We start from the raw sequence: 71,223 nt of genomic DNA, 5'->3' as shown, positions 1-71,223 counted from the left end.
TTGGAACTAATACAACATGTGATTCATATATGGCACACAGAATTTATGGTATAGCACAGAGTGCAATTATAGCACATGGTATATCATGAGATAACAACTAAATACTCCAACATTTCCCTCCTGTTTATTGAATGAGATACAAAAACAACATATGCAAACATTACAGAATTTCTTTTGGTTAACTGTGGTAGGCAGAAACAGTACATCATTCTACATCACTTGTTTTGGACAACTTAGTTTCTTTATGCTTTACACAGGTGAAGAACAGTCATCATAGTCTTCAGGTCCGTCATCCCTGGTTTGGTGGAGCAGTTGTAGGCTTACCATGGTGGAAGTGACAGTTTTAGTTATCTTAGATTTGAGACTGTTGGCTTCTTCACTGACATTGAGACACCTCACTCTAAACAATGAGGCCCCTTTGTAGTCAGGCTTCCCCACCACTCTGGAATTAGGGGTCCAGCACTCTCTGCAATTTACAGTGGCTGAGGTGGATCCAGCTGGGCCTTTCAGTGCAGTAGGTGTGGTCAGGAGCACTTGGTATGGTCCTTCTCACCGTGGGCTGGCCCAGTTCTTTCTTTTGATGACCTTGATGTACACCCAATCTCCTGGTTTGATGGGGCTGTCAACCTGTAGAAGAGAAGAATCAGAAGGCAGTAAATTTGCATTGGACATGTCTTTCTGTTTTAGTGTCCTGATCGGTTTATTTTCTTCGTCTTCAATAGTCAAAGCTTTAGAGAAATATTCTTTGTGTTTTTCCGTCTGCTGACTTTACCCAAATGCTATTTTGAGATTGTTTCAAACCTGGTATGTGTGTTTTAAGAACTGTTTTGCATGCACCGCTGTCACATAAGAACTCTTTGGGTTTACCATTTATATTTAACATTACATATGGTTTTTTTCTAAGTGCATTTAAAAAGGTTGTGTGGACATCAACAACCACCTAATCTGTAGGTTTAGAGGGACCAGAGCTCTTTCCAAATCTAGTCAGAAGTTAGGCCTTCCTCTTCCTCCTCTTCCTCCTCTATAATTATCTTGTTTTTTCTTTGGACAATCTCTGGACCAATGTCCATTGTGTTCTCCACAATTCCAACATTCTTCCGATTTTCTATCATGTCCAGACTGGAAGGGCCTTTGGCCTCTTCCTCTCCCTCTGCCTCTACCTCTGCCCCTGATTATATAGAGAAAACTTAGTGATTTGGAAAGAGCAAACAAATGGAGAAATGTACCGCCAACTTCATGGCTGTACGCACTTTTCTACCGCTGTTGATTCTTTGGTGACACTTAGAGGTGATGTTGGGAAACTGTTATAATAAATAAATGTGAAAACAATTAGTCCTCAGACTGTGATGTGCACATTTGAGACACATGAACAATTATTACTGATAAACAATTAACACACCCATGTGTCTGCAATTACACAAGTGGATATAAAAGCATGTGCAAAGTGTGCAATGCATACCGTTAAAAACAATGGCTGCTTTAGTGGTATTGGAAGACTTTGCAAATGGTGCAATTCAAAGAGAGCGTGTGTTCAGAGACAGAGAGGATTTGCTGGTACATGATGACAACTGGCTCATCAGTCACTTTTTGCAAGGAAGTCAATCTTCCTTGAACTGTGCGCAGAGCTGCGGGCGGCGTTGGAGCGCAACACAGAGGCCAACCAATTGGGAATGTGCCAGTCGATCCTGAGCCGAGCTATGCCAGTCGAATGGGACACAATTATCCACATCTCAGCAGGTATATCAAATTACCATACAATGCAGTTGAACAGGCCAACATTAAAGCGCAATTTGCAGCGAGAGCCGGTCTTCCTAATGTAATTGGCGCTATCAACTGGGCACACATTGCTATAAAAGCGCCATCACATGATGGATTTGTATATGTCAACAGGAAACATTTTCTTTCGATCAATGTACAGATCATGCCAACATTGTGGCGAGGTGGCCTGGTTCAATGCACAATTCATACATTCTGAGTAACAGCATTGTTGGGAACAGACTACAAGCTGGCACTGTACGCGATGGGTGGCTTCTTGGTGAACTTTATTCGTGTAATTGTCCTAATATTATTACCCGTGACATGCAATGAGCACGTGCGCCCCCAATTTACATCCCGTCTTCACAGCATCTTACGAGTCGGTGGTTAAAGTTAGTTGCTGTTTTTTGATGGTTAACTACAGCTTAAGATCTTTCTAACAAGCATCTGATCATCTCTTTGTGCAAATGTTGATAACCCAGTGCGTAAAGTGTGAAATGTCTTAATCAGCCTCACCTTTTCTTCGGTGCACTTCTGCACTAGGTTACTGTATGAACACGTTTGTTGTGAGCTACACAAATACATAGGTATTTACCTTGGGGGTAATCAGAGTCACTCACATGTGCTCCCACCACCCCTGAGAGAGCAGTGTCAGCCATAGCTGCGCTGACTATCTGTTCAAACATGGCGGGCCTCCCTTCTCCTGTCCCCCAGCCTGTTTAGGCCACACTTCGGTGGTGGCAGCCAGTCTCCGTTTCACATCCACCTTAATATCGGACCACTTCTTCTTCACCTCTGCTTGTGTGCGGTCGGACCCCATGGCATTGACAGCCTCGCACACGCTCTCCCACCCACTTCTCTTACGTTTGTTGCTTATGCCAGAGGGCAGCGCACTTTTGTCTTCACTTCAGAAAGTAGCACCTCCATCTTGCTTTCTGTGAAGTTCTTATTTTTTCCCGTCTTACTCTTTTTTCTTTATTTTCCGATCGTGCAGAGAGGGGAATCGCAGGTGCAGGGCTAATTTAAATATGATTTGCATATTTAAGTAGGGACGTGGACAGGGAGGAGTTGGGTACAATTTTCAGATTCACAGGGTAATTATGAAATCATCTCCATCAAGAACTGGAGCATCCAGATCTGCATTATGTGTGTGTTTGTGTGGATTTACTGTCAGTATTCCACCACAAGGTGGCCACACCAGACCATGCTTGGGACACACAAAATGTTTCTAAATTTAAAAAGCTACTCAAAGAGGCCACCCTATGGCTATGGTCACACTGCACAATGCACAATTCCGATTTACTGCTTAATTCCGATTTTTCTTTGGCTGTTCACATTACCTCTTTAAATGTGGCCTGTCTACGGATTGCTGTGTGAACAGCTCACGCTCCTGAACTGATTCGCATGCGCAGTTGATCATTGATGACATCACGCCCATAGACCACGCCACGATGGTGTTTATTGAGGCGACTATGGCAACGGCAACCGGTACTGCAGAACTGTATGGCTTAATGCGAAAAACAGTGTGTGGCGGTAGCCGGCAAATCTGTGAGCGGGTGAAATCACGAAGGTGGAAGAGGAGGAAGAAAATTCAGATGTTAATGATGGCCTAGTTCTCTCAAGTCTCACACAATGAGCATGAGACACACGCATTTCAACAAGTTCTCATGCTCACATGCCACACATGGTATTTCTCACGCTTAAAAAAAGTTTAAAAAATTTCTCTGGCGCGCCACTATTGCTATATAGCTGTACTCTTGCTTCTGTGATTAAAAATACCTTCACCAGTTCCAGACAGAAAAACAAGATACCACCAAGCCTACAAGTTGTCTTTCCATAGAAATGATGAAGTTGTGTTTCCCTGAAATTGGTTGCGCCACATATATGTTATATGTTGTGTTCAGGATTTCTGTGAGAATAATACAGCATCACATTTAAGCTGTGAAGTTTATTTAGAAATAACTCTAAAGCACACATTTCCCTAATGATGTTCAAGTATTAAACAGGAAACATTTCTCTCATTGTTAATTGTTTTTGCTAAAATTCTTCTTAAATAATGAAATCATAGCCTATGACATACAAAGGATGACACAGGCACACACATCAAATCCTCAGTGGGTTAGATGATTGTTTAACCATGGTCAACATAAATTCAGAACAAAAAGCATCAAGATCGATAGATAGTTGAGCTGATAGATGTCAGTTGTACATGGGTCATGTGACATCGTTTGGTACAGTGGAGCAGAAAAAAAGAAAGATATCTGAATGAATTATTTCCATGAAAACTGTGTCTACTGTGAAACTTGAAAAATTAGGTTGAGCGTTTCTGAAAAAGCTGGAAAAGGCTCAGAGTAAAAAACAAAATGAATACACATTCTGTAGCTTTGAAATTAATCACTAAATAAACTATATGTTTCAAACAAATACATTCCAGACTAAAACTACTTTTTACTAACACATGATAGCATATGAATGTTTTGGTCTCCCGCGAATGTCTGGTCCGCCACAACCTCTTCAAGCAGGAGTCAGCGAATGGCTTCTCTTTTCAACACCCTGTGTTAGAAACAAACAGCTGATCCATTAATCAGTCATTTTCAGATTGACAGAAACAAACATAGAGAAACTGGTCCCATTGTTGAAGAATGACAGGGTTCTTTTACAGTAAAACAAAAGTGATTCAGGCGTTACCAGCTGGAGCTGCTTTACTGCATCAGTTCACATGATTTGAACTTACTCACCTGTTTCTTTGCTTCCATCTTCCTTGTCTTTTTGGCACTGGAAAACTGGTTCATTTTTGTCAGCTCGCCAGCTGACTTTGACACCAGTCACACCCTGCTTCTCCAGCTGGGACTGAAACTGTAAGCAGATGTGTAAAGACTCATTTGGGTTTTTGTCATGTCAGTGTGTTTGTCTTTGTACTTTTCTCTCACCTGCTGCAGGAGCGAGTCTCTCTCTGCAGGAAGATGATTCAGATTCACGTCAGAGCTGATTTTCACTTTCACCACAAACCTCTTTTTTGGTTTCGGTTTCAGATCTAAAGTTTAAAAGACGAGTGGTCAATTGAAGGGTTATTTCTACGACAGTAGATGAAAAGGTTGACATGTTTTAGGTTCAGCCAGTATGTTAGCTTAGCAGAAAGTGCAGCATTTTTCATTTTTACTATTTGGTTTCATATGAATCTAAAGCAGAAACTCAGAACATGTTTATATATGTTATTGGTAGATGTTGGTACTGCTGGTCAGAGCCAAACCAGTTGTTTCCTACTATTTTTACGCTAAATCAGAGAACTGCCAGTTTACTCAAACTACCTGTTTACTGCTGTACAGGTTTCTCTGCTGTTGATTTTCTCATGTAAGTCTTCTAAAGGAAGCTCAATATTTACATCAAAATATGTCCAACAGTTTCTATAAGAATGTTTAAATCATTAGAGGTCAATGTGCATGAGAGCAACCAGCATAGCAGCTATAAAATCCTTTTAGTTCTACATCTTCCTCGCTGCTACCTGCTGTCTGTGTTTGGTTCTAACTTTCATTAATCATCAACACAAAAGGAGGAAACATACATTTGGGAGTGCTATCATACCTGCTCCAAAACAATGGCAACACATGGCTGCATCTCAGCTGTGCAATAGTTAGGCTGCTTTTATTTTTTATTTTTGCGAGTACATTAGGTTATGTCTAACTTGTCCGGCATGCCTTTAAGGATGGGGATATGGCTGCCATGTGACAGTGCAATTTAGCTTATGTGACCCTGGATTGATCAGATGAGATCATGAGCAGTTTCTAATGTGAGGCTTACTGAACAGATGATAAAAAATTATGAGAATTCTAAGTACCGAAGATTAATAAAAATGTATCACTCAGCTAAAATTGAGTTGTCTACTTATCAATACAATGAACTGAATTTACATCTTGGTATATAAGCCTGTATTTTTGATAAACTTCTCCTTCTTCTTTTTGGTTTCTAATAGATTTCTATTTACTTGACTATTTAATTTATTTTCAGTTAATTGTTTTACTGTCTGGTTCATCTTATCTGCAATGTAGCCCATAAATGAGATATTCTGATAGAAATAGTAACCTTTTTAAACTTCAGAACTGAACAATTCTGCTACTCTTTCATCTGAATCTTGTGTTTCCTCAAAGCAAATCTAGGAGATTCATGGGACCTAACTATATTTACATATTTAAGAATAATATATGTATATAAATTCAGAACATGCTTTTTTGTGCCTTGGACTTAGATATGAGTTGGAGCTGATTTACGGTAGGTTGGAAGGTTTGGAGGTATTGTTTTTGATCATTATTTGCATTGTTTTTACTTATTTTACACTGTAAAGCACTTTTTGTTGCATCCAGTAGGAAAAGTTTGATACAACTATATAATATTGATTGATTGATTGATAAAACAGGAGTTTCTTGATGTAGCCTTATTTTAATACTTATTTAGTACCCTGAATTACTTCAATATTTGTTGTGGTCATGGTCACTACCTATATAAGCCTGGCTACCCCTGGGCCCCCATTGGCTCCACTGCTGCACAGAAATGCAACATACATTCATATCACAGCGATCAAACAACCAAAATGCAACCCCAAAAAGATTTTAACAAAGAAACACAACAAACCCAAAGACATGTAAGACAAAAGCATCAAAAAGAGAAGCAACACATTCAGAACGTGACAGAATTCTGGCACAGAATATCTACAAAGTAGGTGCAAAACCACCAGAATTAGACATCTAGTGATCTTGAGGAGATCAGTGTGAGCGGCTGTAACAATGAGTTAGAAAACGAATGAATCATTTGGATCTAATTATCAGCAAAGAGAAATCAAAGGGCTACAAATGGAGGCAAAGTTTTCAAAAAAATTCCTGCAATTTCCTGAATGACCGGTGACAATTAAAAAATCACACATTGTGGCACATTATTGTACTTACTGCAGACAAAAGGAAATCTCCAACCACAATGATCATCATCCCACTGGTGCTGAAATTCCTTCCTGAGTGAAACACAATTCTGGTAACCATTGTAATTATCAGGCTCACTGATATACCAGTTTCGGAAAGAGCCAGTGCTTCCATCAGACCACTTCCAGGTGTCTCTGAACAGTCCGATCCAGAATTCATCCTGATGCTGGTCTTGTCCAAGCTTATAAATGTGTGACTGCTCTGCCCCAGTGGTCACAGTCACCAGGTCACTGTGATTCAACCTGCAGAAGCTCTGAGCACCTCGCCATGTTTCAGGGTTGGTAAACAGGATGTGGCGTTTTTCCCCGTGGTCGTTATCTGAAGGAAAAGATTAAACAGAGTTCCTTAAGGTTGCTGTTAAGAATATGCCTTTTTCAATCTATTCTCTCATGTGTAATGATGCGAAAAATTACAAACGGTTACACAAATGGTCAAATTTCCTTGAGATTGGGGGCCATGGAGTTAAAACACTGTAAAAGCTTAAAATATGTTTAAATCACAAGTGAAATGCATTTAAAGGGGTTTGCAATGGGCCAAAATTGGTCTTTATTGAATTAAAATTAAATTAAAATTAAATTAAATAAACATAAACAACATCTAGAAAGGCTTAAAAATGAAAAAAGAGAAGGAATTTAAAAACAAACTTTATAATTAAAAAGAAACATGGCATTGTTAATGCTCCCCCTGTTTCATATTAAAGTATTCTATTTTTCCTGTGTCTTTGAGAGGACCTGAATGAATTCAAATTTCACTAAAAAGGATATGGGTCAGGGGCAACAGATTTTGTTGACAGTGGCTGCCTGCCTGCCCCCAGCTTCCAGTCAGCATGATTACATACAGAGTTGAGGAGCAGTGTGACGTGTGTCTGATGGCACAATGCTGTGGACTGTGTGAGAACGCATCCAAGACATTCTGCAGCATCTAACTATCTCTATGCGCGGAAGTACAGCTGAATTCCCTGCACAGATACTGCCTTTAAGTTATTTGAATGGATATTTTATCCGATGATGCTGTGGTTTTAGAACCAGGAGCTTATTAGTGCAAAGTGACAGTCAGAAATTATTTAAGCCACTGTGACCTGACATGTGATCCCAATAGGTTGACTTTCAATCCTAATTCCTGATGCGTTTAGCTGTCTGATAAAAGAAACGGAATATATGTGAATGACAGCAGCTGTATTGAGATTTTGACTGTATTATCATACACTTGTACTTTACCGGTTTACAAAGAAAATGTAAAAAGATGGAACTTTGGAGCATGTACAGAGTACTTAGACCCATTTGAGTCTAGATGAGCTTATAAATGCAGGAGTAAATCGAGCTACAACTGCATTATCTGGGTGTGTTAGTCCAGTTTGAAGAAGCTAAATTACATATGAATTTGGTCAGACTAACATGTGCTCATGGTTTTGTTGTCTTAAACTTATTTAATTTTGACTTGTTTTGTAGTTCCCTTTCATGCATATTTAGTTTTGTGTTCAGTGCATCTGTATTGTTGCTGCCTGTCTTGGCCACGGCACTCTCAGAAAAGAGATTTTAAATCTCAAGAGTTTTTATTTACTGGTTGAATAAAGACGAAGTAATTAAATTTAAAAAAGAAAGTTGCATTTTAAAATTCTGTTCTTGGCTGGACTAAAACAATCTTTTTTTCTGGTGCCATTTAAACAGCTTTCGCCTGTTTTCTATTACTTTTGAATGATTTGATCTAATGAGATCTACTGTAACTCTGTAACTTACATTCCTCACACATGTAAGCTCTTTGTGTGCTACACTCGTCGACACTCCAGGAGCCACCAGGACCCATAAAGACGCAGTCACCATCACCTTCGCTTGAGCTGTAGTTATAAAGCTTATCCACCCCGATTCCCTCAGACCACACCCACTGCTCAGCTGCTGATCTTGTCAAACCAATCCAGACTAGATCCACCCCAGTATCACCAATGCTCTCCATCAGTCGAATGTGGTCCTCCGGGCTGTCGATGGTGGCCAGGTCTGCCTCATGCTTTCTGCAGAAAGCTTGAGCTTCACTCCAACTCATGGCAGTTTCATAAAACTGGTACTCACGATGGGCTGTAACCAAATGTGGACAAAACCCAAACGGGAAGTTAATATTTGTGTGTTGATGTTAAGTATTATTCATGTTGTACTGTTCTATTTAGAACGATTAAGCAGCTTCAGTGGAAGAAGGCATGGTGCATGTGGCTTTTTCGTGAAACGTGAAGTATTGGCATTAAGAAACTGTAATGATTTTAAAAAAGAGGGTTCAAACTGAAAGAGTTTAATGTATACAAACCTGTGCTGATAAGCTTTTTCTAATTAAAGCAACGTAATAAAATAGCTCTTTGCTGATGTAATCAAGATGAAAGCTCATGTATATCTGTTATTGTTACTTTAAAGAAAATATGTTACAGTTCTAAAAGACGGACTTGTGGAAACCTTGTACATTTTGTTCTTATTCTACTCAGAATCAGATAAATCCAATATTTAACAAGTCCTCCAACAGAACTAGTCATACAGTATCTGTCGTTTGTTCCAACACATATGGCTCATAATCCCGTGGTGTAAGGTACCGCCTCCAAAAGCAGCACGAGGAAAATACTCTTCATCTAAGTGCTCAGAATTGATCGTATTTAACAGGCCGCAAAGCCCGTACAAGCTTGAAGGAGGGGCCTATTAGAGGTAACAGCTGAACGCTCAGTTTCTTCCACAGGCCTTTGTGTGACATGAGATCGAGCCCAACACTCAACACCACAGCTCTTTGTTAAAACATTCTTCACACAATACAATTTTTCTCCTTCACTTGCAGTTGCTCTCATGACCACCAGAGGCCGCACATTTAAAACAAATTGTATTAGTTCCTTCGCCCAATGACTGCTGGGATAGGCTCCAGCCCACCCGCTACCCGATTAACGGACTGTCGGTATAGAAAATGGATGGATGGATGTATTAGTTCCAAAAACTGCTTGAGTTGCCAGCTAGGGGTGGATTTTGAGACAGGGTTTAATTGCTACACATTGATGCACGCCGTTGCAGCACAGCTCATTCACTCTGTGCTCTGTGACGGTGCGCTAGTTTTTCGCAACATGGCAATTTGGAAATATGCATTAACGAACCATGTAACAAGCAGCAGTAGCAAATTCGTGTGAAGATAGCCAATGCTGTGGCAGCGCATGTTGATGAACATATCCCAGTAGACGAGTGTGTAGAAAGCGTCCGATAGCCCCCAATAACAACAACACGGCAGCTCTGAACTAACAGTGCAATAGTACGCGTTCATTCATTCATTTGTCTTAAAGTATTGGTGAAATAAAGACAGATAATGCCTTATTTAGAGGCTGTATTGTCTATGCCTCTTTCACTCCCGTTATATGGATATCGCTGATCTCGATTGATCTAAATAGTGTCTGAAGGACGCTGACTTTCACCAAAATGGTATTGATGAGTAGATGAATGTCTTTTATGCAAGAAATAAGGTCCAGGTTAAAAAACAAACAAACTTGCCCTTTAAGTGCACTCCCTGACTTGGCCGCTCTGTGAGTCTACAGCAGGACACAGGCTGGAAATCGTAAAAAAAATAAAGCTGCAAATCAGAGCAATAAAATGCAGTTCCCTGGTTATTTTACGACAGCGCTGTCATGTGTATAAGAAGTCACAGAAACTGTAGAAATGAGTAACATTAAAAGATTTTCACTGAATGCAGTTGAAGCACGCTTCCTGGTGTGAAGGCTCTGTGTTGAGACCCGGGATGATATAATCTATCAGCTCTTTGGAAAAAGCCCTGTGCTGTTTAAGTTCCGGGTGCTCGCGGTTAAAATGGGATGATGAGTTGTTGTTTTTTCTTCACATTTTTTCCACTGTATTACATCGACTGACTTTTTAAAATTGTAATAAACAAAATATAGTAAAAGCGTATAAGGAGAGTGCTGCAATTGGTACTTACGGCCTTTGGTCACTGAGGAAAACTCCTTAGTCTCGCTTGCAGCCATCAAAAACGCAAACAGAAGTCCTGCAATCCAAACAATTATTTGAATATATTTAATTCCAGCTGCTGGAAAATGTTGAAACCTACAATGATTTTGTAACTCTTTTTGATCTCCGCTCTTTGATAACTAACAAAATAAGCACAAGGGTCACAGAGAACAATAAATAGTTTCTTTTCTATAAAATAATAACCAATAGTACAAAAACAAGAATCTAATGAATAAGTAATAATTTCCTTGTTTCATTCTCAGTAAATAGCTTACAATAAATAGGAATTTCCAACAGAGTGGTTAAACAGTCAGTCATATTGAATACATTCTACATAATGAACTCATACAGGCCTGAACAATTAATGACCTCATTTTAAACATTTCTTTTCATTTGCATTTCCATTTGCTTGCTCTTCCTTTCCGTATTAACTGTTGCTTTGCTTTGTAAATGAACTTCTCCCTTTAGCCTCTCAGTTCAGCCTCTCTGTGACACATTTTTTAAACGTTAAACTCACAAAACCAAATGAATTATTGGTTATTGATCTTTCAGCGTAACAAACCCTTACCGATTGTCGCCTTATGTGTCATGTGGGATAAATTCTTGTTTTGAGTCATGTTTCACTTGCACTTGCTAACATATTGGTTCATTTATCGTCTGATTTCCTGTTTAGTGGGAATTCCCTCATCATATTTATGTGGTCACTGAATTCAAACTGTCTATTCCAGTTTCATTCCTAACTTTACAAACAGCTTAATAAAACTAATCCCTATTAATAATAAAAAGCTCATATTGTTAAAGGTTCACACACCCTGAGTTCATGTTCACAGCAGGTCTATTCCACTCATCCTGTTTATAAGGTTTACAGCTGCTGAAGTTGTTGGGAGTTAGAAAGATTTCTAGGATTTGGTAAGTTGAAACTTAGTGAAAATAAGCGCTTATTTCGAGAAGGAGCATACAATTCAACAAAGATCACTAATTCAACAAAGATGGAAATGGTTCAGCAGTATCTTCCCACTCAGAACTGATTCCAACTCTACCCTTAGCTGTAAATATTATAGATTTCTATTGAGAAAAACTGGAGGCAGACAAAAAATCGCACAATTGTTCAATTCTAAAATTTCTGGACCAGAAATGAAAAGACATTAAATGTAAATTAAAGTATATTTGATAGAATAAAGAGATAAACCAGTAAACTGGGAGAGGTACAAAGTCTGTCTGCAAAAGGAGTTTTTCTCCAGTCATTCCACTGCTTTACAACAACAAACTGCTTTAAACAAGTGAATGCATTGAGAATGTATTACGGCCTCAGACTGTATATGACATTTGAGGGCAAATTGTGAATAGTTTTTGCCTTTTTAACTTGACAGGTGCTAACAATGTGCCTGGTTTATATGGCACTTAATCATTAAAAGTTCATGTTGTTCAAGCTCACACCCTGAGGAAACATAGTTTATGTTAACTTCACTGTGTTTTCTTTATTCTGTACGATATCGTTAAAACAAAGCCTGCAGACTGTCATATTTTCTATCAATACTTGAAACACATAAAAAAAAACATTTTTGTGTATTTTTTGTTAGATTTACCTGCACAAATGACAGCTTTAGGACACATAGCTGCAGAAGAAAAAGAAAGAAAAGATCTACAGCATCACAAATTACCATCAGCAAATGATTCATGACAACTTTTTAGATCAAAGATGTAAATACCTGATATGATGATGGCTGTTCGTGTACAGATTTACATAAGAATCCCGAGGAAGAATCGTGGCCAAATTATTAGTCCGAGAAGTCCAACAAATCCGCCTCAACGACGCCAGTATCTCTATCTTCACTTGTTCACTCCTCCATAACAGGCCCTTATGCATGCTTTCCCAAAGCTAATATATGTGTGAACTCTACTTTGAAGATCTGGAACCAGTTTAGACGCCATTTTGGTTTTCAGATGACATCTTTTTCCAGTCCGATTACATTCCACATTCCAGCAACTATCAGACAAGTTTGGTCTCCCAAAACATCATTTTTTAAAAATATTTGCTAATTGGAGCTATGTGCGCGGCCTGGACCCTCGGTTCCAAGCTCTCCAGAGCTAAACACCACAGTGAGAAAACACGTTTCTCACCCTTCTCCCTGCAACTAAGGGTGCTTTAACTGCCATTTACAAGAGAATTTCCCTTTTCCCTTCCCAGATATACCCTTACAGGCTCTTTAAACAAATTCAATTTGATTTGGTCACTTTTTTTTTTCCTGTATAAGGAAACTTAATTTTCCTATGGTCCCAGGGTGACTCATAAAACTGTAGGGAGCTTAAATAAAGAACAACAACAACAAAAAAAAGGATATGATGAATGTTTGCGCTTTGGGAGGTCAAACTTGTCTGATAGTTGCTGGAATGTGGAAAATGTATTATCAATAGATCTTTGAGCTTTTTGATACGCAATTTGGACCATGTTTGAGAGGAGCTGTCAACAAGGGACAGTTGAAAGGCAGGATTTGAAGTAATCGGGCTAGAAAAATGGCGTCTAAACTGGTTCCAGATCTTCAAAGTAGAGTTCAGACATATATTAGCTTTGGGAAAGCATGCATAAGGGCCTGTTATGGAGGAGTGAACAAGTGAAGATAGAGATACTGGCGTCGTTGAGGCGGATTTGTTGGACTTCTCGGACTAATAATTTGGCCATGATTCTTCCTCGGGATTCTTATGTAAATCTGTACACGAACAGCCAAATGTACATATAAAATCGTCATCCTTCCACCATGCTTCCAGTGCATGCAAACTCTTCTGACCTTCACAGAGATGAAGGCATTAGGCTCTGGAGGCGAACCACGAATGATGCACTTCATCATATCAGGTATTTACATCTTTGATCTAAAAAGTTGTCATGAATCATTTGCTGATGGTAATTTGTGATGCTGTAGCTCTTTTCTTTCTTTTTCTTCTGCAGCTATGTATCCTAAAGCTGTCATTTGTGCAGGTAAATCTATCAAAAAATACGCAAAATAGTTTTTTTTTTTAATGTGCTTCAAGTATTGATAGAAAATATGACCGTCTACAGGCTTTGTTTTAACGATATCGTACAGAATAAAGAAAACACAGTGAAGTTAACATAAACTATGTTTCCTCAGGGTGTGAGCTTGAACAACATGAACTTTTAATGATTAAGTGCCATATAAACCAGGCACATTGTTAACACCTGTCAAGTTAAAAAGGCAAAAACTATTCACAATTTGCCCTCAAATGTCATATACAGTCTGAGGCTGTAATACATTCTCAATACATTCACTTGTTTAAAGCAGTTTGTTGTTGTAAAGCAGTAGAATGACTGGAGAAAAACTTCGGAATGACTCCTTTTGCAGACAGACTTTGTATCTCTCCCAGATTACCGGTTTATCTCTTTATTCTATCAAATATATGTATTTGCTTTAAATTACATTTCTTGTCTTTTCATTTCTGGTCCAGAAATTTTAGAATTGAACAACTGTGTGATTCTTTGTCTGCCTCCAGTTTTTTCTCAATAGAAATCTATAATATTTACAGCTATGACCACTATTGGGAAAATTCAGATTTAAACGTATCATGTATTGATTTCATAATATAGAATGTCATGTCCCAGATACAAGTTTGCTATTGTGTGACTAGGACGTTGTTAACTTTGTGAGGGCTTAAGCAAGTTGTAAGTTCCCTGACTGTATATGGCAATAAGAAATGTGATAATTGGTGTTAGACCGAGAAGAACTATGGGTAGAGTTGGAATCAGTTCTGAGATAAGAGGAATGCCTGCAGTTGCAACAGGAGATAACATGCGACCGGGAAAATACTGCTGAACCATTTCTAGCAGGTGGAATACTGAATATACTTAGTAGCACAGATTTCCACTAAGTTTCAACTTACCAAATCCTAGAAATCTTTCTAACTCCCAACAACATCAGCAGCTGTAAACCTTACAAACAGGATGAGGGATGAGAATTTATCCCACATGACACATAAGGCGACAATTGGTCAGGGTTTGTTACGCTGAAAGATCAATAACCAATAATTCATTTGGTTTTGTTAGTTTAACGTTTAAAAAATGTGTCACAGAGAGGCTGAACTGAGAGGCTAAAGGGAGAAGTTCATTTACAAAGCAAAGCAACAGTTAATACGGAAAGGAAGAGCAAGCAAATGGAAATGCAAATAGAAAAGAAATGTCTAAAATGAGGTAATTAATTGTTCAGGCCTGTATGAGGTCATTATGTAGAATGTATTCAATATGACTGACTGTTTAACCTCTCTGTTGGAAATTCCTATTTATTGTAAGCTATTTACTGAGAATGAAACAAGGAAAAAACAAACAAACCGATGTGTTACTTAATCATTAAATGCTTGTTTTTGTGCAATTGGTTATAATTTTATAAAAAAGTAACTTTTTATTGTTCTCTTTGACCCTTGTGCTTATCTTGTTAGTTTTCAAAGAGCGGAGATAAAAAAAGAGTAACAAAATCATTGCTGTTATTAAATATGTAATTAAATATATTAAAATAATTATCTTTATTGCAGGACTTCTGTCTGCGTTTTTGATGGGTACAAGTTTGACTAAGGAGTTTTCCACAGTGACCAAAGGCCGTAAGTACCAATTGCAGCACTCTCTTCAAGTTTATACGCTTTTACTACATTTTGTTTATTACAATTTCAAAAGGTCAGTCGATGTAATACAGTGGAAAAAATGTGAAGAAAAATCAACAACTCATCATCCCATTTGGACTGTGAGCACCCAGAACTTAAACAGCACAGGGCTTTTTCCAAAGAGCTGACAGACTATATCATCCCGGGTCTCGTGCATCTCCACTTGAGGCCAAAGGTGTGGTGTCGATGAACAAGATTAGCCACACGTTTCTCCTCACTGCGGTGCTGACGCCGGTCTCAACACAGAGCCTTCACACCAGGAAGCGTGCTTCAGCTGCATTCAGTGAAGATCTTTTAATGTTACTCATTTCTACAGGCTGTGGATGTTTCTGCGACTTCTTACACACATGACAGCGCTGTCGAAAAATAATCAGGGAACTGCATTTTATCGCTCTGATTTGCAGGTTTATTTATTACTCGTCTACTGGGATGACGTCATCGACGCCCGCCACTGCAGCACAGCTCATTGGTAAGAACCTCCATCGTGCTCAAAGTTGTCATCCACGTCGTCAAAATCTGATAAATATCCTGCCATGTTGCACAAAACTATCAATAGCAAACTACGTGGGAAGTTAGCCAACTGTCACAGAGCTGTGCTGCGGCAACGCGCGTCGATGACGTCATCCCAGTAGACGAGTGTGTAGAAATCCCTCTATATGCAACCCGATAGCTGCCAATAACAACAACACAGCAGCTATGAACTAACAGTGCAATAGTACGCGTTCATTCATTAATTCGTCTTAAAGTATTGGTGTAATAAAGACAGATACTGCCTTGTTTAGAGGCTGTATTGTCAATGCCCTGTTCTCTCCCGTTATATGGATATACGCAGATCTCGAGTAATCTAAATATCTTCCGAAGGATACCGACTTTCACCAAACTGTTCTCGGTGAGTTGATAAACGTATTTCATGTCAGAAATAATGTCTAGGTTTAAAATACCGGAGTTCACCTTTAAGAAAGCCACATGCACCATGCCTGCTCCCACCGAAGCTGCTTAATCGTTTTACAAATAGAACTATACAACATAAATAATACTCAACATCAACACACAAATATTAACTTCCCGTTTGGGTTTTGTTCACATTTGGTTACAGCTCATCGTGAGTACCAGTTTTATGAAACTGCCATGAGTTGGAGTGAAGCTCAAGCTTTCTGCAGAAAGCATGACACAGACCTGGCCACCATCGACAGCCCGGAGGATCAGATTCGGCTGATGGAGAGCACTGGTTATACTGGGGTGAAAATAGTCTGGATTGGTTTGACAAGATCAGCAGCTGAGCAGTGGGTGTGGTCTGAGGGAATCGGGGTGGATAAGCTTTATAACTACAGTTCAAGCGAAGGTGATGGTGACTGCGTCTTTATGGGTCCTGGTGGCTCCTGGAGTGTCGACGAGTGTAGCACACAAAGAGCTTACATGTGTGAGGAATGTAAGTTACAGAGTTACAGTAGATCTCATTAGATCAAATCATTCAAAAGTAATAGAAAACAGGCGAAAGCATGTTTAAATGGCACCAGAGAAAGAAAAAAAAGATTGTTTTAGTCCAGCCAAGAACAGAATTTTAAAATGCATGTCAACTTTCTTTTTTAAATTTAATTACTTCATCTTTATTCCACCAGCAAATAAAAACTCTTGAGATTTAAAATCTCTTTTCTGAGAGTGCCGTGCCCAAGACAGGCAGCAACAATACAGATGCACTGAACACAAAACTAAATATGCATGAAAGGGAACTACAAAACAAGTCAAAATGAAAGAAGTTTAAAACAACAAAACCATGAGCACATGTTAGTCTGACCAAATTCATATGTAATTTAGCTTCTCCAAACTGGACTAACACACCCAGATAATGCAGTTGTAGCTCGATTTACTCCTGCATTTATATGCTCATATAGACTCAAATGGGTCTAAGTACTCTGTACATGCTCCAAAGTTCCATCTTTTTACATTTTCTTTGCAAACCAGTAAAGCACAAGTGTATGATAACACAGTCAAAATCTCAATAAAGCGGCTGTCATTCACATATATTCCGTTTCTTTTAAAGCATTTCTGACTGTCACTTTACACTAATAAGCTCCTGGTTCTAAAACCACAGCATCATCGGATAAAATATCCATTCAAATAGCTTAAAGGCAGTATCTGTGCAGGGAATTCAGCTGTACTTCAGCTACACTTCCGCGCATAGAGATAGTTAGATGCTGCAGAATGTCTTGGATGTGTTCTCACACAGTCCACAGCATTGTGCCATCAGACACACTTCAACAAATAACAATGCTACGTTTCTTTTTAATTATAAAGTTTGTTTTTAAATTCCTTCTCTTTTTTAATTTTTAAGCCTTTCTAGATATTGTTTTTTATTTATTTGTTTCTTTAATCTACAATAAAGACCCATTTTGGCCCATTGCAAACCCCTTTAAATGCATTTCACTTGTGATTTAAACATATTTTAAGCTTTTACAGTGTTTTAACTCCATGGCCCCCAATCTCAAGTAAATTTGACCATTTGTGTAACCGTTTGTACTTTTTCGCATCATTACACATGAGAGAATAGATTGAAAAAGGCATATTCTTAACAGCAACCTTAAGGAACTCTGTTAAATCTTTTCCTTCAGATAACGACCACGGGGAAAAACGCCACATCCTGTTTACCAACCCTGAAACATGGCGAGATGCTCAGAGCTTCTGCAGGTTGCATTACAATGACCTGGTGACTGTGACCACTGGGGCAGAGCAGTCACACATTTATAAGCTTGGACAAGACCAGCATCAGGATGAATTCTGGATCGGACTGTTCAGAGACACCTGGAAGTGGTCTGATGGAAGCACTGGCTCTTTCCGAAACTGGTATATCAGTGAGCCTAATAATAACGATGGTTCTCAGAACTGTGTTGTGACCAACAAGATCTTTCAGTACCAGTGGGATGATGAATATTGTGAAAGGAGCTATTCTTTTGCCTGCAGTAAGTACAATAATGTGCCACAATGTGTGATTTTGAATTATCACCGGAAAATGCAGGGATTTTTCGAAGCTTTTGCCTCCATTTGTAGCCCTTTGATTTCTCTTTGCTGATAATTAGATCCAAATTATTCATTCGTTTTCTAACTCATATTGTTACAGCCGCTCACACTGATCTCCTCAAGATCACTAGATGTCTAATTCTGGTGGTTTTGCACCTACTTTGTAGATATTCTGTGCCAGAATTCTGTCACGTTCTGAATGTGTTGCTTCTCTTTTTGATGCTTTTGCCTTACACGTCTTTGGGTTTGTTGTAGATCTATCTATCTATCTATCTATCTATCTATCTATCTATCTATCTATCTATCTATCTATCTATCTATCTATCTATCTATCTATCTATCTATCTATCTATCTATCTATCTATCTATCTATCTATCTATCTATCTATCTATCTATCTATCTATCTATCTATCTATCTATCTATCTATCTATCTATCTATCTATCTATCTATCTATCTATCTATCTATCTATCTATCTATCTATCTATCTATCTATCTATCTATCTATCAATCAATCAATCAATCATAGTTGTATAGAACGTTTCCTACTGGATGCAACACAAAGTGCTTTACAGTGTAAAAGAAACAATGAAAAAAATGCAAATAATGATCAAAAACAATACCTGCCAACCTTCCAACCTACCGTATATCAGCTCCAACTCATATCCAAGTCCAAGGCACAAAAAAGTATGTTCTGAATTTTTTTTTTATATATATATATATATATATATATATTATTCTTAAATATGTATATATATTTAGGTCCCATGAATCTCTTAGATTTGCTTTGAGGAAAAACCAGATTAAGATGAAAGAGCAGCTGAATTGTTCAGTTCTAAAGTTTAAAAAGGTTACTATTTCTATGAGAAACATATGCAAAAATGTTATGATTATGCATTTGGCAGACACTTTTATCCAAAGCGACTTACAGGTAGGAAGGTAGGGTAAGGGGGTCGTGCCGCAGGACCCCTACTGGAGGTAGTACCTGTCATGCAGGTAGATTTGAACTGTTGTTCATACTGAAGATTTGAACCCAAGTCTCCCACACAGAAGGTGGCAATCATACCACTACACTATCCAGTGCCCAAAAAAACAAGTTATGGGCTACGTTGCAGATAAGATGAACCAGACAGTAAAACAATTAATTTAAAATAAATGAAAAAGTAAATAGACATTTATTTGAAACCAAAAAAAAAGTTAATCAAAAGTACAGGCTTATACATATAAGATGTAAAATCAGTTCATTGCATTGATAAGTAGACAGAAGGCATGCCTGACAAGTTAGACATAACCTAATGTACTCTCAAAAATAAAAAATAAAAGCAGCCTAACTATTGCACAGCTGAGATGCAGCCATGTGTTCCCACTGTTTGGAGCAGGTATGATAGCACTCCCAAATGTATGTTTCCTCCTTTTGTGTTGATGATTAATGAAAGTTAGAGCCAAACACAGACAGCAGGCAGCAGCGAGGAAGATGTAGAACTAAAAGGATTTTATAGCTGCTATGCTGGTTGCTCTCATGCACATTGACCTCTAATGATTTAAACATTCTTATGGAAACTGTTGGACATATTTTGATGTAAATATTGAGCTTCCTTTAGAAGACTTACATGAGAAAATCAACAGCAGAGAAACCTGTACAGCAGTAAACAGGTAGTTTGAATAAACTGTCAGTTCTCTGATTTAGCGTAAAAACAGTAGGAAACAACTGGTTTGGCTCTGACCAGCAGTACCAACATCTACCAATAACATATATAAACATGTTCTGAGTTTCTGCTTTAGATTCATATGAAACCAAATAGTGAAAATGAAAAATGCTACACTTTCTGCTAAGCTAACATACTGGCTGAACCTAAAACATGTCAACCTTTTCATCTACTGTCGTAGAAATAACCCTTCAAGTGACCGCTCGTCTTTTAAACTTTAGATCTGAAACCGAAACCAAAAAAGAGGTTTGTGGTGAAAGTGAAAATCAGCTCTGACGTGAATCTGAATCATCTTCCTGCAGAGAGAGACTCGCTCCTGCAGCAGGTGAGAGAAAAGTACAAAGACAAACACACTGACATGACAAAAACCCAAATGAGTCTTTACACATCTGCTTACAGTTTCAGTCCCAGCTGGAGAAGCAGGGTGTGACTGGTGTCAAAGTCAGCTGGCGAGCTGACAAAAATGAACCAGTTTTCCAGTGCCAAAAAGACAAGGAAGATGGAAGCAAAGAAACAGGTGAGTAAGTTCAAATCATGTGAACTGATGCAGTAAACCAGCTCCAGCTGGTAACGCCTGAATCACTTATGTTTTACTGTAAAAGAACCCTGTCATTCTTCAACAATGGAACCAGTTTCTCCATGTGTGTTTCTGTCAATCTGAAAATGACTCATTAATGGATCAGCTGTTTGTTTCTAACGCAGGGTGTTGAAAAGAGAAGCCATTCGCTGACTCCTGCTTGAAGAGGTTGTGGCGGACCAGACATTCGCAGGAGACAAATACATTCATATGCTATCATGTGTTAGTAAAAAGTAGTTTTAGTCTGGAATGTATTTGTTTGAAACACATAGTTTATTTAGTGATTAATTTCAAAGCTACAGAATGTGTATTCATTTTGTTTTTTACTCTGAGCCTTTTCCAGCTTTTTCAGAAACGCTCAACCTAATTTTTCTTTAAGGAGAATTTTAGCAAAAACAATTAACAATGAGAGAAATGTTTCCTGTTTATTACGTGAACATTATTTGGAAAATGTGTGCTTTAGAGTTATTTCAAAATAAAATGTTTTCATGGAAATAATTCATTCAGATATCTTTCTTTTTTTCTGCTCCACTGTACCAAACGATGTCACATGACCCATGTACAACTGACATCTATCAGCTCAACTATCTATCGATCTTGATGCTTTTTGTTCTGAATTTATGTTGACCATGGTTAAACAATCATCTAACCCACTGAGGATTTGATGTGTGTGCCTGTGTCATCCTTTGTATGTCATAGGCTATGATTTCATTATTTAAGAAGAATTTTAGCAAAAACAATTAACAATGAGAGAAATGTTTCCTGTTTAATACTTGAACATCATTAGGGAAATGTGTGCTTTAGAGTTATTTCTAAATAAACTTCACAGCTTAAATGTGATGCTGTATTATTCTCACAGAAACCCTGAACACAACATATAACATATCTGCGGCGCAACCAATTTCAGGAAAACACAACTTCATCATTTCTATGGAAAGACAACTTGTAGGCTTGGTGGTATCTTGTTTTTCTGTCTGGAGCTGGTGAAGGTATTTTTAATCACAGAAGCAAGAGTACAGCTGTTTAGTGACTGAGTTTCAATGGTCAGCTGCATATCAACCCTAAAATGTCTGTAGTGAGAAAGAAGTGTAAAAATGCGTCTTTGCATTTTATAAAGAATGTTTCTTCACAGCAAGATAATAATTCAATTCAATTCAATTCAGTTTTATTTATATAGCGACAAATTACAACAATTGTCATCTCAAGGCACTTAAATAATAAAGTCAAATTCAAGCCAATTGGAGTTCAATTCATTGTAATTATAATCCAATTAAATCCAATGAATTAATTTAAAAATTATCAAATTCATTCATATAGAGCCAATTCAAAAACAATTTCCTGGCTAAGGAAACCAACAGATTGCACCGAAATTTGTCTTCAGTCTAATCTCCCTTCCTGAGGGTGCCTGAGGCGACTGTGGAAAGGAACGACTCCCTTTTAACAGGAAGAAACCTCTTCAAATTAGCACTAATTTCTTGTGTTTACCTTGAATGTCACCATGTTCAGTCTTATTTTCCTCCAAAAGTGCAACAAACTGTCTGTGATTTAAGGCTTTGATGAAGTTAACTATTTTAGTCACAGCATCAACGACATGGTTCATTTTAACACTGACTTACACAGCATTTCCTGATGTATAATACAGTGCAAAAATTTTCATTTCTGCACAGGGTTAATTTCTGTCACTTCATCTTGCATTCGCTTTAAAAGTCCAACATTTTCCCTGTCAGATGTGGACAACCGTCCTTTGTCACACCTGCCAGTTTGTCCCATTTCAGTCTAACTTGTCCAAACGTGCATTTACCTGTGAACAAGTTACTTCTGATGGTTGTCCCTTTGATTGACTGCATGGCTGCCAGCTCATTTGAAAGTTGTCCCACGTAAGAAGATGAGTAGCTGGGCAGTGTCACGTACATCGCAGCTGTCATCCAAACCAGAGAAAAATAGTCCAAGTCGGCCGCTCTGTTCTTCAGCTGAAGCTCCAAGTGTCCCGCGGCCTCGTTACTGTGCGTCGGGGGAGTGGCGCGTTCTCAAATGCGCTCTTTTTCTCCAGGCATATCACTAATGCAGACCCATACCATAAAGAGATACAGATCCATGATTTCCAAAAAGAATTTCACATTTTGATTTGCCACAGAACAGTTTTCCACTTTGCCTTCGACTTTAACTTTTTCTTTGCTTACCTCTGCTTCTTCGGTTTCATGCTGTTGGCTTTGGGGTTTTTTTTCTATCCAAAATGCACTGTGCCCTATGTCACTTCCTCTCTTTGGTTTGCTTGATGGTCTGTTTCCCACTGTAAGCGAACAGCACCAGGGTTCATTTGCAAGTGAACTGAGACCCAGACTTTCGTCCGCACCAGAGTTCAGATGAGCTTTCACACCTGTCCAAACTATCTGAAGAAATTAACTCTTGTCCGTTTAAAGGTCCGTTTAAAGCTTCTGGCTCAAACTTCTCTTATTCATGTGAGATCTCTCGAGATCTCTTTCTGAAGTGATTTGTTGGACTTCTCGGACTAACAATTTCGCCATGATTCTGCCTCATGAGTCTTATGTAAATCTGTTATGGTACAAGAACAGCCAAATACACCAATCCCTCCAATGCATGCAAACACTTCTGACCTTCAGATAGATGAATGCATTCGACTCTGGAGGCGAACCACGAATGATGCACTTCATCAAATCAGTTATTTACAGCTTTGATCTAAAAAGTTGTCATGAATCATTTGCTGATGGTAATTTGTGATGCTGTAGATCTTTTCTTTCTTTTTCTTCTGCAGCTATGTATCCTAAAGCTGTCATTTGTGCAGGTAAATCTAACAAAAAATACACAAAATTGTTTTTTTTGTGTGTTTCAAGTATTGATAGAAAATATGACCGTCTACAGGCTTTGTTTTAACGATATCGTACAGAATAAAGAAATACAACGCTGACATACAGCTTTTCTAGAGAAATAGATATATTTAAGCATAACACCCACCAGCAGGAATGCTTCAGAGTAAGACAATAAACATCAAATAAAGTCAGGTGTTTATTCCAAACACAGTAACTGCAATAAGAGAAAAAGAAGAGAAGGATAGGGATGCAGAAATGGCTGTAAATGACAACAGATGTATCAGTGGCTTGGACCATTACTCTCAGGCATTTGCAATTAGGTGCATTTAGATGCACTAACTGTAGCTAAAGCCCTCGCAAAAGTTATTGTCCAGTGGTTTAGCGTTCCAGAAAAACTGAAGAATCCTAGTAATCATTTAAATTCCAACAGCCAGCCTTTGGTGTCTCCCCTGGTAAACATGATGGGGCAGTGGTGTTTTTAATCCGTCTCTCATAACTTGAGCTCCTGTGAGGTAAAATGTAAGAATGATTTCTGAAAACATTGGGTTTCTCATGTGATCTGACTGACTCTTCATAGCAAGTTTAACTGTATTGTTCTTGTAGTCAAACGAACAGTGAAGTTAACATAAACTATGTTTCCTCAGGGTGTGAGCTTGAACAACATGAACTTTTAATGATTAAGTGCCATGTAAACCAGGCACATTGTTAGCACCTGTCAAGTTAGAAATGCAAAAATGATTCACAATTTGCCCTCAAATGTCATATACAGTCTGAGGCTGTAATACATTCTCAATACATTCATTTGTTTAAAGCAGTTTGTTGTTGTAAAGCAGTGGAATGACTGGAGAAAAACTTCGGAATGACTCCTTTTGCAGACAGACTTTTTATCTCTCCCAGATTACCGGTTTATCTCTTTATTCTATCAAATATGTGAATTTGTTTTAAATGACATTTCTTGTCTTTTCATTTCTGGTCCATAAATTTTAGAATTGAACAACTGTGTGATTCTTTGTCTGCCTCCATTTTTTTCTCAATAGAAATCTATAATATTTACGGCTATGACCATTATTGGGAAAATTCAGATTTAAACGTATCATGTATTGATTTCATAATATAGAATGTCATGTCCCAGATACAAGTTTGCTATTGTGTGACTAGGACGTTGTTAACTTCGTGAGGGCTTAAGCAAGTTGTAAGTTCCCTGACTGTATATGGCAATAAGAAATGTGATAATTGGTGTTAGACCGAGAAGAACTATGGGTAGAGTTGGAATCAGTTCTGAGAAAAGAGGAATGCCTGCAGTTGCAACAGGAGATAACATGCCAGCAAGAAAATACTGCTGAACCATTTCTAGCAGGGAGAATACTGAATATACTTAGTAGCACAGATTTCCACTAAGTTTCAACTTACCAAATCAGAGCATTCTATTTCCTAACAACATTTGAAATACTTTAACGCCCAGTGTCGCCAATTCGTTCGAGTTAAAAGCATAACTGCACTTTACCATAAACTACAAATACAGCCCGACAGATTATTTTTTTTAGAACAAAACGTTTCCAACCGAAGGATCCTTGTACTGGACATCAAATTTATGAGAGTTTATGAGAGCAGCTGTAAACCTTGTAAACAGGATGAGTGGAATAGACCTGCTGTGAACATGAACTCAGGGTGTGTGAACCTTTAACAATATGAGCTTTTGATTATTAACAGGGATTAGTTTTATTAAGCTGTTGGTAAAGTTAGGAAGGAAACTTGAATTGACAGTTTGAATTCAGTGACCACATAAATATGATGAGGGAATTCCCACTGAACAGGAAATCAGACGATAAATGAACCAATATGTTAGCAAGTGCAAGTGAAATATGACTCGAAACAAGAATTTATCCCACATGACACATAAGGCGACAATCGGTCAGGGTTTGTTACACTGAAAGATAAATAACCAATAATTCATTTGGTTTTGTTAGTTTAACGTTTAAAAAATGTGTCACAGAGAGGCTGAACTGAGAGGCTAAAGGGAGAAGTTAATTTACAAAGCAAATACGGAAAGGAAGAGCAAGCAAATGGAAATGCAAATGAAAAGAAATGTTTAAAATGAGGTCATTAATTGTTCAGGCCTGTATGAGGTCATTATGTAGAATGTATTCAATATGACTGACTGTTTAACCTCTCTGTTGGAAATTCCTATTTATTGTAAGCTATTTACTGAGAATGAAACAAGGAAAAAACAAACAAACCGATGTGTTACTTAATCATTAGATGCCAATCAAATGGTCAGGAAATTAAACTTGATTAGTAACTTAATCAGTTAATCTATTACCAAGCTGTAAAAACTTAGGGATGGTTGTTTTTTTTGTGCAATTGGTTATTATTTTATAAAAAAAGCAACTATTTATTGTTCTCCGTGATCCTTGTGCTTATTTTGTTACAGTTATCAAAGAGCAAAGATAAAAAAAAGAGTAAAAAAAATCATTGCAGTTAAACATTTTCCAGCAGCTGGAATTAAATATATTAAAATAATTATCTGTATTGCAGGACTTCTGTCTGCGTTTTTTATGGCTACAAGTTTGACTAAGGAGTTTTCCCACAGTGACCAAAGGCCGTAAGTACCAATTGCAAAACTCTGCTCAAGTTTATGCCCCGTTATTACAATTTTAAAAGGTCAGACAATGTAATATACAGTGGAAAAAATGTGAAGAAAAAATAACAACTCATCCCATTTTCACTGTGAGCACATGGAACTTAAACAGCACAGGGTTTTTTCCAAAGAGCTGATAGATTATATCATCCCGGGACTCGTGCATGTCCACTGAGGCCAAAGGTGTGGCGTAGATGAACAAGATTAGCCACACGTCTCTCCTCACTGCGGTGCTGGAGCCGGTCTCAACACAGAGCCTTCACACCAGGAAGCGTGCTTCAGCTGCATTCAGTGAAGATCTTTTAATGTTACTCATTTCTACAGGCTGTGGGTGTTTCTGCGACTTCTTACACAAATGACAGCGCTGTCGAAAAATAACCAGGGAACTGCATTTTATTGCTCTGATTTGCAGATTTATTGTTTTTTACGATTTCCAGCCTGTGTCCTGCTGTAGACTCACAGAGCGGCCAAGTCAGGGAGTGCACTTAAGTTGTATTCCATAATTTTACAAGTTATGGTGAAAAATAAACACAACATAACTGGGAAAAGGAAGGAAGATGCTGGGAATACTTGACCAGTTACAAACGATTAACCCTGTAAACTCTCCTCTGAAGGTTCAGGTTCATCTCAAAAGTACATATATCCTTCCAGGGCTAATTTTAAGGTTGAAATATCTCCTCAGTAATTGTTTTGTCACTGGTTCTCTATTTGAAATGTATGGGAAATTTCTGGAAAATGTCTAAATGCAAATATTCTTTTAGGTTAGTGAGCAAGGATGTTATATTTTGACTCTTAAGCAAGACCCAACGCAAACTGGTTTATTAATGCCACAAATCAGCCTTGGGCAGTGTTTTTCAACTCCGGTCCTTGGGACCCACTGCCCTGCATGTTTTCGATGTTTCCCTCCTCCACCACACCTGATTCAAATGATCAGCTCGTCATCAAGCTCTGCAGTGGCCTGATAAGGAGCCATTCATTTGAATCATAAGAACAAAATCTACAGGATGTACAAAATTTAACTACGGTGGCCGACACCTGTAAATGTGTTGCAAACGGCAAAACAAATCCAACAGGAAAACGCTGCAAGAGAAAAATGCGCCAATCACAAAAACGACCGGAGCACACGCGACGCCAACGACAAAACACATGCAAGAGAGAAACTGCAAATTCATTCAAAACAGGCCACGAGGGGGTCTGGACCTGTGGGATAGGGGATGGAGAATGGGAGATCGACCATAAATTAAATTACAGCACGCCAACATTACCTACATAACTTCGTTACTATGGTCGATTTCCCATAGTCCACCCCCGACCCCACCGTACTTTTACTGTTTGATTTGTTTTGCCATTTGCACGTGTCGGTCACCATAAATAACAGATAAATATGAGATTTCATCTTGATTACATCAACAAAGAGCTATAATATTACGTTGCTTTAATTAGAAAAAGCGTATCAGCATATGTTTGCATGCATTAAACTCTAACAGTTCTAACCATCCTTTTTAAAAGCCATCCTATTTATACTGCAGTTTCAGAATTGAAATACTGCACGTTTCGACTTCGTAGCAAAAAAAACAACCAAAACGAAAACTAAGTTTTGAAGTCTGCTGAGCAATGATGATCTGAGAATAGCTTAAGAAAGCCACATGCACCACTTCCACTGAAGCTGCTTAACAGTTTTACAAATAGAACAATACAACATAAATAATACTCAACATCAACACACAAATATTAACTTCCCGTTTGGGTTTTGTCCACATTTGGTTACAGCTCATCGTGAGTACCAGTTTTATGAAACTGCCATGAGTTGGAGTGAAGCTCAAGCTTTCTGCAGAAAGCATGACACAGACCTGGCCACCATCGACAGCCCGGAGGACCACATTCGGCTGATGGAGAGCATTGGTGATACTGAGGAGGAAATAGTCTGGATTGGTTTGACAAGATCAGCAGCTGAGCAGTGGGTGTGGTCTGAGGGAATCGGGGTGGATAAGCTTTATAACTACAGTTCAAGCGAAGGTGATGGTGACTGCGTCTTTATGGGTCCTTATGGCTACTGGACCGTCGACGGGTGTAGCACACAAAGAGCTTACATGTGTGAGGAATGTAAGTTACAGAGTTACAGTAGATCTCATTAGATCAAATAATTCAAAAGTAATAGAAAACAGGCAAAAAGCATGTTTACACGGCACCAGAAATACAGATGCACTGAACACAAAACTAAATATGCATGAAAGGGAACTACAAAACAGGTCAAAATGAAAGAAGTTTAAGACAACAAAACCCTGAGCACATGTTAGTCTGACCAAATTCATATGTAATTTAGCTTCTCCAAACTGGACTAACACACCCAGATAATGCAGTTGTAGCTTGATTTACTCCTGCATTTATATGCTCATATAGACTCAAATGGGTCTAAGTACTCTGTACATGCTCCAAAGTTCCATCTTTTTACATTTTCTTTGTAAACCGGTAAAGTACAAGTGTATGATAATACAGTCAAAATCTCAATACAGCTGCTGTCATTCACATATATTCCGTTTCTTTCATCAGACAGCTAAACGCATCAGAAATTAGGATTGAAAGTCAACCTATTGGGATCACATGTCAGGTCACAGTGGCTTAAATAATTTCCAGACTGTCACTTTGCACTAATAAGCTCCTGGTTCTAAAACCACAGCATCATCGGATAAAATATCCATTCAAATAACTTAAAGGCAGTATCTGTGCAGGGAATTCAGCTGTACTTCCGCGCATAGAGATAGTTAGATGCTGCAGAATGTCTTGGATGTGTTCTCACACAGTCCACAGCATTGTGCCATCAGACACACTTCAGCACGTCACACTGCTCCTCAACTCTGTATGTAATCATGCTGACTGGAAGCTGGGGGCAGGTAGGCAGCCACTGTCAACAAAATCTGTTGCCCCTGACCCATATCCTTTTTAGTGAAATTTGAATGAATTCAGGTCCTCTCAAAGACACAGGAAAAAATAGAATACTTTAATATGAAACAGGGGGAGCATTAACAATGCCATGTTTCTTTTTAATTATAAGGTTTGTTTTTAAATTCCTTCTCTTTTTTCATTTTTAAGCCTTTCTAGATATTGTTTATCGTTCTTTAATCTACAATAAAGACCCATTTTGGCCCATTGCAAACCCTTTTAAATGCATTTCACTTGTGATTTAAACATATTTTAAGCTTTTACAGTGTTTTAACTCCATGGCCCCCAATCTCAAGGAAATTTGACCATTTGTGTAACCGTTTGTAATTTTTCGCATCATTACACATGAGAGAATAGATTGAAAAAGGCATATTCTTAACAGCAACCTTAAGGAACTCTGTTTAATCTTTTCCTTCAGATAACGACCACGGGGAAAAACGCCACATCCTGTTTACCAACCCTGAAACATGGCGAGGTGCTCAGAGCTTCTGCAGGTTGCATTACAATGACCTGGTGACTGTGACCACTGGGGCAGAGCAGTCACACATTTATAAGCTTGGACAAGACCAGCATCAGGATGAATTCTGGATCGGACTGTTCAGAGACACCTGGAAGTGGTCTGATGGAAGCACTGGCTCTTTCCGAAACTGGTATATAAGTGAGCCTAATAATAATGGGGGTTCTCAGAACTGTGTTTCAATCAAGAAGGAATTTCAGCACCAGTGGGATGATGAATCTTGTGGTTGGAGATTTCCTTTTGTCTGCAGTAAGTACAATAATGTGCCACAAGGTGTGATTTTGAATTGTCACCGGTCATTCAGGAAAATGCAGGGATTTTTCGAAGCTTTTGCCTCCATTTGTAGCCCTTTGATTTCTCTTTGCTGATAATTAGACCCAAATGATTCATTCGTTTTCTAACTCATATTGTTACAGCCGCTCACACTGATCTCCCCAAGATCACTAGATGTCTAATTCTGGTGGTTTTGCACCTACTTTGTAGATATTCTGTGCCAGAATTCTGTCACGTTCTGAATGTGTTGCTTCTCTTTTTGATGCTTTTGTCTTACATGTCTTTGGGTTTGTTGTGTTTCTTTGTTAAAATCTTTTTGGGGTTGCATTTTGGTTGTTTGATCGCTGTGATATGAATGTATGTTGCATTTCTGTGCAGCAGTGGAGCCAATGGGGGCCCAGGGGTAGCCAGGCTTATGTGGGTAGTGGCCATGACCACAACAAATATTCAAGTAATTCAGGCTACTAATGTGCACATAGAACTGGAGATGCATCAAGAAACTCCTGTTTTATCAATCAATCAATCAATCAATCAATCAATCAATCAATCAATCAATCAATCAATCAATCAATCAATCAATCAATCAATATTATATAGTTGTATAGAACGTTTCCTACAGGATGCAACAAAAAGTGCTTTACAGTGTAAAATAAGTAAAAACAATGCAAATAATGATCAAAAACAATACCTCAGGCCCAAAAATGCATGTTCTGAATTATATATATATATTATTCTTAAATATGTAAATATATTTAGGTCCCATGAATCTCTTAGATTTGCTTTGAGGAAACACCAGATTCAGATGAAAGAGCAGCAGAATTGTTCAATTCTAAAGTTTACTATTTCTATGAGAAACATATGCAAAATATCCAATTTATGGGCTGCGTTGCAGATAAGATGAACCAGACAGTAAAACATTAACTGAAAATAAATGAAAAAGTAAATAGAAATTTATTAGAAATAAAAAAAAAAAGGTTTATCAAAAATACAGGCTTATATACTAAGATGTAAAATCACTTTAGACATAACCTGATGTACTCACAAAAATTAAAATCAAAAATGCCTAAATATTGCACAGCTGAGATGCAGCCTTGTGTTCCCACTGTTTTGGATCAAGTATGATAGCTCTCCCAAATGTACTTTTCCTCCCTTTGTGTTCACGAATCATGAAAGTTAGAGCCAATCACAGACAGCAGGCAGCAGCGAGGAAGATGTAGAACTAAAAGGATTTTATAGCTGCTATGCTGGTTGCTCTCATGCACATTGACCTCTAATGATTTAAACATTCTTATGGAAACTGTTGGACATATTTTGATGTAAATATTGAGCTTCCTTAAGAAGACTTACATGAGAAAATCAACAGCAGATAAACCTGTACAGCAGTAAACAGGTAGTTTGAATAAACTGTCAGTTCTCTGATTTAGCGTAAAGACAGAAAAACAGTAGGAAACAACTGGTTTGGCTCTGACCAGCAGTACCAACATCTACCAATAACATATATAAACATGTTCTGAGTTTCTGGTTTAGATTCGTATGAAACCAAATAGTAAAAATGAAAAATGCTACACTTTCTGCTAAGCTAACATACTGGCTGAACCTAAAACATGTCAACCTTTTTATCTACTGTCGTAGAAATAACCCTTCAAGTGACCGCTCGTCTTTTAAACTTTAGATCTGAAACCGAAACCAAAAAAGAGGTTTGTGGTGAAAGTGAAAATCAGCTCTGACGTGAATCTGAATCATCTTCCTGCAGAGAGAGACTCGCTCCTGCAGCAGGTGAGAGAAAAGTACAAAGACAAACACACTGACATGAAAAAAACCCAAATGAGTCTTTACACATCTGCTTACAGTTTCAGTCCCAGCTGGAGAAGCAGGGTTTGACTGGTGTCAAAGTCAGCTGGCGAGCTGACAAAAATGAACCAGTTTTCCAGTGCCAAAAAGACAAGGAAGATGGAAGCAAAGAAACAGGTGAGTAAGTTCAAATCATGTGAACTGATGCAGTAAAGCAGCTCCAGCTGGTAATGCCTGAATCACTTTTGTTTTACTGTAAAAGAACCCCGTCATTCTTCAACAATGGGACCAGTTTCTCCATGTGTGTTTCTGTCAATCTGAAAATGACTCATTAATGGATCAGCTGTTTGTTTCTAACACAGGGTGTTGAAAAGAGAAGCCATTCGCTGACTCCTGCTTGAAGAGGTTGTGGCGGACCAGGCGCCTGCTGTCACGTATAAAGATTGTGTAATATTAGTTAATAATAGATCTATGAGAAGCATAAAGCTTATGTGGTGGTTTATTTTCATATTTATAAAATGTATATTTATCTACTTTAACCAGTCGTTACTAAAGGGATAGTTAAAGTTGTAGCTTTTTTCTGAATTTTATATATATATAACACGGGTCCACTGTGGATTATTCCTGTGTGCAGTAGCAGGAAAAGTCTTGAGCCACCCCCTATTCATATTTTGCTTCCAAACAGCAAAGACTTTCTTGACCTTTTTTAAAGTGGCCCAGAACATCACTTCAGCAGAATTTCTGAAAGTTTTTCAAACTTTTTCTGTTGACGTTGGCTGCTTTTTTAAACTCATTTTCAGCTCGGTTCTTACACCTGATTGAGAATTGTTTTTAGTCCGTTTAACCACTCGCCACTGACCTACAGATCATTCAAGCTTTAAAAAGCCATATAACTCAAGGGATGGACCAGTTCTGGGTCTACATGTGGCGGATAACTTAGCAAAGAATCTCATTATCCAGGCGATTTATGAAGAAATGAACAGTGGCTCAAGACTTTTGCGTGGTAATGTTCCTGCTGCAGTTGTTGATTGATTTAATCAAAGCAGCGAGTGTGAACTACAAGAGTTCATTTGTGGGTTTTAAAACCAAATCAAGAAGCTGAAAGATGGCCAATTGCTACATGTAGCTGAGCTAAGGGAGGTTCCTCACTGGAAGACAAATTCTTGATAATACACAACAGTTAAACCTTGTTGATTTGAACGCCTTTGAAAATTGACTACTGCTGTTTGTAGTTTATTGAAGTTTCTGTCAGTGAATACATGAATGAAATAAAATGTATGTTAGCTTGTATTCAATGTTTTTTAGATTCAAGAACAATAATGCATGTTATAGCCGAGGATCACATCAGAAACAACACGTAGCATGATGAATTTAATCCATATTCATCATGTAGTGCCGCCATTCTTATTTAACATCTTCTGGGGTCCGAATTATATCCTGAATAAACTTAAAACTACATCTGTTAAAGAGTATTCTTTCAGTGGAAATCCTAAACACAACGTACAGTCTTCTTGTAAAGTGTCAATTCCCAGGAAAGCAGAACTCATCATTTCAGAAGAAACACAACTTGTTGGTCAGGCTGTGTTTTATCTTTCATCATGAGCTATGAAAGACTCTCACCATAAAACCTGCGTCATACCTCAGATAAAAGAATTCATGGTATGGGTGGGGGTGTGGTTTAAGCTGTAATAAATAAACATCCTCTGGCTCTTCAGTCATCCACACACCCGCTGGAGCTGAAACAGGTAACACGGCTTGATTCCACGTCCTCATTAGTGTGTGAGTATGTGTGTGTGTGTGATAGACGCAGCACTCTGTGTGTATCCAGCATATTGTTTTGAAATTTTCTGAAACTTTTTTTTTTCCTTTACAGTTTTGAGAGTTTCCAATAGAAATGTAATGCTTCAGATGTTTACTGTCACAGCTTTACTGTCAGTACTGTTAGAAAGGCTGTTGCTTTTGAATCTTAGTAACTCACATTTTCAAACTGACTGAGCAGATTGGACTGTTAAAAACCTTTTCAGAAGTTATCTATATGAAATTATGTTTTATATTTACAGATACAGTGTTCTGATTTGTAGAATTCTATTCATGTGACAATGCTTACGTGATAGTCGTGTTTCTCGTGTGTCTTGTCTTCAGGAAAGTGCAAAGAACCAAACAGATTTCAGAAGAAGTTGGGCTGATCATAACAGCTGTGCAGGTCCGTGATCTACATCAGTGAACAGGTGACATAAAATCAGTTTCACTTATCTAACACTGGCCTCCTGTCTTCACCTCTTCAGGGATCCGAACATCGCTGCTGTTTCTGCATTTTCATTCAGCGACGACTCATTTGTCAAGACAACATCTTGGAAAGTAACTTGGAAAAAATGGACACCAGTGACAACAACACAGACCCGCACCTGGTTGATAATGAACAGCGAATTTTAGAATATGTTCAAAAGAACCCAAACTCCACCAACACTCAGTTGTTCTCCATATTGGCACTACTGAAAGCATACCTTCCTGAGTCCTACCTGCCCATGGATAAGTGTCAAAAGATCCTCGGACCACCTAATCTCATCCACGGAGGCCCCCCCTTCACAGAGAGAATGGAGCCTTTTACCAACCTGATCAGGGCAGGCCCTAAACGCATATGTTTGATTCAAACAGTGACTGCAAACAGATGTGTAAAGCTACTCACTGACTCAAAAATCTCCAGAAGTGCCATAGTGGAGAGATGCCTGTTCTTCTTTGGTGGAGATGAAGCCCGACCAAATCGTACTCGATTCCTCATAGATTTGCTGACAAAGAGAAAAATGGGTGGGAAAGGTAAAGACGAGTTCTCACGGTTGATCACAGATATAAGTGAGCTAGAAGATTTTCAAAAAGCTGTCAGTGTCTTGGAAACTGCATCAGATACATTTCAACAGATATACAATTTCCCCCAAACCTTTGCTCGTCTACATTACAAACACTCTAACTATGTGGAAGCAGAAAAATGGGCAAAGATTGCCATCGAAAGAGCTCCAAACAACTCCTATGTTGCTGACACTCTTGGACAGGTGTACAAGAAGAAATTAAGTACCGTCACACAACGTCACACTGTGACTGTTCTACAATCGGATAAGGTGGTAGAAATAGCTGACTTGGCATTTAAGGCTTTCAAAGATGTAGAACAGAAAGCTGAGAAAGAAATAACAGGAAAAAAATCAAATTCCTTCAACAACAGGGGCCTTTTTGGCACATGTCAAATTGCAAAGATGGTCTTTGACAAATTAAAAAAAGTGTACCCTATATCCAGTTCTCCAGAAGAAAATAAACTTCAAGACCGATTTGACTTCTTTGAATGGTATCTAAGCTACTCCAAGCCTGACAAGAAAACTGTGGAGCCATATTTCTTCTGGAAGGATGTTGCACTTTGTTATAAATACTACACAGGAAAAATAGCAGCAGACTCCACCAGCTTTCCAGGTCTCCTGGATTGTCTGAATCACGGCCTTTTCACCTCAAAGGGGAGGCGTGCTGGATTTGTAGAGACTGAGAAAAAAAAACCTGATTTAGAGAGAATCCGAAATGATTTGAAAAGGATCTTTGAGAACAATGTTGATGACGTCAAAGTGGCAGAGAGGTACATTCTTTCAAACATCATCTTGAGCAACAAGATGCCTAATTCTCCTGAGCCCACAGAGGTGAAAGAACTCCAAGAGATCATTCACAGATTCTTGGGCACTGAGGTGGAATGTAGAAGCCCAGAGTTTTACCTCTTAGCTCTGCTGCTGTTTTGGCCAGAGGAAAATCTTCAGGTGGTGCAACAAAAGGGCGATGAAGGGTTAAAACAAGAGGCCACAGAGGACAACGGACTTCAAGAGAAAACTTGCGATGATGAGGGCGATGATGAGGAACAACACACAGGAGGAGAGTCTGCACAACTATCTCCTAACCTCCTGTTTGACCCTGACCTGCAGCATTATGTCACTATGATGGAGAAAGCATTTGAGAAAGCCAAGTATGCCAAATATCTTCGAGGCCGTTACCTGCTGCCATTGTTTTTTCTGGGAAAAGGCTCTGGACTTAGCAAATGGATTCACAAATCTAGGTTGGACGCAATCGTAGAGGCAGCGGTGGGCGCTGAGCTCCTTAATAAACGGAACCAAAAAAGAAAGAATGAGAAGCGGTTCAGCCATTTGTGGCTCAGTGGGAAGGTGTGGCATGTGCCAGAAATCCAAGATATCCTTCTACCTGTACAAGTAGAGCCATGCGGCTCTGCTGTGACCCCACAGGAGCAAGAAGAGCAGGAGGTGTTTGTTTGTGCAGGAGGGACGAAAATAAGAGTTAGAACAGAGGATAAACCAGGTTCAAGGCGGCGGAGCTATGTGCGTTTTTATCTCGGCTTCAACATTCAGGGTCCTGTCGTCTTCAAAGTGGGAGCCCCTGACACCGACAGTGACTGTCAATGATTGACCATCATTAAGATGCTAAAGTTATAAAGTTAACTGGACAAAACAGCAATTCTGCACCACTGGTGTTGCATGTTACATTCTGGACAGAAAGTAACACGTTGTCATGTTAAAAAAACAAAATGAGCAGTTTACTAAAAACTCCCAAATTGCTGTGTGGTTCTGATTTTAAAGTGTAACCCGATAAAATGTTGAATATGTTTTTTTAGATGGAAAATGAAAGGTCAAGGGTTATATAGAAGAAAGTTCCTGTTTAGACCTTTAGTTAATTTTATTTCCCTATGAAGGAAAATAACATTACTGTAACCAGGTGTTTTTATTCAGAGGTGTTTATGCTATTGTATTTGCAGTCCAGTCGTCATATTTATACAATGATTTCGGGAAGAATAACATGATCTATTAATCTATAATCAATAATTAATTTAGTTGACAACTACAACGTATCCTTATATGAATGTGACAACCTGTAAAATAAGTTATTATTGATGTATGGCGGTGCATGTGAGATAAATTTCATGGGTTTCCGGTTGTATGCAGTTTGCCTGATAATAAAACTACATTTGTAATCGATTGTTTGTTTTCTGGGTTTGCTCTTTGAAAATCTCAATTTTAGCATAAGTGATACTGCGTTGAGGTTGGCTGCTTTCAAGTGTAATTGGAATTTTTACTTTTAAAATTGTGCAGTGATCTTTGGGGATTTTATCTTTATTGAGACGCGCTGTTACTAGCAAATTGCGAATTGGTATTTTATAGCTTGGTCACTTTAAGTGATTTTAAGTTAATGTGGTAAAGTATCCCGGCGACCCGACCGATGGATTAAGCGGGTATAGAAAATAGATGGATGGATGATAATTTGTTTTAATACATTATATTCACTTGTGAATATCACCAATCATCCATTGTGGCATTGTAATAACCAAAAAGCTACTGTTTGTCAGTGAAAATAATTAAATAAGGACACAACGCAAGCTGGTATGTACGTCAACAACAATAAGACAATAAGACAGAAAACACGAGACATAATGTTCTTTGTCTCCACCTGCAAGCAGGAAGCGAATATTATTTAAAACAATAACGTACATCAATACAGCGTCTCTGTGTATTTACAGCATATTGGTTGAAACCGAACTTTCCGATTAACTATGAAGGCAGCATTTTCTCCCGCATCATCCTGCTCAGCTTCGGTTTCAGTTCAACGGCTGTCCGTTTGTCTGTCCCACAGGTGTGTGTCGACTCGTCCTTTTGTGTCAAATGTCGAAAACTCCAGATGGAAAAACTGAACGTACTATGACTACAGCTTTTACTTGGACCAGGCCGGATTATTTCCGGAGTTTATGGTAACAAAAAAAAAGACAGAGAGCTAAGGGTGGCAACGTTAACATGTTAGCCCTGGTACGACAGGTGCACCGAGATTTGAAACGTTAGCCTCATCGATACAGAGCGCCTTCACGGGTCCGGAAATCAGCATCTGAGCTTTATACGAAGTCAATATACAAACTACCCAACGCTGTCAAGGTAAGAAGCCGGAAGTGGTTGCTTTTCTAGTCGTATTTTGCCTTATCTGCCCCAGCAAACTCGGTTAGGGGGAGATTAGTGTAGCAGCTACAGTCGAGTTAGCTAGTTGTTGGTTGACTTCCTGGAAAGACAGGGTGGCTATTCGGGAAACAAACAGTTAGCCACACAAACGGCTGTGGTTTTAACTGCCTGCTCTTCAGGACATCTCTAAAAGGCCCGTGGCAGGTGGAGGACCAAAAAGCAGCTCTGACTGCCGGGGGTCACCACTTTTGGTCTGTGGTAAACAACACAGAGCGGGTTTTCCAGCTTATCTCGAGGTCAGAGCTTTTAAACAGAGTTTCAGCTAAAGGGTTCAACCAAACAACAGACAGAACACGGGATTTATTTCGGTAAACTGTCAGTTTAATCATTATTCTTTTCTTTTTCCGTTTGATCTTTCATTGAGACTTAATCGGGGAGCAGGAAGAGGAAGGAGAGCTGAGCCTCACAAGTTTGTGTGATCACTGAAATAAGTCTGCTCATGTTTGATTAAAAGATCAATGTGAGTTAAGTAATATTAATAACAACTGAATATCTTCCCCATCTGTAAGAGAGAACATTTCAAGCGCAGAAAGTTAAATCAAAATAGTGTAAAAGAAATGCTAAATTGACTTATTTCACCTTTTATTGGTCCACAAGCCAGATGGAATAAGTTTATCTTGACTTGAAAAGAGGCTAATTCATTCATTTTCATCACTTGGACTAATATTTTTTGGGGGATATTTTTGCTTGGAAAGACTGAGACGGTTAATGGATTCAGAGAACTATAATTTTGTGTGTTTAAATTTGAAAAAACTTTAAATGTGCAAACGAAGAGGGCAGGAAATCCAGATTTATTTAGTAAATGCCTCACATCAGCAAACTTTAAATGATCATTTCGTCATTTGTTTCAGCATCATCTACAAAAGATGAAGCTCTACACCTCCATCTCTCACTTTTCCTTCTTTTTCTGACCCCCCCTAACTTCTGTCCCCACTAGCTGACTTCCTTTCTCCACATCTTCCCAACCAATCTTTCTCATCGCTTTAGAAATCTTGCACCACATCCGGTCTCTGGCTCACCTCTGTGGGCTCACAGGCTGAACGGAGACATGGCCTCGGCCCGGTCAGAGCAGTCCAGCGTCCTCCAAGAAGAACTCACCTGCCCAGTGTGCCTGGATTTGTACCGTGATCCCCACTTGCTTCCTTGCGGGCACAACTTCTGCAAGACATGCCTCGATCGCTTAAAGCGGCAAGCGGAGCGAGGTCGCTTCCGTTGCCCAGAGTGCCGCGAGAGCCACCGGTGTGGCACCAGCTTCCAGAAAAACTTTAAACTTGCCAACATAGCCGACGACTATCGTCACAGGCGCAGAGCCACCACTGCAGCCGCCACAGCATTGAAATCCAGGGAATTGCTCTCTTCTTCTGTGGCGGTGCAGCAGGTCAGAAGTGTCTTTGCTGTTCCGTGCGACTACTGTCTTCCGGCGGGCGCCGAGGCCTCAGGCTGCAGCGCCTCTGGGGATGGACCCTCCGCTTCCTCTGGTTCTCAGGACAGCGGCAACAAGCAGGAAGCCACCACCGCATCGATGTGCGCAATCAAGACGTGCCTGAAGTGTGAGGTGTCAATGTGCCAGGAGCACGTGAAGCCGCATCTGGAGCTGCCGGCGTTCCGCGAGCATCCTCTCACAGAGCCCATGAATGACCTCTGGAAGCGGAAGTGCCCCGATCACGATGAGATTTACAGGTAGGATGTGGGTTTTTTGTGTTTTTCATTACACTGTCTGTGACAGTTTAAGTTTGTTTTCCTGTAGCTCAGCTCAGCAATTAACCCGTCACGTTCTGTGTGGGTTTTCATTTTAGTGTGTGGTACCCAATGCCCAAGTTTTCCTGCCTCAGTAAAAACTGGATCAACATGTTTGATAAAGTAAACTGTTAATAAGGATCAGTTACGTCTCCTTTGTATCCAGTCTCAGTAATGCCGGTGTTGGTCCACCACTCAGTCAGGTGATCTTATTACTGCTTCCCAAATTATAGGCCTAAAAGTTAAATATATAAGGGAAACTTATAGCTGAATGTCTGGTGGTTGTAGACTTTGCTAAAACTGGTTTATTTTTAGGGCATAGGAGTACAGCTGTTTCGTTAGTTGCAACATAGTTGGGGCTATATGTTGATGAAGATTCTCAGTCATCCAGGTCATGGTAACCATAAGAGCTTGAATAAGGGCAACTGGACTTCCTTTTCGATCCTGAAGAAGGTGAAGTCCAGTTGCCTTTATTCAAGCTCTCATGATTAAGAGGCTATAGTTTCTATATCAGCATTCCTTTAGTAAATTACATTTTTCTCCTTATTGTTATAGCCTTTTTTCACTCAATGAAAATAGAAAGGTCGCATCTGAGCCTTGTTTTCATTTGCTGCGCACCACCAGATACTACTGCATGGATGACAAGATGTGCGTGTGCAACGCCTGCACCATAGAGGGAGGACATGCGGGACACACGATCAAGACCCTGAAAAACACAATGAAAGATCTCAAGGTACAGTTTACAAGACCGTCAGGCTCTCTTTTTATACAAACTTTTCTGATGCAGATTTTCACTGATTGTTCAGTAGCCGCTGCTTCTGATTTTCCTCTACACAGAAATACACGGAAGAGGCTGCTGATCGACAGCTCTCAGACCAGCTCAAATGAGCCACACACAAACCAAGGCAGATTGCTGCATTTTTATGTAGGAATGTGATTCAGAACATTATATTAGTGTGGGAACAGTGTCCTGGGGATCGAACGGGGTGGGGGTGGGGGTAGGGTGGTATTTTCTTATTTCATTCATCTTTACCACCTATTTGTGTCTCAGACAAAGTGAGTCTGGAATCCTGAAGAATGAGCATTGACAACGGTTGGACTGTGTGTGAATGAATGAGGACAGCCTCTGTAGGGGGAGTTAAATCCACTTCCTGTTCTTTTATGCTCCTGAACAGTGTGACAGTGAGAGGCTTCCAGTTCGTTGCTGTGGGCTCCACAACCTGTTGAATGTTTCATAAGTGGAATCAGACAGAACTGGCCAACAACCTGTTTTTGAGCTGAATTTAGAGTGTTTACTCATGCAAATAAGGCAGAAATGTTGGTAATAGGGACCAACGATCCCCTTCAGTTCAGGGTCATTTTTCTTTGTAAAGGGGTTCGGACGGTATTTTCCTTGGATTGCAAATATGTGACGTCTCCGAAAGAGTTATCCATTTGTCTAATTGATTGATGTGAGGATTCTTTCATGCAGTGATTAAAATAAACTCAGATAAAAGCAGTAAAACTTGAAGATTTACTGCTTTTATTCTCCTTTTTTATCCTCCTTTTTGTTTTTGTCAGGAAAAAAAAGCTCATTAATTGATGATCAAAAAGTTAATTTACTTATTTTCTGTTCTTTTCCCCCCCATGTTAATTGGTTTCCCGACTTGCAACACTTGCAGAATCTCAGTGTGTTGTTATGGAGGCATCTGTTTTAGAACGAGAGATCAAACAGAATAATTCAGTCAAGAGCTGTGGTATTGTTCCATGGAAAGTAACACTTTTATCTTGCTGCTCGCAGCGAGAATAGTAATTAGCTATACTTTCAGTTGCTACATTCCAAATCTGAAACTGTCGGGTCGCCTCTTTGTGTTCTCCAGGGGACGCTGGACAAGCAGCTGTACAGGGTGGAAAGGAAGTACAGCCTGGCAGAGAAAAAACTCCAGGAGCAGAAGGAGAAGGAGAGACAGAATAAGGTATAAAAAAGAAATTACACGCGTCCAACATTGTCCAACATTGTCCAACATTGTTATTGTCATTTTTAATGAATGTGCTGGTGGTTGTGGTCAGTGTTTTTTTCTTGTTTAGTTTTTTTTTTTCTTGTTTGTTTTTTTTGTTTGTTTTTAGCCATTTTTGCATGAAAAAAACCTGGGTTATTTATTAAAAACGTTGACCGATGTTCTGTTAATCGACTGCTCGTTGTTAAACGTGACTGGTGACCCACTTTCATAAACAGTTGATAAGTGAGTGATTTAAATTTAAAGACCTCTCATATATATCCGGGACGCTATGGTCTCGGCCTTGATGAACTGTAGTTTAAAAACATTGCTTGAAACCTGTGAAACATCGCTTTATCGTTCAGTTTTTCTACTTATTCAGTACCTTGTAGTAACTGCTTTTCTTTGCATACAAAATGGCCTGTGGTGATTTCTTGAACTTTTTCAGCACCTTGGACAGCACCCTGAAGCCACTCTCAGAAGCTGTGTGTTTACTTAGGGCTTATAGGACATCTAAAAGATTAACTTATGGTCACTTTTTTAACTTCTAACATCTATGGCTAACTTGATAAAGGTTTGTAAAACAAGTCTCCTCCTCCTTTACTCAAAGTCGGTTATTAAGTCAGTGGATGTAACTGTTAGTTGGTGAAGTAGCAGAGCTGAGCCGTCCTGCTGGGATGATGTGTTCACCTCTTTTCTTCCGCGTCCGACCCCTCATCCAGAAGTTCGTTGATGACGCCGAGCAGTGCCTGACCAGACTGGGTGATGAGATGAAGGCCAAAGTGCTCCGCTTCATCACCAGACTGCGAGAGTGCACGCACACCCAGTGTGACACCAACGGGCCAGCGATTCAGAAGAATATCTCCCGGATCTGTCAGGACCAGGCTCGTCTCCAGGAGGTCCGCTGTGGCGTCGAAAGCCTGATGCAGGAAAACGACCCCTTCCGTTTCATCGAGGTGAGACGCGTCATTCAACACTGCCCGACCCAGTTAAGCTCAAATAACACACTGTGTTATAACACGCGTGTGTTGCATTATTGTTCAGCACTTCTTTTCTTTTTTTAACCTTCGAACATAAACTGCCGATTTGCACAACAACAGAGAGTAAAGGAAATGCTAGAAGAAATGTTTTCAGTTGTGGAACAGTGACAGAAAAACTCTTTGTTGTACATGAGAACATCGCGAAAACAAAGACATTGTTTGCTGATGACCTTTTCAGTTGATTCCTTCTGTTTTGTATTTTATCTTTTGTCTTTCAGGCATACAAGACGACGGGAAAACAGTAAGTGCTGCTTCCATTATTATACATGTGCTATTTTATCACCTCATTAAAAAAATGTTTATTTAACATCAGTTTTTACTATTTAAGAGTAAATAGAAAAGTACTTTGCAGTTTGATTTTGAGTTTTTAAACATGGTCCTCATATACAGTATTTAACAAGGTTTAGATTGGGTTGTTTGAAAGGCCCAGTTCACAGATCTTTGGACAGTTCAGCCTGGCTTTCAATGTCTTATTCTGGTGCCAGCCAGGTCTCACAAACCAAGTTATCACCCCAAACATTGAACTTTATTTAACCCAAACAAAACCCAGATTTCAATGTAACAAGCTTAAAAACTGCTGCTCCCAAAAGTAACGCGGTCTCAGTGTCTCAAACCAGTCGGGTTGTGTCTAACTGAGGCGAAAGTGCTGATCCAGGCCGGGATTTGTATGTTGCCAGTTATTGAAAAGGTGAAGTTAGATGAAGGGAGACGAATGTGGGGGACTGTAGCAGTGGCAGATGACCCCGTAAAGTGCGAATGACGTCTTCAGTCTCGGGTGTGGATGGGTGTGATTGGCGATCTAACTGGATGCATAGAACTGAGCGTGTGCTCCACAAGCCAACCATCCTCCACACTGTCCACGCTACAAGTGAATGACGGGAGTTAAATGGAGGTGGTTTGAGGAGAGGCACCAAGCAAATCGCTGAGTGGGTTACGGAAGTGGGTGTGTTTGGAGGGGTTCCTGAAGGGGTGGATGCTGGTTGTCACAATCGTTTGCTGTGAGAGTTAACCAAGATTTGCTGATGCTGTTCCTTCTCTCAGAGTTGGGGCACAAAGTTTACAGCATCTCATTAATTCCTGACTGACTGGTTGGCGCTGTCTGTGTTCCTTAAAGTCGTAACAGCTAACGCAGTTTCTTATATTAGTTGTATCACCAAAGTATGACACATTCATACACACCTCGTACCTCGTTTCTGCTTTGTGCTCATTCGGGTCCTCGTGCTCTTTCAAAACACTTGTAATTTCATCGCTTGTTGCTCTGTACTCTTCTACTTTAACCGTCCCACCACAATAATAATCACAATGATGCCAGCATTATGCTGGAGCTGTTGTTTACACCAGCTTTTCACTATCTCTGCTACTCCTTCTGTGTTGCACGGCAGCTGAATGTAACACACTGCAGCACCTGCAGCTTCATTGTTCTGCTGCAGCCAGCCTAAGATCGTATCCTATCATTTTTCCCGACTGCTGCACAAAAGCTGAGTCGATCACCTGTTAAACTGTAGAATGAGTGATTCTTTGCTCCGTGACAAAAACCCACAATAAATACATGACAAAATATATTTGGTTCCTTATGTTTCAGAATCTGTAACAGGAATTATTTAGGTTTTATGCTTTAATAACGTGTAATTTGCACATTTGAAACCCAGTAAAAAACAACCCGATTCTCTCTTTGTAGGTGCCGCAGACAGTTGAGGAAAAATATGTTTTACCCAGAGTACGTCGATATGGAGACGGACGTCCTTGGAGTGATGATGGAGGAGGAGATGAGAAAATTCCTTGAAGAAGAACTACCGTGTCACATTGTAGCTGCCATCAATTCCCTGTGTAGGTTTTTGCTTTAAATTCCTTTACCAGCATGGTCGTCACTGTCGAAAACGCATTATCTACACGATCTTTATCTCACGATGAGACCCTTTGACTCTAAAACGTTGCTTTTAAATGTTAAAATATGAAAAGATTTGAATTTTCTCGCCCTTCAGGTCATCTTGATCTGGATCCTGAGGAAGAGGAGGAGGAGCAGGAGGACAACGAGGAAGAGGCTGCGGAGGAAGACGACGACGACGACGATGACGACGACCTCGATGACAGCAGCGAGGAGGAAATGAGGAGTGAGGGGGAGGAGGAGGAAGATGACGAGGAGGAGGAGGAGGAGGAGGAAATACACGATCAGATCGAGCTGGGCGATGACCTTTACAGCCCAGGGGAGGAGGAGGAGGAAGAGGAGGACGATGAAGAGAATGATGACGGAGAGGAGGAAGATGAGGAAGAGAGAGGAGTTTAACTGAGGAAGTTATTTGTATCACGAAGCACTTGATCCTCCGTGTGGATGCTGCAGACGTTAAGGCTTCGACATCAGCTGCTGATGTCTCGCCTCAAATGTCTGGCGTACAGATTCAGACTCGAGCAGCAGCCACGTTTCGCCTCAAAGCGTCCCGCTGAGCTTCGATTCAGACGGACCCGGAACTGAACCGCACTGAGAATCTCACGCTAAACCTGCGACGCTACTGCTAAACATAATTCAGGTGCTTTATCTTAGATATTTGCTGTAGACCGTGAGTTCACGCAAGAATTTGAATGTATAATGACAGAACACGGCTGGAAAGGTTCAAACTAAATATGGAAAATAAGTAACGTTGCATGTCTGCGATGCCACGTTTTCTACCACTTTGATAAAAAGACATTTTGCAAAACGCTGAGAGATTTGCCGAAACAGTATTAACAGACATCATCTGTTGTTTTGGAGAACTTTCACACGTTCAAACGGTCAATCACAGACTGCTTTAGAAGTGATTTCTCGAATTGAATAAGCACTTATAAGCATTAAAGCGCTTGTGATTTTCCGTTGCCACAGAAAGCCTTTTATTTAGAACTTTTGATGCGTTTTTTTGGTTTAGTTTTTTTTTTTTGTCAGCATGTTTGACCTGAAAGAGAGAAGTTGAAGCAAACGGAACAAAGCCGGCACCAAGCAACTCAAGCTGAGTTCTGCGTGTCCGGCGGTTTCGTGCTTGAGTTTTTTCATCGCTGCAAGCCAAAGAAAAAAAAGATGTGTGAGCAAGTGTGTGTGGATGGGTTCTCTGCTTGGCATGCTGTTAGAAAAGAAAACACTTTACAGAATGACTTTGCTTTTCATAGTTGTGCTTTAAAGCCGTTAATTGCATTCTTTAAAAAGAAAAGAAAAAAAAGTGATATTCCTATGCACAGTTCATATATTCTTAAAACATCAGTTTCAGGTGAAGATGAAATTTTGCACTTTACTACAGAAATGTTGTGTTTGGCCGAAAAGAGAAATATTTGAATGTCAAAAATTGCATTTCAATGACTTTTCGAGGGGCCAAAATGACAGAATGATTAATAATAAAGCCTGTTGAATGTGTACAACTATCAGTTTGTGTTTTATGCCAATTCTTTTGCCTAATTTCCTTTAACTTGAGAAAACAATCAAGAAATGTGTTTTAGGATCACAGGTCTGACAAAGGTTAACAAGTGTTTTTTAAAAAGAAGCAACCAAACGTTAAAAGCCTATTGAAATGAATTAAACAAAGCGTTATCATTCAGTCTGATATCGTTAATTTACTTTATGCTGTTACTTCACAGTCGTTGCATTTTAAATGCAGAAGAAATGGGAAACAATGAGGAGAAAGAAAGCCGGAACGCTTGTTTATGCGCGTCTCCCCGACGGACATAATAGACGACGTTCCCGTTTCCCGTTTGCACTTCCGGTGTCGGCAGTCTCGCTCGGTGGCTGCCTGTGTTATTGAACATTACTTATTTCTTCAGGCACATAAATCAGTACATTCCGTTCTGACGCGCACTGTTTGCGGTTTTGGATTAATTCTGGTGAGGATAAGTTGAGTCATGAACCCTGTCTTCCGAAAGGTAAACTCATTCTCGAGCTCTGTCGGCTCAACATTATGTCACAGAGGTCGTAACGGAGCAGTGGTGTGATGTGAAGCCACTGGCCGTTTCTTTTGTGTGTGTGTTTGTGTTATGATTCATGCTCCCAAAACATGTGGCATGAATCAACCTGGTTTCAAAAACGTTGAGACAGGTGTCGGCTGAGTGCAGCTGCGTTTGAAGCCGCCCGTTATACATGCGAGTTGTACTGGTCCGACCAGAAATCACTGTTCAATCAGAGCGATGCTGCAACCGTAACAACCGAAGACGTCCGCGTGACTGCGGAAAAGAAGAAAGTTACGCTTCTAAAGTCAACAGGCAGAGAATAGATCTTTGATGAGACTAAACGCAGGGGAATGCAGTTGACTGTGATTTCCAAATAGTGTCCATGCAAGGGCATGAGAAAAAAACCCCGAACTGAATAAAATAAGGAAATGTATAAATAAATTAATATACGCTCAATATTAATTACTGCAATATACACGCTCTCCTAGTTGGGCCAGAGGGCCGACCCTCAGAATGCCTCCATCCCATGAAAACAGCCATAAGATCAATTAACTAACATCATAAACAAATATGAATAAATAAGAGCTCATCTTTACTGATGTCCTGGTCAACCCCTCCCCGATTGGTCCCCATGCAGCCCTCCTGACCCGGGCCTGGTTCCGCACCTGCTCTGGTGGCTCTGGCCTTCCTGTCTTCTTCTGTCCTGTATATTGACAGATTTAAACAAATATAAACATCCATCCATCCATTTTCTATACCGTTAATCGGGTACCGGGTGGGCTGGAGCCTATCCCAGCAGTCCAAATATAAACATGTAGAATTATATTCTCATTAATTACTTTATTTCTGCATGTTTTGTTAATTATTATCATCTATTTCTTGTACGTAAATTTCTATTTATATAAATTTTTCTAATTAAGAAAAACTAAATCTTTACAGTTAAGGCTATTGTTTGTTCTTTTCCTCTTTCATTCTCATTGCTTTTTTAAATTTCCAACTAGGATTTATTTGTCCCTGTTATATAAGATCTGAGTGACGATTCGGCAGCAACCGTGTTCGGTTCTCCCCTTAAATGTGTTCGGAGACCGATTTTTGACGTGGAGCTGAGGTGAAATAAGTCTCCTCCTGCGATGGGCGCAGTTCACAAAGAGGAAGCAGACAAGTCGTGTTCAAACTGACTTGTCATGTGCTGAGAGCAAATCAAAGCAAAATAGAGCAATTTACGTAGAAGAAGTACTCATTTCAGAGTAAACGCATAATATTTACACTGATAATCGACAAACAAATGGATGTGGTTTCCGTTCCTCTTAGGACTCTGACAGACTGTGAGGACAGATAGTTCAATAGTTCGGGTAATTTTCCCTGCAGTTCCTGTGTTGAAATTCGGCTTCTTTCACTCAGTTCGACCTCGTAAAAATCATGTAAATGTCACCCACGGTTAAAAGGCTGTCTTTGAGAAGGACAGACAAAGCTGCTCTGTGGTTCGAAATTTTGCAACAATCCACTTTTTATCTCTGTGTCACTCAGCATCCAGACTTTTGTTGGGAACAGGGTAGTAAATGACATCTTTTTTCCCAGGCTTAGCATCCAGAAGTCTAACCGACCATGTGCGGTTTCGTCTCGATTCTTCACCTGTTGGGTTTTAAAGGGTCGTTTGTTTTATTTGATTTTCAAAGAAGCCCCCGAGCAGCAGCTCCAGATTTCTAAAAAAGCAGGATAATCGCTTTGAACATGCATCAGGGATGCCTCTGAAGTCCAGTCGTGAATTGTCACGACTGTTTTGGTCTTCGGAGGTGACTTTAGCCTTTTCACCGATGGTTTTGTCACTGCTCAAAACAGAAAACACATTAACGCTGTTAAATTCTGAATGTTGACTAACTTTTATAACAAATATGAAATCTGATCCCTTTCTTTTTCCCCCTCTTGTCCAGTTGCAGGTGTCTGTCTCCCAACATGCACTTATGCTGAATCGAACACTTCCGTTATGCAGGTAATCTTTTGCATTTCTTTCAAGTTAACATGCGGCACGAAGGCCGATTTTAAAGTTTGAATGTATACATTACCGAGATTTGCGACCCCTGAGATCTGGGAAAAAAATACTGGAGGGCCAGGAATGAGCCAAACACTGTTTCTATTCTGGAAGATGAGGGGGGGGGGGGGGGGGGGGCTACAGGTACCTCTGTGCTCAGCTGGACTACAGACTGAACTGGAAACGTCACACTGAGGCCGTTCATTACTGATGACGTAAAAGAAGAATGCTGCAAAACCTGCTCAATGTATAACGGACAACGCTGCCCATCTCCTGCATAAGTTAGATTTTTTTATTTTAGTGAATGAAGTCTGTTCAGTCAGAGGCTTCTTCGGCTCCATTGCAACACAAAATGTTTCAGGAGCAGGTTAGCGAACATTTTGGGGTAATAGAAGTAATAGTTGGCTTCATTTTGTTCTTCCAAATATTATTAATTGAGATGCAGTATCTCTGTGTAGTACCTTAGATTAAGCCTTGTTCTTTCCTCTCTCCAGGGCCACACCGTCCATCCAGCATCCTGTGTGGTGTAAGTAAGAAAAGACCACTATGGATTAAGCTTTTGTCCTTTGAAACAATGTTATACTTTGAGTTACTGCGGCCATGTGTCAGTGTGTGTTGAAATGGACAAATCTACCCCTTTCAGGCGCAGCTTCTGCCAATGAAAGACTGTACAAAAGCATGCCAACCCAGGGGATCGGGAGGTGGAGGCATCTCTTACCTAAACAGGCGGTAAGTCTGTAAAAAATTATTTATGCTGCGTGTTAATGGGCAGCCAGTTTGCAACTACAGTTCCACAGAACAGATGAGATCTGGATTAGCTTCAAGGTTGCAGGCTATAAAGGCCTTATGATGTGGAAACATGATCACATTGAAGAATCGTCACATTTCTTGCTGCTAACTTATTCCTAAACCCCTTTTTAACTCGGGGCACTAGTTCTCCACAGGCTCGCATTGGGTCTGATATGAACAAATATCCCGATGTTGATGCTTTAGTCACCGGCACGAATGCCCGTTTCGTGCTAATGTTGTTTCAGACGAAGAAAAAGAAGGACAAACACCAGATGAAACCGGTCGTTGCGGCGACGGACACGGCGTACGGCTCTCTGAACGTGATGGTGTCGGGTTTCGACATGACCGTGGTGGAGCACTACTCCCAGTTCATCCACAACCTCTGCAACCGGCTGGGCGTCAAGGTGGCAGAAAGGTGAGGCTGAGCAAAAACTGCGGAGCTGAGAGGAGAGAATGACAAGCTGATCACACGCGGACTCAAACCAATGCGTTTAAAAATGGTCAAATCTGACCGTTGAAGGTAGAACTGTGTTGCATAGAGCTTATCGGTGTGTCTTGTGTTGTTTCCCTTTGGGGATAGATGAAGCCTGTCGGTGCTCCTGTTGTCGTAAGCAAAGATTCCCCATCAGAAAGACTCGTGCTGTCAGTCTGTCGACCTCTCCTGAGCATCACCGCAGTGTAGTAAAGGCACCTGCATCATTTTTACGTTTATTTTTAGTAATACTTTCATTACTGCTTCCTGTGCAGCTATGCTTTGCCGACTAAAAGCACAGAGGTGTTGCTGGTGCAGGAGCAAGGCACCAAGACGTACGTCGACGCCATCCTGAAGACCCACAAACGAGTCGTCCAGGTAAAACTCGACTTGTGTTTCTATCCACTGTGTCACCTTCACTGCGGGCTCTAGTTTTTTCGATGTTCCTGAGGAATACTCTAGACTTGACCGTCCACTCGTGGTTTTTTTTTGTTGTCTTTTTCCCCCTAGGTGAACAGTCTAAACGCTACGCTGTGTCCTGTCTTCATGGACGTTCTTTTACAGAATCAACCAGAGGGAGTTCAGCTCTCCGTAAAGGAGGTGAGTCGCCGGTCACTCGTTATCCATTTGTGCCAGAAATGCCAGAAAAATGTGGAGATATTTGTTATGACTTCCTAGAGACCTCTTTAAAGGTTTATTTAAGTCGACTCGTCGCAGCTCTGGGTTATGTTTTCGGTTCGCAGTGGGAAAAATGTGAAGGAAAAAGGCATAATAGTTGTTGAAATCCTCTTTTAAGCGGGTTCAGGATTTGAGTTCGGTTAATTGAAACTGATTGTTGGGTCCAAGGCATTCCCATCAGTCCACGTTTGCTCCTCTGTAAAGTGGGGAAAGCAGTTTGAGTGCACGGTGTTAACGTTAACTCCTGTGATATCCGACGTGGACTTTAGGGCTTTATTTTAGAAAGTATGAAGTAACATTGATAGTTTATGGCTGTATAATGTAAATATTTTTGAATGGGAATGAATTGAGTGAAATGTAAAATTCACTCTAAAGGACATATCTGTGCGTGTTGCCCATCTGCCACTTCGATTTCCTTTTTTCCCTTTACTCCCTCCAGAGTATGGGGGGGAAAAAGTCATATCACGATATTTTTAAAAAAATCGGTCGATATCGATATATATCGGATCCATAACTAGCATCCACTTGAACCCCTTATTTCCCTCTGTGCTTATCGGTAGCATGTCTTTTGCAATACAATAAGCTGCTGTATTTGTAATATCGCGGTGTCTCTTGGATTTTTTGGATTTTTTGTCTCTATGGTCTTCTGTTGCTGCTGCACAGGCCTTGTTATTGGGGGAAGATTAGCACCTGTTCCAGGCTGTTTGTAAAAGTTTGCGTTCTTCGTGCTGAAATGGTGGCGCTGCTTCAGGTGATGAGAAATACTGGTGGTTCCCTGTCTTTGTCGGAACACGTGCTCGACATAATTAGTGGCGCACGCTACTCTATTTCGTGTCGGACTTCAAAGAACCAAAATACCTCCACACCACGGAACTTTTTGAGCCCTTCTTATCAACAATGTCATCCCTTACGCCTTGGGCTGTGTTTTCCATCGTTTCTTCCGAGGGAGCACTCATTTTTTCTTTTCTTTTTTTTTTATACGGCTGCAGCAGCACAAACAAACAAAACACCACAACTAGCTGCTGGCATGGCTCTATTCCAGCCACGTGATTGGCTCAGCGTGGCGCAACTCTCGTTGTCATTGGCTGTTCGTACTGTCTGTCACGATCAGCAGAAGTTAGTCGGTTTGAAGAAAGAAAGAGGGAAAAAAATGACCCAGCGACATACATTTTAGTATCAGAGTCATAGTTTAAGGCGTCCGGCTGATCAAATGAGAACATTTACAGTTCCTTTGTCCTGCATTTCGGCAGATGAACACATTCTGAGCTCTTTCCATTATAAAGGAAGACGGATTGAGCTCAGTCTGTAGAGCCCTCGGGTCTCGGTGGCAGGAAAGAACCGACTTTGATCCAAATCAGTTTCAGTGGAGGTGTCTGTTTTGGTGCTTTAGTAAATATTAGTTAAAAAAAAAACAACTAATATTTCTCTCTCTTCCTTCTCAGCACACTGAGGAAGATTTCCATGCACGATTTAAGGCACGTCCAGAACTGGAAGGCCTCATGGCTCAGATCAACCCATGAGTTTGGCTCTGCTGACCCTCCTCAACTGTATTTTCACATCATCTGCAAGGGATAGTTGTCCGAATGTATTTATTTCGTCTCATTCTCCTGTTGAATGCTGGAACGATTCCCACTTTCATTGCAGTAAATGTTTAAGAAAAACCAAACAAATATTTATCAGTTCTTTCGTGACCTTTGACAAATAAAGCAGCAAGATTTTTCCAAGCCTCGGATTCAGAATTTTGAGTGCATTTCAGACAGTTCAGACTCACGCACATTAAGTTTAAAAACTGCTGCACTGAATCATACCGACTAAAGCCTGTTTCTGTGAAAGAAGACTTTTCATAGTGTCTAAAACTCACGGTACTACGAGTCTGGAACTATTGAAGCAGACAACTGTCCATAAAAGATAAGTTCGATCTGGTCTGTGACGCCATGAAGCCAATGGGTAAGGCTGCTTAAAACCATTATTTTTTCTTTCTATTATTGGCCCGAATAAAAATGGCTTTGGTTCTTCAAAGACACTTGGTATGTCTTGTGTAGGGATATAGTCTACTCAGTCGTCCATGTTTTCATTTGGATTAATTGAAATAAACCAGTTTAGTCTGTTGTTCTGCTAACTGTCTTATTGTCTGAGGTCCAGTAGATTTAAAAAGAAAAGAGGCATTCTCATGTTTGAAAATACGACAGAATGAGAGTCAAGTTTGTAGCGTGCAAGTAAAGAACATCCAGGTAGAATACTATTATTCGTATCCACTTTTATTTCTATGAACAAAAACAGACTCTTAGGAAATTTTTAAAAAAGGATGTAAATAATACTTCTTCTGAATCACAAAATTAAAATCAATCGATCAATAATGCATCTCATGATGAGTTTGTGAATTCTTATCACAGTACTGGCTCACCTTTTAGCAGAGGGGACCGTGTCTAAAATGTATAAATCATAATAAAATCCCCTTTTTAATCATGCAAATGTGCCATTCAACATGTCCGTGGCAGCAAAGTCTTAAATTTTCCCCTTTCTCGATAGCATAGATAAACACCATGCAGCACCATGACTCACAAGCCTGAAAATGTAAAACATTATCAAAACATAAGAAAGAATATTCATTTTCACAGAAAACATGCTTACAGTACACAACAAAATGATTCAAAGTTGTATCTCACATTATTTTGGTCAATAATCACGTGGCATTGAAAGCAACATGGAGACTTAAAGGCCCCCAAAGTGCAAGAAGAGCGCACCAAAAGCTGAGTATACCTCTAACTTCTGCAAATGTAACCGCACACATCATGTTACCAGCTTGTAAAAGAGCCTTTTAACGCCACAGTTTTCAGTTTTGGTCGGGTATAGTTCCAGACTAAACCCAAAAAAACCACAGATTTCATGTTGCTTATGCACTTTATGTTTTGTTTACATGGGAAGATACTTGGTACGAGGACTATCTGTTTGAACTGACTCTTCATGGCTGCACGGACCCTGCTGCTTGATGTCAAACTCCATGAACAGGGGGCGGATGGAGAATCCCTGCCTGCAAAAATTCAGTTTGTCAAATGACCTGTAAAAAGCTGGATGAACCTCCTCAGCACATTGTCGGGTCAGGCAGCGTCCAGATCTGTTCAGGTCTGCCCAGATCTGGTATAACAGGCAAAACCACCACACGTTTTTATCTCCAAGGGTGGCAAATGTCCACTCATGTCCAAAGTCACATCGCCTCAGTTCTTCTATTGATCCTTTGTCAGCACTTTTCAAGCTTAGACAGGAGAGGCCTCAGATTCTTCATCCCTTTAAGGACTTTATGGAACGTGTCTTTTCCCTCTCTGCCGACCGAACTCACAAATTTTAAGATCTCCCTCATCTGGTCACGTTCGCTGTTAATGGCTCTGACGGCATCGTAGGCCTCGTCCGAGATCAGCCCCAATTCCCGGAGCTCATCCAGGATGTATTTCGTATCTTTGACTTGGTTAATCAGAGATATTCGATTGAGATCCACGAAATGCTGATCTGAGGCCGACGCTGGAGACAAAAGCAGCGGAGACGAAACAACAGTGAATGCTGGGAGTTGTATAAGGTAGAAATTCTTAAACAGGAACTAAGAAGAATGTGTAAAAAGTGCCATCATGGTGGACAAAGCCACTATCATACTATCAGTTATATTTACTCAGTCTAATCCCACTTAAGCTGCACCATGCTCTGCCATTTGTCAGTATCAAAAATCAATGTAGAAAGTGGCCTTTAGCTTCAGTTCTCAGCACAGTGGCTATGCATAATCGGAAGAGATCAGGTGCAGTTTCATGACTAAAACTGTGTAAAAGTGTGCAAAGACATTCCAATTAGCCAGGTTTTTAAAGATGTGTGTCAGCATGGTTTATAAATCCTGTTCATTGTGAAACTATAGGGACATGCACAGATCTTATTTCCAATCAGCCTTTTTTTTTCACACCATGAATAGATACAGATACAGACAGAAAAATGACATTTGCGCCACATCTACACATGCGTGACAATGAAAGCCACAGTAAAGAAGAAGCCCAGTTTCACCAGATGTAAAATGGAGACAATAAACAGAAATGTGGAGAAATCTTTTTTTTTTTTATCTTGAGGTTTCAGTTCTGGAACAAAAACTGCTGGATGTAAAAAAAGATAAATCTTAAAAAAAAAAAGAGATAAAAGCGATCAGCATTGTAACGACCCTGCAGAGGCAAAAAGAAAAGATTGGATGATGGACCCCTTCTCTTTTTAAAGCCTCATTAGAAAGGGCAGGTATGCAGGTATTTACACACCCACAATTAGTGCTGCGTCCGCCTTTTTTCAAAAGTGAACCCTCCAGAATGAAGTTTGCTGCCGGCGTATTAAGAACTGATGCTAAAGGATACCGTGTGCGTTTGTATTTGACATCTCGGGGTGAGAATGAATTGCATAAATTTACCTTCGTCATCAGTGCTCGGAGTCATGTAGTCTCCTAAGACACAGAAAAAGTACAAACCTCGATCAGTCGATGAATATGAGGGATTTGTCTGAATAAGTTTTCTTTTCTATTATATTCACAACTCAGAAGACATCTAACTGCAAATGGACAGAAAAAACTGAATTCGAGAAGTACTTTTGCACGTAAATGAATGACTTTAGACATCGCCAACAATGACACCGACCTTTTCGAATGGTACAGATCCAGACAACTTCCTCTCGCCCGTCTCTCCTTCCCGTCTTCAGTTTTAGCGTGAAGTCGCTGTCTGCATTTCTGATGAACACCTCAAAGTATGTTCTCCTTTCATATCTTAACTTTATGCTCTGTGGAGAAATTCACTCGGCTTTAGATGCGTGCGCACAAGTAGGAAATCTAAATTTCTAACTTTCCTTCTTGTAAAATATTAGGAATCAGATTTATTTGTCAGGATATTAAACGTTAAAACATGTCTTTATTATTCTGTTCTAAGAACTGTAGCGCATGATTACAGCCGCCTTACTTCAGGCTGAATTTCAGCAGCGTCCGTTTCAGATGTCAAGAAGAAATGATCCTGCATTTGCAGAGACTTGATGGGGCTTGGTTTAGGGATCATTATCGATCCATGAGGTGACTCCTCACGCTTGACTTTCTGTGGTGTTTTTTTTTAAAGAAAAAAAAACATATTAGCCCTACTCAGCCCACGCTTACTTGCTCATACGCTTATCAAAGGTCTGCAGTAATAAATGCCAACAACCTGTTGTAAGTCTTGATCCGGCGGGACCAGGTGAACGTGCAGTGTGAGGAACTCCTGTTTTGTTTTGAATATCATCACATCATGGTAGACTTTCACCGGAAGACCCAGCCTCACCCGCCACATAACCCCCTTTGGAGAGAAAGTCGGTTGGAGCAACTTGACATGGGACGGTGTCACTTCAGACACCTGTTCCACAGCATCTCCACAAGTTTCTACATGTAGAACCACAAACATGTCTGGAGTTGTAGATTCAGAATCTGAGAGAAACAAAACAAGACCAAAAAGATCATAAAAACACGGAGATTCTATCAATTTATTTGTTTATACACTCAAACTATTCTGGTGATGTACGACACTCCCCCTTTCTATTAAATGGATACAGTGGGTGCGTCCAGTATAAGGTGACCAGACGTCCCCAATTTTCGTCTCTATCCCTGAAAGAATGATGATTAGATTCCTTAAAGAATGAAAGCTGGAAGTCCACAGACCATCTGAGGGAACTGAACCCATGAGCAGTCCAACCCCAGGCAGCATCCCATCATCCTGAGCATCTTTGTTGAACTCCTGTGATCATAGTTTCCACGTTCTCAGAGGCTCAAAGCTTTCACCCAACAGCCTGAGCTGTTCAACTACACACTGAAAGGTTGAATCCTAAAGTTTCTCTTTTTATTCTGGCTTCAAAAAGCCCAACCGACTCTGAGCTGAACAACCTGCCCTTCCTTTTATAAAAGCCATCAGCATCCACAGGAGTTGAACCCCCTCCCTCTGCTTCCAGAAGCTGTTCTGTATCTGCCTGAACCACCAAATCACAGCTTCAGCCTCTGCCTTTCTGAGCTGCTTCCATTCTTCTGTTCGGATGCTGAACTGTAGAGTTTATTCTTTTAAGCGCTTTGATCCCTCATCTTCACAAACTAAAAGCTGCTCAGTAACAGTTTGAGCCAGTAAATCAAAGACTCAAGCTTTCTAACTTAAAGCGCTCTATGGGATCAAATAAGGGTCAGAAAGATTTTGTGCATGTGTAAAACTTAACACTTTCACGTGCGACCCTGAAGTTACAAGTTTATTAACTAAAGTTACAAGTACGAATTCTGACCCATTTTGACTCGTGAGTAAGGTGACCAGACGTCCCTGTTTTGAGTGACCTGTCCCCGAAAATGTCCCCAATTTTGACCCTGAATGGGGGAAATGCGCGCAGACTCAAAGTAACACCAGTTGCTATGGTAGCCATTTCACACATCGCCAGAGAAGACGTCGTATGACGTATAAACGCAACAGCGTCAACAACAACAATCTAGAGGCAGCAAAAAGGAAAGAAAAGGAGACCAGCGGCCGCGATAAATGGTATGTTGTGTATTGACTTATTTCTTTTTGGCAGATTTTTCACCTCCGCATTGAAAATGTCCTCGATTTTCATTTCACAAATCTGGTCACCTTAGTCCAGTATGTTCACTCACCTATCCAGTGTGGCAGATACACCTCCTCCAACTGTCCAGCCACGACTGAAATGTCAAGTAGGGGTCCGGCAGGCATGTAATCCGTGCATGCAGGTTTCTCCCTGTGTTCCTCCCAAGAGCAGAACCGGTACTGCAAACTCACCGGCTCCTTGCAAAGCCACCGCAGGGCAGACACACTGCATTCAAAGCGACCCGGGTCAGACTGCAGGCTGAGGAATAAAAGGAAGTACAACTGACTGAAACCCTGGATGAAAGTAAAGCAGCTCATTGTGTACTTTTATGCGCAGGAGTTCAGGTGAAGCGGTGGTTTGCCGACAGCTGTGAGCTGGTCGTGTTTTACGCGCCACGCATCGCAGCTCATTACGGTTGGATCTTTTCCATTTGGGATGCTTTGCGTAACCCATTTAGATTTCTTAAATTTAGCTCATGATAGAAGCAGATTATGGCATATCACAAGGATGCTGTGGTACTGATGGAGTCTGCTCAGAAACCCTTTGTGATCTGCTGATATACTCACCTGTATGTTTGGACCTCATCCCCTGTCTTGATGTCCGGTACAAGTTTAGTCCAATGAGAAGAGTCCTGAGTCAAGAAGTAATATATATATATATATACATATTATTACAGTTATTGTTATTGTTGGATCAGTTATTTTGGAAAGCATTTAAGCACATAGATAAGAACAAGCAAACAGATACTTACAATGGCTCGTTCTCCAAACTTGAACTGTCCTGAAGGCCCCACAGTAGTCCGGACACATTGGTAAACATTAAGATAAAAAAAAAAAGAAAGTACCTTATACGTTTTTGTCTGACTTCAATATAATGAAAATAAGGCTGCAGTTGCTACCGTTCAAACCCTATTCAGGAGCAGCTGCGACAGGTCATGGTCTGAAGTGCTTTACAGACATGGATGAAGGCAACTCTCCTGAAAAATCTCTCATTAGACCCTTTGTCCACACATTGCTGGCATGCTCAGTCGGCATGCTTACACATTTTTTTGGTGCAATCAGCAAACGGGGGACGTGGTGGAGACTCGTGTTCTGATGACGGATTTGACGTCACACAGGCGTTGCAGACACCATTGAATTGAATTGGACCGGTTCTCTTGAACACGTGTGTCGCCCACTTTCATCCACAGTTTAATCTTTCAAAGTGCAACACCAGCAACTACACTTCTTTGAGTAATTGGACATGCATGAGCTCTGCAACCAGGCTTCTCAGTCTGAACTAGAGGCACAGTGCGTTTCTTTGATGAGGGCGGAAGTGTTTGCTAGATAGTTATCTGCCTGGGCAGATGGCAGTTGGCCAGTTCAAGGTTTATGCACTTTTGCATTTGTGAACACAGTGTTTGTGGTCTGGATTTATGATGCGTGCAAAAAAAAATCCTGAAGAGAAAAATGAGGAAAAATGCGTAATGACATTAATTCTGCAGTTCGGTACAACTAACTCTTAAGTCTGTCAACGTTTTTCCATGCAAATCTCTTAATTTGTATCAGTCAGACATTAAGTTACACACAGTTGTTGTGGAAAATAGTTAATTTTCTTACCCTCAGTAATCAGCAATCTTCTCTGAATGCTGAAGGCTACAGGACCATTGATGGTAAATCCCAGGTAAAAGAACACTTCGCCTGATTTCCAGAGGCCGTCTCTTCGGTTGGCCTCTACCTCAATCTCTGTGGAGCCAAAGGTCGCATACAGTCGGTAATTTCGTACTACTCCTTCAACTTTGAGGAGGTGGTCTTGGACTGTGGGGTCTTTGAAAATACTCTCATTCTTCCAGTAAACGTTTGATTCTTGCAGGGCGTCTTGAGTCCACTTAATCTCAAGAACTCGTCTGTGAACAAATCTACTCAGTTGTTTGCCTGGTCCAACAAAAAGCAGGGGTCGAAGGTATCTCGATCTAAACATAGTCTTGTATTCCTGTTCATAAGAGTGCTTCAGGTGTTCAATTAACTGATGGACGTTTGTTTGGACTGGTTGTTCTTCGTCATCTGTGGGCCAAAACAGAAGCAGGGCCATCATGTGATCCTCAGCTTGCATTTCAGATAGTTTTTTCTGCCTTAAAGCGCTTTGATCATCAGAACTGGATAGTGTCTCATTCACGTTTTTCAGCATGATCTTAGCAAAGATGAAGTTGGTGAAAGCACGCGTGGTGAAACCTTCGCTATGACAGATTTCCTCCCACCATGTGGCAATGTCTTTAACATCTGATGTTGTGCATCTCCTGTCGAGGCATGAGAGAACTCCAGCAGAGGTGACGGCCAGCTTCTGTTTAAGTTTCTGGAGAGTTTTCTGAAGTTTGTCTTTGTGTGCTGGAACCGAGACTCCGACATACTTTTTGTAGCATTCTGCAGCTTCTTTGGTGGCGTAGGCGTTGTCTTTTTTCATGGCAGACTCTGAATACGTCAGAAAGACATCCAAGAATTCAAACTTCTTCTCCACCTTCTCTCTGAGACTCTTTATCAGGTTGTTAAATCTGAAGAGTTTGTTGTCTCCGAGTGTTTGAAGGACAGAGCCCACGGACACATCACTTGTGAGAACTCCTCTCCATGTTTCATCTTTGCTGACAAGTTGGTCAAACAGAATGTTGCAAACCTGCAGGAAGCCAAATTGTCCTCTGATGTTTAAATCGTGCAGGTTTTTTGTCTTTCCATCTTCCAAGTTCTTACCGTGTTCTTTCACAGCAAGTTGCTCTTCATCCTCAAAAGCTTCAATGGCCTTTTGGGCCAACTGCAAAATTTCCCTTGCGTCAGCAGGACGCTCCTTGTTCTTTAAATGGTTCTTATGGACTTGGCCGAGCGTATCAGCAATAAACGATTTCTTGGGATCTCGCTCCTTTGCCCTATTCGCCCAAATTTCAGCCTCCTGAAAGTCTTTGAGTTCGCCATAGCAGAAACGGGCGAGTGCCTGAGGAAACAAAGCATTTTTATCAAACTTATTTGACGCAACTTTTAGAACGGACGCACTCTCCTTTTTGTCTTCCATTTTTGTAATATGTAAAATCAGTGTGGAATACTTCTCCAGCCTGTCATGTTCTTCCCTTGGTCTCCGATCGTGCGTTTCAGCACGGTCGGTTCCCTTGTCTATCTTTATTTCTCTTTTGGTTAACATGTGTTTGATGAAACCAAGCAAACACGCGGGAACATCATCCCCGCAAAAATTTGACAAGAAGTTTCTCGTCGTGTCACTTCTGGTCACGCCTGCATCAGCCAACAGTTCAGTACAACACTTTGCTATCGCAGGGTGGGCCATCCGGACCTTTCTTTTACTGCTCATGTCATGTTGTAAGGTGATGATGAGGTGACTGAAAGGCTGCATTTGGTCCAACAACAACTGGTCATCGTGGCTTGGGTTGTCGTGTATGAGGAAGTCCAGGCAGTGAGACTCCAGCAGGTATGAACCTGGTACATAAGCGTTCAGCAGGGATAGGAAGGCAGCGAGCTGGGTCTTCAGTGGCTTATTTTTTCTTTCAATTTTTGTAAACGTGGCACATGCTTCCTGGATATAATCCTGCGAGAAATTAGTTTGAAGGATGTTAAAACCATGGAATTGCTTGATTTTGTCGCCATACTTTCCGCTGAGCTCTTCCTTTTTCTCATCGAACAGTTTCCTTTCTGTGTCTGAGATGTTGTTTGTGAGGATTACATCTTTTCTCTCATTCCTCTTGAATTCTTCCTTTTCTCTGCAGAAATGTTCCGTTTCACGGACGGCGTCGTCCGTTCTCACACAGCTGAGCAAAATGACCACGGGCATGTCGACATCTACATCCTGCTCTACAATCTCCTCCATAATGCTGTCCTGGAGTTGGTCCAAATTAAACGTGTGATCCAGTAACAGCAGCACAGTATTAAGACTGTCCTGATTTCCTGCTTTGAAAAGATGAACCACCTCCTTCGTAACTTTCACGATGTCTGGGGTTGAATCTGTCAACACAGCACATCTGAAGGTTTTTCTCAAGTTCCATAACACATGCATGGCCAGTGTGGTTCCCCCACTTCCTTGATGGTGGTACAGTTTAATCACCGATGTTCCTGGGCCTCTCCTTCTCTTCCTGATTTGCTGCACCAGTCTGTCATAGCCGTCTCTTTTGATGAAAGGAGATCCAGTGCCATTTGACTGTGCCACTTCACTAATATGAAAGTTTAACCAGTCGGGTGGAGCGCCTCTGTAAAAGTTTTCCTCTGCCTGTTCAGCAGTTTCTTCTGTTATTTCCAGTCCTTCAAACTGATTTGCGTAAACAATATCCAAAAGGGAAAAAGACTCTCTGATTTCATCCGCATAAATTAGTGCCCCTGTGGCACTGGAAAGGGCTGGTTCTCGGTCCATTTTGGCTGTTTTCTTAACCTACAGATGAAAGAATTAATATTCATATTAATATTCAAATAGCACCAAATAGAGAAATTGATTTAATATAGCTGTGGATGTATTAGGATGAGGAGGGGAAGTTCTGCAAAGTGATGGACTCTGCCAGTCTATCAGCGGTGTTGGTAAATTAACTTAAAAGCACATCTAATAGGTAATATGCTAATCCTGAATTAATATTAAGAATAATTATGTTAATTTTGTCATCAGAATGTAAAAAAACCCAACAACAAATAAACCACAAAAACTAATTTTCCAACGCTATTTCAATAGCTATTTCAACTCAATTTCAGCCACTTTATGACAAGCTTAAGCCAGTCTTTTCCATTATTTTTAATGCACCCCCAGAAGCTTTTTGACCATATGTATATCAAATAGATATGCATATTATGTGTTTATATGTAATATGTTCATACGTGAAATATCTCTGGGGGGAAAAATTAATTAATAAAAATTTGCTTTCGGTATCTGATCATCGGTACCATGATTACACCCCTCCAGGTTTCACTGTTATTGCCCACATGATCATTTTTGTGATGTTGCATGTCCCAACAGCCAGTGATCAGACTGCCAGGGCCTCTGCCTTTGACTGCCACACAGTCCGTAAAGCACCTTACCTCCTGCAGGTGGTAAGTCTACAGGAGGGTGTCCTCATTTTGTTCATTTGTCCTGTACCCAGGTGGACCCCATGAGATAGGGTGAAACCGCCAGGTTCTCGCTGACAAGCTTCTCACCTCGGCCTGGCTCCAGGGTGAGGTCCCAGTCTCCCTAACCATGACAAGGTAACTGTGCTCTGGGAATTTAACATCAGGGTTTTTGAATCACACTTTGTGTGGCCCCTCAGCCAGGACCAATTTGTCTTGGGAGACCCTAGCCTCAAGCTGCCCCAGACAACATAGCTCCTGGGATACTTCCTCAAACCCCTGAATTTGAACCAATATATGTTTTCCTCTTATAGAGGTTAAGAACGGTCCTGACTGTTATGGTCCTGACAAATTAGTTTAACAAATAAAAGTTATTTGGTGAGGTACGTTTCTTGCTAAAGATGTGTATTTCAGAGCTTATAAACGTTCCTCGAGTTCCTGATCAGGAAATCAGACTTGTCGGGGTGAAAGTTGGACATTTTCAGTTCCAATTAGTTCTTGAATGCAGGATTATTAACAACAGACGAGTGCAACCCCAGAAGGATGTAATACAAAGAACACAGCCAGACATTTTCTTTGTATTTTCTGGTTTGTCACAACCTAAACCTCCTCAGAGAGACAACATTCAGTGAGTATTATCTCTCTTTTTTACTTGATGCATGCTCACACGTATTTCCTAGCCTCAGAATCCACATTCCGAGTTTGTCACTTCAATGCTGAGTTTTTTTGTCAAAGGGATTTTTAGTTCATATTTTCTAATGTATAATATTTCATCTTGCTTCATACTGCTTTCATCAGAACCAGCCATTACAAAAACAATCAAATAATCTTGTAAATACTGGTTAAACATTGCCCATATGTTAGCTTGTAAAAGCAAAAAAAAAAAGCACAGAAATACCTGGGGTTAATCAAACCTGTATAATGACCTCAGGGGCCTGATCTGTGTAGTTTCATGACTAAAAATGTGTCCACGCACATTACACACACCAAGCCTGATTTCCACTTTCATGTTTCGTCATGAATGGACGCAGACTTCACGTAAAGATTTCAATATAAAAACATTGTTGGCGCTGTCAAGAGACCTAACGATGAAACCAGCAGCAACAAAGACACGCCTTTTTACCGAAACACTCGGCAGAAAAGCAGAGAAAAAGAAACCTAACTCATCCGGTGTTCCAAGTTAATGAATCATGTACAAAAAAAAATCCAAATGAACCTGCAGAGCTAAAAACAGTCCACTTGAACACAGCATCAGTGCCATAGACGGAGAACTGGCAACACCTGTTTTATCTGTAATGAATGAATAGATACTTAGCCGGCACAATGCACAGCCTTGTGTGGATCAGGAAGGATACCAAACATGCATACGGATCGTGTTACTTACATCATGTTTTTCTTACATAACCTCTGGAAGTCAAAAGCTGCATATGAGCCAATCTAATGACAGAAAAATCTGTGCACGCATTCTCACCACACATTCTTGTTTAACAAATGCTCGCCTGCAAAAAGGTGCATGCAGAGTTGTTTTGTGCATACATCTGTCATGCATCTGTTTTTACATTTTTTTTATTGGACTTTAATAATTAAAAACTCCCACTAGACAATCCACAAATGTGTCTCATGACCCAGAAACATTTCACCATCCACGCATATACATCTTTTGATCTGTGTTTTGTCAAACCATTTGCACCACAAAGCGTTAAACGCGCTCCGTAAACATGTTGACATTTCATTTTGACATCGGATTCACTTTTGCATGTTAAGCAAAATTAAGCATATTTGTGTATCCCTGCCTCTGACTTTTTTGATTTGCAGATTACCTTACAAATGAGACTTTCCTACTCTTAAATAATACATTTTGAACTGTAGCTTTGATGTAAAAAAAAAATAGCGACAATCTGGACGAGAAATTCCACAAACACTGTATGTACAAAGGTCCACAAATCAGGAAACTCAGTGGTCCAAATATTTTCCTTTTATGCATTTGTGCTGTATATAATCATGAAAATGAGGACCAGTTTTCACATGTCAATCCGTGGGGCATGTCTGAGGTTGAGATTGTAGTTGCTTTCATGTCTATTCACTCAGGTGTAAATGCTGCTGCTGTAAAGTAATTTCCCAGTTTGGGATGAATAAAGTACTTCTATTCTATTCTATTTATACTTTTTACAAAAGCTTCTGGCTCAGTTTTATCTAACTTACAACAGTGGCGTACTTTATCAAATCGATTTAGTTTCTTTTTGTTTTTTTTTGCCAACAGCAGAGCTGGAAACCTGCAGCTGACTCCCTCGCCTCTGATCAAACACTCTTTACGTTCTTTAGAGAAATGCTCCACCCTGTTTTATATTTCTACGAAATGATTCATACTCCCAGAGGTAAAAATGATCCCAAACACACCTCAAAGCCTGACAAGAATGCTTGGAAATTATTAATGAGTGGTGGCTGTCATTCAGTTCCTTCTACAGTTATTTATGGACAAAGATAGAGAAGGTAATGCATTCCTGACCTTCGGATAAAACCAAAATCATGCTGGGATAACATCAGTTATCAGGTTTGCTCAAGAACCTGTGTCAGTAAAGCAAAAGGTAGATCAAATGCTTAGTGATTCTGATATAATACAAACAGATTTCCTTAGAAATGTGGCTTTTATAGATGTAAGAGTTTTTACATGTTATATTTTCACCCTTTTTTCCTTCCTGCTTTAGCTTGAGTAGAGGCTAAATTGCCATCTATAGCCATTGTCCAGCTTAAATGCTGGATAGTGTGGTGGTATGATTGCCACCTTTCATGTGGGAGATCTGGGTTCAAATCCCCTGCATGAAAGGTCCTATCTCCAGTAGGGGTCCTTAGGCAAGACCCCCTTACCCTACATGCCTATCTGTAAGTCGCTTTGGATAAAAGCGTCTGCTAAATGCATAAACATAAACATAAACAAATGCAGTACAAAGGTCAGGTGTAACATTCTGTAATAGATCCTGTGTATGATATGACATAATTACACATTATCACCAAGACAGTCATACACAATTTTTGCCTAAAGTACAACCTCAGTAGAACGTTTTGATTAGTACTTTTGGGAGTAATAATTCACTTATCCGTCTTTTGTGAAATCTGCCAGACACATAGAAATAAGATTATTCTTACCTTTCTATTTCTGGGAACACCTCTGAAGAGTTGTCTGTCTGACTGTGGTTTATATATGCAAACCACAGGTGAAACACTACACCCAAGGCGGGTACAGGTGCAGTGTCACGGGTGGCGCTGTGCCAGACTGTTTGTAATTAAAAATGTGAATTAAAATGAAAAAAATTGCGCAGTATTCACTCCTGGAATTTTATTGTTCACATTTTCGTGCTCTTCGTTGTTCAGAAACCTTTGAAAACCTAACACTGCGCCTGATGCTGAGGACCTGTTCAGATCATAGAAATGGAAACATGTCCCACAGGTTTGTGAGTAAGTTTTGCCAAGCTAGGATGAGTTAAAACATGTTTTGAATCTAGCACATTTGGTAAACGGATTCCGATGTCTTGGCATCACCAATGACTTGCACATACTTTCATATTTGTCAGAATTCTCAAGAGGACTGTGTTGTAAAGTCTCACAACTCACTTATTAGATCACTAGAAAGGACTCTTCTACTATGAAGCCATGCCGTTGGAATGGATGCAGTACGTGGTTTAACATTGCCTTGCTGAAAAATACAAGGCCTTCCTTTAAAAAGACATCACCTGGAAGGGAGCATACAGTATTGATGGAGCTTTTCCAGATGTGAATGGGTCCATAGGCACTAATGCACCCTCAAACCATAAGAGATGTAGGCTTTTGATGGTCGATGGTCCCTTTCTTCATTAGTCTGGAGGACAGGGCGTCCATGATTTCCAAAATTATTTCCCAATCTGATTTGCCTGACCACAGAGCAGTTTTTCACTTGGCTTCAGTGCATTTTGAATAAGCTTTGGCACAGAAGAGATTGCAGTGTTTCTGGATCATGCTCATATTAAAACATTATATCATTTAATGTATAGAAATATATTATTTTTATTATGTCATTTCCTTTTGGGATAAATAAAGTATTTTCTCATTTAATTTAATTTTCATTTAATTTAATTTCAATTGGGGGTGTACACTTTTATTTGTCTCCTTTAGCTAAAACACTGGACTAGCCCTTATAGCAGAAATAATTCTGTAGCCCAATCCCTTGCAGCCGCAACTTTCAATACACAAACAAATAATGCATTGTTATGTTACGCTGAGCTGTAAACTCCATATTCCAGCTCAGCGTAAGTGGAGTTTGAATTACAGCGCAGTTGTCTTTTCCTAAGTCCTTAACAATTTCTCCGACCACTTTTCCTTAACCTTGCGATGCTTTCCAGTGAGGTCAATGTAAAGTGCTGAGGAAAAGATTATGTGAGAACATTTTCTTTGACCATTCAGTTGTGCCCTGTCTTCTGTCAATAAAAGAGAGAATAATGATGTGAAGAATTGACACACAGGGCTGCACGGTGGTGTGGTGTTTAGCACCGTCGCCTCACAGCAAGAAGGTTCCAGGTTCAGCTTCCAGCTGGGGCCTTTCTGTGTGGAGTTTGCATGTTCTCCTCTCCAAGTACTCCAGCTTCCTCCCACCATCCAAAAACATGCATGTTAGGTTAATTGGTGACTCCAAATTGTCCGTAGGAGCATGCATGGTTGTTTGTCTCATTTGTCTCTATGTGGCCCTGTGATGGACTGGCAACCTGTCCAGGGTGTACCCCACCTCTCGCCCGATGACTGCTGGGATAGGCTCCAGCCCCCCGTGAACCGACCAATGGATTAAGCGGGTATAGAAAATGGACAAACATATATATAGTGTGTCAAAGGTGTTTAGAAATACCCTTCTACTTTATGTTATCACTCATATATACAATATTACAAAAGAACCGTACTGCTCATTAAACAAAAAAATCATTTTGAATAACTAATTAATGAGAAATTGTACAAATTTCGTCCATTATCATATCAACATGTGTGCATATTTTTGCGTGACGGCTGTAATAGACTTCAAGGTTTATGCCAAAAGATGTCTGTGCATTATCACTACACCCAGCCTTTCAGAATTTGCATCCACTGACAACATGACTTCCTCATATATCGAAGAATGGCTTGTTTGGAAGGGCTGCTAGGACAAAGCCTCTTCTCTTCAAAAAGAGCAGGGAAGTACGGCTTCGGTTTGCAAATCATATCGGCAAAAACATCAGCCCGAACACATCAAACTAACTGTCACTGTAACAGTGGTGCAGGTGTGATGATTTAGGCTTGTTTTGCAGCCACAGGACCCTCACACCTTGCATTGAGTCCACCATGAGCTCCTCTGTATACCAAACTATACTAGAGTCAAATGTGAGGCCATCTGTCCACCGGCTAAAGCTTGGATGAAAATGCAAATGGACGATGATCCGAACCACAGCAGCAAATCCACAACAGAATAACTGTACCACTGCATAACTTCCCAAACACTTAACAGTTAAGCTCAAACCTGACATTTTCCATTTTTGTACCTTTATTGTGACACTTTTGTGCGTCACTGAGAGTCTTTAGTTCCTGTCAGGATGCACCAAATTCTCAGCAGAAGTGTTAGTTTTTCAGAACCGGGGGAATGAAAGGTGTGACAAAAAGAAAGTTCTGTGAACTGGTGGTGTTTTTGCTTGTTTTTAAAGCGATGATGCACCTGAGGAGGAACCATGGCAACCGTGGAATCACTGTGTCCCAGCTTGAAGCTGAGGGAATCTGTACTGTGAACAACTTTTTCGGCTCCAGAAAATAGGATTTAATGTTGAAGTCTTCGTGTCACTTTCCATGTGCAACTGTGGAAGGAGCTGGGAGATTTCAGGTCTGCCAGTCCACATTGTTAGGGTAAAAATGACCCCTATCCTACGCCTATGCCTATTTTTAAAAGCGCACATGTGTTGATGCCTTCTTTTTAAAAAAAAATTTAAATTAGTATAAACCTGACTTCACTCTACTTTCCGAAGCAAGTGATCTGCAGGGTGTGGAGTGTTTATTTGAAGAGGTTTTGATCATCAGAACATGACATAACATGAGAGCAGAAGTGATAATTTTTCAGAACTGGGGGGGGTGAAGAAATGTTTGGAAAAAAGGTTCTGTGGACTTGTGGTGTTTTGGTTTGTTTTTAAATGATGATGCACCTGAGGTAGAACCATGGCAACCATGGAATCCAGAGGCTGTGTCCATGAATCTTCTCAGAACCCTCTCAGAGAGCCCCTAACTTAGCCTATGAATCCTGCTGCTAGGAGTCTCAGCTTAAGAGCTATTAATGGCCAATCTCAGACCAAGAGGGAGGAAAAGCAAAAAAAAAAAAAAGCATCCCAGTGAAGCGGCAGGGCTGTTCGACATGACACATGCTTTTGTAGACTGTGATTGGTGGTCCAAGAGGAAAAAACAGACATAAAAGCACTTTTGATAGATCTTAAGCCTTTAACTTTAAAATAGGAGGCCTATTTGACCCTAATCATCATTTTACCCCAACACAGAAGCACAGAGACAAGTGCAGGCTGCCTGTTTTTCCACTATGTCCCCGTGTGTCCCAGCTGGAATCTGTCCTGTGAACAGTTTAATCAGCTGTACGAACATATGATTTAAGTGTGAAAAGAGATGGCAGGTTTGAAGTCTGCCTAGCCACATTGTTAGAGTAATGTTTTAGATGAGTTTAAACCTGACTTGACTGTACTTTGTGTGGCAGGTGAGCTGTGGGGTGGGGAGTATTTGTTTCAGAGGGTTTTGATCATCAGAGCATGAGAAGCTTAGAATAATCTGAGCAGAGAAATACAGAAAAGAGTGCAGAAAGTGCTCAAACCTGACATTTTCCATGTTATAAGTCTGTTGATCCACTTTCGTGTGTTTCTGAGTCTTTAGTTTATGTCAAGATGCAATAAATTCTCAGAGGAAGTGATAGTTTTCCAGAACTATCCAGAAGTTCTATGAGCTGGTGGTGTTTTTGTTTGTTTTTAAGCAAATGATGCGATGATGCACCTGAAGAGGAACCATGGCAACCATGGAATCCAGAGGTTGTGTCCAAGCCTCTCATAATCCTCTCAGAGAGCCACCAACTTAGCCTGAAAGTCCTGCAGCTAGCTGTCTTAGCTTGAGAGTAACTTGAGGACCAATCTCAAAGCAATTCTGATCAAGGAAAAGACCAAAAGTCACCATAGTGAGAGTTTTTAGTACTTTTAGAACATACGAGTGGAAGTCCTGCATTTAAAAGGCACCAACACAACTTTTCAAAGTTTGTGATCACCTTTTTTTTTGTCTATTGTAAAAGATAATTCCAATCACAAATATAGACCAAAGTGACACATTCAATATTAATTTTTGTCATTGTAACCCTTTTTTTTTTTAGATTAAACCTGCCAACTGATTAATCAGCTTAAGCATTAGAAGGCACAATGAGAATTTGCATTAAGAGAATTTGCCAGTTCTCAGCTTAATTTGTTTTCAGGCTTCAAAGGCTCACAAACACACCCCCAGAGACCACCAAAAATGTCAAGAGATGATGCATTATAATGTTACGGGACCTAACAAAAATAAGAGTGCATATTTCTATGTTGTAGTGATGTGATGAACAAACATGCTCACAAAAAGACAAAACAAGTCAAATTAAATGTTCTAGTTTATTTTGTAATAGAAACTCACACCCTCAGTACATGAATGATGTTCGAAAACTAATCATTACTTTATTCTGATCAAAAACAAACTTTTACAACCCATGCAAACATGTTGCTATGACTGAAATGCTACTAAATTCAGTTTCTCAGTAGCCCAGTATAAACAAGCTGAAATGATGCATATTTGCCAGCTATTGCAGTAGAGTTCGACATACTTGGATCAACACATGGATCCCTGTCCCCTGCCGGGGTTTTGCAACAAAGACAGTTCACTTTTAATGTCATATCATCTGTATCAGTTTATCAAAAGTGAGCTAAACATTATAGAAGGTACACAATATAATCATCAAAGAACAGTTGGACCCATAACATATTTGTCCTGTTAAGTATCTAAAAACCTTGAGAGAGTAACATGAAATGTCAAAATGAGACATGAAAATATGTTGGAACTAATATTGTCAACGATAGTCCACTTTTTTTGATCCGTCTTTACTTCCAGCACACAGAAGTAGATTTCCAGGCTCACTTTAAGGCACGTCCAGAGCTGGAGGGGCTCATCGCTCAGATCATCCAATAGGACCCTTCACACTCTTGACCTTCTTCATCTCCAAAATGGCTTTTAAATAATGCCAGCAGAGAATAGGTCAAAATGTATTTATTGCCCAGCATTTTCCCATCGACTCACATTAAAAATGACCAATTATACAAATGTAACTGTTAACATTCGTATTTTACCTTTCCTTTGTGATTTGTGGAAAATAAAGCTAATTTTTACAACTTTAAGAGCTCATTTTCTATCTATTTAAAGGTTCAGAACTTTACTTTGGGGCCTACATGAAGGGCCCTGTGATGGACTTGTACGATAGGCTCCAGCCCCGCCCTTGGACCATGAATTGGATTAAGCTGTGTAGAAAATGGATGGATGGATGGTCTATTTGACGAGTTTACATGCTTTCATTTTCAATATAAACCCCCATTTTTTTCCCCCATTCTGTGCAGTACATCCCTGCAGCACCTCTTGTCACGTTTTGTCTGAAATATACGAAAATACGAAAACTATAAGCGTAATATTACCCCTGTAATTGCCATCCTTCATCCTTGAAAAGTAAATACTTAGACATCTGGAATGTACATGATTTTTTATTTTTTTTCAATTGTTGTAGAAAGAAAATCTCGAGGATTGATATCATGATGAGTGCAGTGGGTTTATCCTTATGTACGGTACAAATGCACTCACGATTTGTTTCCCGTGAAGCTTAACATTGACCTCGGTTTCAAAATATCAAGCTGGCCTCACCAGAGACTTTAAGAGTCAGCTTTTTCACTGAGATCCGTCGAGTTCGGCCATTAGAGGCCTCAAACACTTGATGCTTCTAAGGATATCAAGAAGGGCATCTTGGGTTTCTCTGCCTGCTGCTTTCACCAACCTTAGAATGTTTTTCATTTGCTCTTGTGTTGCTCTATTTCTCAAATCATCACAGGCGTCTTGTGGGATCCGCTCTTTGTGCAACAGCTTGTCCAGAATTTCATCTGTATAGTGCACTCTCGCAATCAGAGCTTCCCGATGGCAATCCACAAAATGTTCACCTAAAATGGCTGAAT

At 40.1% G+C, this 71,223-nt stretch overlaps 4 protein-coding genes and 1 pseudogene across 5 annotated transcripts; 3 read left to right on the top strand and 2 right to left on the bottom strand.

Moving 5' to 3' along the window:
• The first annotated feature begins 27,919 nt into the window (after positions 1-27,919).
• LOC140281715 (lithostathine-1-beta-like) lies at positions 27,920-30,254 on the top strand. The gene is made up of 3 exons (XM_072376207.1): positions 27,920-28,220; positions 29,476-29,823; positions 30,226-30,254. Exons 1-3 carry the CDS (start codon positions 27,920-27,922, stop codon positions 30,252-30,254), a joined length of 678 nt encoding a protein of 225 aa, XP_072232308.1.
• A 6,998-nt stretch (positions 30,255-37,252) lies between these two features.
• On the top strand, positions 37,253-45,108 carry LOC140282222 (E3 ubiquitin/ISG15 ligase TRIM25). 2 transcript variants are annotated; one of them, XM_072376813.1, is made up of 8 exons: positions 37,253-37,595; positions 38,614-39,356; positions 40,038-40,146; positions 41,273-41,368; positions 42,112-42,345; positions 42,648-42,670; positions 44,108-44,256; positions 44,412-45,108. In XM_072376813.1, exons 2-8 carry the CDS (start codon positions 38,725-38,727, stop codon positions 44,711-44,713), a joined length of 1,545 nt encoding a protein of 514 aa, XP_072232914.1. In that variant the 5' UTR covers positions 37,253-37,595; positions 38,614-38,724; the 3' UTR covers positions 44,714-45,108. The 2 variants fall into 2 exon arrangements, with proteins under 2 accessions (XP_072232914.1, XP_072232913.1); XM_072376812.1 differs by having other exon boundaries at positions 38,528-39,356.
• A 1,005-nt stretch (positions 45,109-46,113) lies between these two features.
• On the top strand, positions 46,114-52,024 carry mrpl48 (mitochondrial ribosomal protein L48). Its single transcript, XM_072376822.1, has 8 exons — positions 46,114-46,308; positions 48,264-48,322; positions 48,856-48,887; positions 49,005-49,090; positions 49,396-49,565; positions 49,898-50,000; positions 50,133-50,222; positions 51,743-52,024. Exons 1-8 carry the CDS (start codon positions 46,288-46,290, stop codon positions 51,818-51,820), a joined length of 639 nt encoding a protein of 212 aa, XP_072232923.1. The 5' UTR covers positions 46,114-46,287; the 3' UTR covers positions 51,821-52,024.
• Positions 52,025-53,503: 1,479 nt separating this feature from the next.
• LOC140282219 (sterile alpha motif domain-containing protein 9-like) lies at positions 53,504-61,297 on the bottom strand. The gene is made up of 9 exons (XM_072376808.1): positions 58,507-61,297; positions 57,658-57,697; positions 57,473-57,537; positions 56,956-57,164; positions 55,502-55,758; positions 55,268-55,396; positions 54,953-55,091; positions 54,730-54,762; positions 53,504-53,804 (listed from the first exon to the last, which is right to left on the bottom strand). The coding sequence occupies exons 1-9, from the start codon at positions 61,281-61,283 to the stop codon at positions 53,539-53,541; spliced, it is 3,915 nt and encodes a 1,304-aa protein (XP_072232909.1). The 5' UTR covers positions 61,284-61,297; the 3' UTR covers positions 53,504-53,538.
• Positions 61,298-70,942: 9,645 nt separating this feature from the next.
• LOC140281714 (sterile alpha motif domain-containing protein 9-like) overlaps positions 70,943-71,223 on the bottom strand; it is a 3,612-nt pseudogene continuing 3,331 nt past the window's right edge.

The sequence above is a fragment of the Leuresthes tenuis genome, unplaced genomic scaffold (genome assembly GCF_036924035.1).
Source record: "Leuresthes tenuis unplaced genomic scaffold, fLeuTen1.0.hap1 SCAF_22, whole genome shotgun sequence".
NCBI lineage: Eukaryota > Metazoa > Chordata > Actinopteri > Atheriniformes > Atherinopsidae > Leuresthes > Leuresthes tenuis.
This window is presented reverse-complemented; position numbering and strand designations above follow the sequence as displayed.

What these genes read in the sequence shown, in the direction of transcription:
- LOC140281715 (XM_072376207.1), top strand. Translation starts at nt 27,920, where the DNA reads ATGAGTTGGAGTGAAGCTCAAGCTTTCTGCAGAAAGCATGACACAGAC. An exon ending in AGCTTACATGTGTGAGGAAT is followed by an intron (nt 28,221 to 29,475) that starts GTAAGTTACAGA and finishes CTTTTCCTTCAG; the next exon opens with ATAACGACCACGGGGAAAAA. An exon ending in GAGATTTCCTTTTGTCTGCA is followed by an intron (nt 29,824 to 30,225) that starts GTAAGTACAATA and finishes ATTTCTGTGCAG; the next exon opens with CAGTGGAGCCAATGGGGGCC.
- LOC140282219 (XM_072376808.1), bottom strand. Translation starts at nt 61,283, where the DNA reads ATGGACCGAGAACCAGCCCTTTCCAGTGCCACAGGGGCACTAATTTAT. An exon ending in AGTTTGGAGAACGAGCCATT is followed by an intron (nt 57,538 to 57,657) that starts GTAAGTATCTGT and finishes TTCTTGACTCAG; the next exon opens with GACTCTTCTCATTGGACTAA. An exon ending in CGGATCAAGACTTACAACAG is followed by an intron (nt 55,397 to 55,501) that starts GTTGTTGGCATT and finishes AAAACACCACAG; the next exon opens with AAAGTCAAGCGTGAGGAGTC.
- mrpl48 (XM_072376822.1), top strand. Translation starts at nt 46,288, where the DNA reads ATGAACCCTGTCTTCCGAAAG. An exon ending in CATCCAGCATCCTGTGTGGT is followed by an intron (nt 48,888 to 49,004) that starts GTAAGTAAGAAA and finishes TACCCCTTTCAG; the next exon opens with GCGCAGCTTCTGCCAATGAA. An exon ending in CCCACAAACGAGTCGTCCAG is followed by an intron (nt 50,001 to 50,132) that starts GTAAAACTCGAC and finishes TTTTCCCCCTAG; the next exon opens with GTGAACAGTCTAAACGCTAC.
- LOC140282222 (XM_072376813.1), top strand. Translation starts at nt 38,725, where the DNA reads ATGGCCTCGGCCCGGTCAGAGCAGTCCAGCGTCCTCCAAGAAGAACTC. An exon ending in AGAAGGAGAGACAGAATAAG is followed by an intron (nt 41,369 to 42,111) that starts GTATAAAAAAGA and finishes CCCCTCATCCAG; the next exon opens with AAGTTCGTTGATGACGCCGA. An exon ending in ACCCCTTCCGTTTCATCGAG is followed by an intron (nt 42,346 to 42,647) that starts GTGAGACGCGTC and finishes TTTGTCTTTCAG; the next exon opens with GCATACAAGACGACGGGAAA.